Source organism: Chlorocebus sabaeus, chromosome X, assembly GCF_047675955.1.
Source record: "Chlorocebus sabaeus isolate Y175 chromosome X, mChlSab1.0.hap1, whole genome shotgun sequence".
NCBI classification, from domain to species: domain Eukaryota; kingdom Metazoa; phylum Chordata; class Mammalia; order Primates; family Cercopithecidae; genus Chlorocebus; species Chlorocebus sabaeus.
This window is the reverse complement of record NC_132933.1, coordinates 62,773,283-62,845,371: the sequence shown is the minus strand read 5'-3', so window position 1 is coordinate 62,845,371 and position 72,089 is coordinate 62,773,283. Positions and strand designations below refer to the sequence as shown.

The following is a 72,089-nucleotide window of genomic DNA, read 5'->3' as shown; positions in this document are numbered from 1 at the left end:
CTTGCAGTGAGCCGAGATCGCGCCACTGCACTCCAGCCTGGGCGACAGAGTGAGACTCCGTCTCAAAAAAAAAAAAAAAAAAAAAAAAAAAAATTAGCTGGGCATGGTGGCAGATGCCTGTAGTCCTAGCTACACGGGAGGCTGAGGCAGAAGAATGGTGTGAACCTGGGAGGCAGAGCTTGCAGTGAGTCGCGATGGCACCGCTGCACTCCAGCCTGGACGACAGAGCAAGACTCCTTCTCAAATTAAAAAAAAAAAAAAAAAAAGAATGAAAGAATGTCACATTGGATTTGGGGGACTTGTGGAAAAGGGTGTAGGGAGGCAAGGGATACAAGACTACACCTTGGGTACAGTTACACTGCTCAGGAGATGGGAGCACCAAAATTTCAGAAGTCACCACTAAATAATTTATTTATGTAACCAAACACCACCTGTCCCCCAAAAACCTATTGAAATGGTAAAATTAAAAATTAAAAATAAAACAAAGTTTCCATCTTTTTCTGTTGAGAAACTTCCCTGTTTAGCATTACCTTAAGGGTTCCAATGGGTGCACAGTGTCAAGAGTATGGAGGGACCCTTCTCAGTAGTGAGATTATGAACCTAAGTTTCAGGTTCTGAAGTTTTGCTGCAGTGTGAATGACAAGGATAGTCATTCTCTGATGTTCTTAGAAGATCCAGTCTTCGAGTTCTAGATTGTGAAGAGTTGATTGTTTTAAGTCAGCGAATCATAAAAAGCTTTATTTACCCGGTGAAAATACATGGTGGCATAATAATCTACTGTTGTATGTATCAGCCCTCTTGCAAAGGAAAGCTTTTATACAACCAGAAAACATGCATTGAAAAGGACAATTGAATGAAATCCCTCTATAAATGTTTAAATGACTCACCAGGTAGCCGAACGTACCTGAAGTTTTGATTGTCTTCCCAGGAATATGGGTTTGACAAACCAAACATTGGTCATAAACTGTTTCAGCTATTTAGAAGTGACCACACCAATATATATTTCATTTGGATTATTTCATCTTTTCCATAATGAGTCATGGAATGCAGAATCTTTAATAACAAAACCTTTAAGGACTCAGGAAAGACAAGGTGGCTGTCTTGGTTCTGCATGAGTCCATGCTTAACATCGGACTTATACCTGCTTGAATATCAGTTGTTTCTCCAATTTAGGGGCGTAGCACTGATAACTAATGAGTTTTCATTGGTAAATTGACTGAGACCATGGAGTTCATTCAGACTGTATATTTAAACAATTTCCGTGTTGGCTGATTTGGCATGAAAATCTGGCAAAATATTTTCTTGACACTCAATTAAATTTTGTTCTACTTGGATTAACAATTTTATAAACAAGTCGGTCTTTTAATTAAAGTTCTAGGAATTCTTAAACAGTCCAAATGATATGACTCTAAAGTTTCCAGAAACCTGTATTCAAGAGTACTTTTCAGGGTCCTTTGCATCCGCTCATGAACCTCCTAAAAGACATCATATTCTAGGATTTTGTGTGCTTGTGAATTTTTCAGAAACTACATCAGCATTAAGCAATTTATTGTGGAAATGACTATACATAGTCATAGTTAAAAACACAATTGACAAGGAAATTTGGTTATTTCTGTGGTCTACAATAACTTAATCTGATAACCATAATTCTTAATAGATTGATCGTATGTAGTCAGACATATTAGAATTTTAGAAATGTCATACAATTTTGGAATATATATTAATAACATTCACTAAAATATAACCTGAAAAAAGTTAAACATCATTTCTTATTTTGACAACAATTTCCATGTAACTTAACTTGTCAAATCATCCTGTTTACCTCTCTTTTGGATGTTTCAGGGGTCTGCTGTAGCATCCCAAAGTTAGTGATCAGAAAAGACAATTTTGAAGCTGAAATTTTATTTTGGGCAGACTATCAAATATGTTAAAGGTTTAAAACACTTGAGAATTTCAGGTCACCAAAAGTCATTTAATTAGCCAAAATGATGACACAAAAATTTTAAAAAGGCAAAAACCTTTACTCACTGATAGATGGAAGACTTCAATTTTCAGACAATGTCTCTTGCTTTTCCATTTTTTTCCTGTAGTTTACTCAAAAGGCAAACAAAATCTTTTATTATTTTTAAGTATTACATGAAAATCTTATTCAAGACAGAAAGCCAAATTTCATCCTTGTATTAGTATACTATTGTCAACCCCAATTTTTAATAAAACCTTATATACAAATCTATTCAATCTTAATCACTTTGATTATAAGGTGAGATTCTCATAAGCCTTTTTATAACCCTTTACAAATTTTTGTTAAAGAGTAGATTAGTGCACTGAGAAAATCCTGTTGTTCCTTTTTGTTGTTGTTGTTGTTTTTAGACAGTCTCTCTCTGCCACCCAGACTGGAGTGCAGTTGCACAATCTTGGCTAAATACAACCTCTGCCTCCTGGGTTCAAGCGATTCTCCTGCCTCAGCCTCCCAAGTAACTGGGATTACAGTCATATGTCACCATGCGCAGTTAATTTTTGTGTTTTTAGTAGAGTTGGGGTTTCACCATCTTGGCCAGGCCAGTCTCAACCTTCTGACCTCAAGTGATCCACCCGCCTGGGCCTCCTAAAGTGCTTGGATTTCCAGCATGAGTCACCATGACTTGCGCCTCTGTTGTGCTTTTATTTCAATGTTCAATTTATGGAAAAATCCTCCTTTAAATAGCCAATATTGTCATTCACATAATTTCTTTTTACAAGATTAATTTTTTACAAACCTTCAACAACTTGCTCAAACATTTTGCTTTATTCTATCTTACTAGGCAAAAATTTACATTCCAGGGCCTTCTTATAATCTTTTACTATAAGCACATTTCACTTTCTTCACATACCTTGCATGTAAAACTGTTTTTTCAGTAGGTCTTGATTGCATGTTACAATGTTAACTCTTAGCAATTTTTATTTGTGGTAAAAAAAAAAAAAAAAAAAAAAAAAAAAAAAAAAAAAAAAAAACCCTGGTAAGATATTTTATTGGAGTCCTGAGCTGTTAGAAGTTATTTTATTTCCTCTCATGTATGCATCAAGAGTGGCAAGAAGACAAAATGGAGAAAAGCTATCCAGTTGACGGAAAAAAAACAAAAAAACAAAACAAAAAAAAAACCAAGATCTATGAAGAGAATAAAATCATAAAGGCCTTTCAAATGTGTGTGTAGCTTGGCTATCCACTTTTAATTAAGCTGACTTTTAGCCATAGCCCTCTTTTTAAAAAGTCCTTTTAAATTTCTTATTACCCTACTTTAGTCAGGCCAAATTACCAATATTTCTGGCTTTTAAACTTTACAAAAGGAACCTCACAGGTGAAATCAACAAGCTTTATCTAAGGTTATGACTTAACCATGAGTGTATGAGGTATTTTCAAAGAGGTGGTTAGCATATTTTATAAGATCTAGAATCTCCAAAGATAGCTCAGAAAAAGGAAGATTCAAGAAGAAAAGATAGAGATTGTTCATGGAGGGCCTGAGAATCAACAAAGGGCCAAAGTTAGACGGATATCTAACCAGAAAGGACTCATTCGCTAAGCCAGGAATTGAGCCCTGAACCTGGGCTGTCATTGTGACAAGACAAACCCTTAGCCACTATGCTACATCATTGGCAGTTTCTATTGCTCTTCCCAGTAGCAGTCTAGAGTAGCCAATTTTGAGCTTGCAAAGCTTTTAGCTTCTTGAAATAATGTTTAGAGCTAACTATGACATGAACCCTAAAATTCTTATTCCCTGGATGGCAGGGACCAAGAGAAAGTACCACCACATGGTTACAAAGTCAAGCTCCCAAGGACATAAAACAAGACAAGATGGAGGCCTCATTCAGTTTGTTTGTTAGTTTCAGGGAACTGAAGCAAAATTTGCGGCAATCTGAAATAGCAAGCTTATGTGGTCCTAAGCCCATGTTCTATCCCAAGGTACCCCTCTTCATGACAGAACAACACAGTTAGACAAATTCGTAGCACAAAGTACATGAGATTTGCTACAGCTTAAGACTAGCCTACTGAATCCTTTTTCTTATTAATTAAAAATTTGCAAGAGGTAGGGATTTTTACCATTCCCACAACTGGTTTGAAAAGAGAGAGAGAGAGAGAGAGAGAAGCATTGCCTGCAGCAGGGTGTGGAAGGTGAAGTGCTCCGGAAGGTCAGAGAAAGACCCACCCATTGCAGCAATACTTAACCAAAAATTCAGGTAGCTGCTTTTTGGTCACAAAGGGATCATTTTCAGCAGTCCCATTAGCTCTCATGTTTCCCCCTTCGGGGAGCAAAAGTTCCCCATGTTCCATGGTCCTGTACATGGCTAATCCTGTCAACCATAGCCATCAGAAAAGAGTGCAAGCAGATTTAATTGTAAAAATAAATTAGTTGCTTAAACTTTTTATTTTCCTTTCAGAAAGTTTTAAAATAAAAATGCTAAAATCTTTTTAGAAGCTTCTGCATATCAATAGGCATCCTTAGATGAGACTAATTTGGGAGTGCGTATTTTCAAATGCACTTCAGTGCTGTGTTGTTAATTTGGAACGTTCCACTGTAAATGATCTTTAGTAAGATTTTATCATTTCTGTAAGACTTTGCTCCTTCCAGGGCCTAACACTTGTCCATGTATAAGCCGAAAGAAGCTCAGTTCTTCAGAAATTAAGGATCCCATTTTTACCTAAAATACTGGCTTTGCTCTCAGGTTCCATTGATCAACTTAGCCAGCAATTTTTTCCAACCTAAGCATGCATGAAAAATGAAACAAAAGTGTAGAACACAAAAATCCCTGCGAATTTCCAAAAGCCAAATTTTGCACCCCCTGCAACATTACTATTTACTACCTGTTTCTTTCTGACCCATTCAGATGTAAAAGGCCTCTAACTGGATCCAAGCCAGTTAGTTACCGTATCTAATTTAATCAAGGACCCAGTTCAGTTTCTGTCGTGACTGCCAGACCCAGTTTGGATCAGAAAATTGTTCAAAAAAACTTGGAGAGCTTAAAACAAAAATTCATGGAGCTTTGGAATCCAAGAGAGAACTTACCACAATTCCCAGCTGCTCTGAGAGCTGAGCGATGGGCACAACAGGCGGTTGAGTACATTGCTTGGTCACTCAGCGCTCCTGGGGGTCGTTAGAAGCTCTACTTTGGATCTCACTTCTGATGCCATCTGTTAAAAGAAAAACTTCAGCCAAATTAAATTTAAAGAAGTTTAATTGCGCAATGGACAATTCACGAATTAGGCAGCCTCCTGAGCTAGAGCAGGCACTGGGACTCCAGCACAGCGACATAGTAGAAGATGATTTATGGACAGAAAAAGGAAAGTGACATACAATAAATGGAAGTAAGGTACAGAAACAGCTGAATTGGTTACAGCTTGGCATTTGACTTATTTGAACATGATTTGAACAGTTGGCTACATTTGATTGGCCAAAACTAGGTGATTGGCACAAGTATAGGCTATCGTGTGTGTTATACCTCCACTTGTTATCGTTCACGATGTACAGAAAAACCTTTAGACTGAACTTAAAATATGTAAGGTGGCAGCTTTACACTCAACTTTATTTAACACATCTCAATAAAGCAATCAAAATAATAGAAATCTGAGTTCATGATTTATATTTATGTGCACCCACAAAATAAATGATTTTGTTTATCATAAGGCTTGTTCACCCAGGAGGTAAAAGGAAAGATAATAATCAAATGGTTGAAGATTTTATGACCTGAATACTTGAATTCTAAAGCCAGGGAAAATTTGCCTCTAGTTCAGTACAATATACCTCAACACACACACAATTTTATTTTTTAAAAGAAGCTCATTTAGTTGCAAAGAAAAGACCCACTCAAGCTGGTTCAGATAAAGAAAAGCTTGTTGTGATGGGCAGGCAGAACAAAATAATTTACAGACTCTCATTTATTCTAAGAATTGCTGAAAGATTATCTGGTATTAAGGCTTTTTAGGAGATCTCTAAAGCAGGAATATGGTCACAAATAAAAATTCAGGATCAAAATTGCTTAGAGCTAATTGTAGCCTCCATAATTCATTAAAAGTGTGATTTCAGGCAAATTATCTAAATCCTCGGTTTTTTTTTTTTTATTTTCAAAAGAGAAATAATACTAACAACCTTGTAGAGATTTTGTGAAAATTCAATGAGATCATATTACTAAATAGTTTTCATGGTAGATTTAGTATCTGGTAAATGCTAACTATCATTATTAAAATTATGTATGTCTGTCTCTTGCAGCACCACTACAGAATGCCAAAATATTTTTATCGTTCTAGTTTTAATTAACAATTTTCATTTATATTTATCATAGCTATTATGAGCAGCTCTTTACATCAGAATATGTGATTGTCTGCTGCAGCCTGTAAATGACTCACCCTTGGATACAGTTAGTTAGCTGCAGTTAAGAGACCGGAATCACATGGTACAAAAATCGACTGTCTAAGTGTCAGAGGCTTGTGAACCAGAGTAACTCCATCTTAATTAGGTACTGGGTAAAGACCTACTGGGCTGCATTCCCAGACAGTTAAGGCATTGTAAGTCACAGGATGAGATAGGAGGTCAGCACAAGATACAGGTCATAAAGACCATGCTGATAAAGCATTGCAGTAAAGAAGCCTGCTAAAACTAAAAAAAAAAAAAAAAACAAGATGGCTAGGAGAGTTACCTCTGGTCATCCTCTGCTACACTCCCACCGTGGCCATGACAGTTTACAAATTCCATGGCAACGTCAAGAAGTTACCCTATATGGTCTAAAAGGGGAGATATGAATAATCCAACACTTGTTTAAAATATAATAAAAAAATAACCATAAAAATGGGCAACCATTAGCCCTCAGAGCTGCTCTGTCTGTAGAGTAGCCATTCATTATTCTTTCACTTTCCTAATAAACTTGCTTATACTTCACTCTATGGACTCTCCCTGAATTATTTCTTGCAGGAAATCCAAAAACCCTCTCCTGGGGCCTGGATCGGGACCCCTTTTCTTTAACATAAGCAACAGGGGCTTAAGACTGTGGGATTTCCATGAAAAGAAGTGATGGGAGCTAAACAGTGTGTGCACATGAATAGAGCGTGGAATGATAGAAACTTGATCCTTAGAATGGTGGGAGGGTGAGAGGTGGTTTAGGGATGAAAAATCACTTAATAGATGCAATGTACATTATTCCATGATGGAGACACCAAAAGCTCAGGCGTCACTGCTGTGCAATATACCCATGTAACAAAATTGCACTTGTATTGCATAAATCTATACAAATATAAAAAACGAGAGAACTGGACATGGCAAGAAATAATTGATGGCATTATCCAAGGCAATTACTTTCTCCCGTGATGGAAATATATAATTTTCAAACATTAAAAACAACAATAAAGAAGAAAATAGCTTGAGAACAATGGTTAACAAAATACATAATCTTTTAGAGAAGCAGTGAATAGATTAAGGAGTTGTATGAATCAGAGAGATTTTGCTATTGCTTTTATAAAGGGTTAGTGAAGCCTGAAGTGTCTTTAGTGCCAAACCAAAATATTCGAATAAAGGCATTCCAGTAATCAGTTAATTGAATTCTAATTGCTCATGAATAATTTCCTCTCAGTTTTTGTAGTTGTTATTCACCGGCAAGTGAAAAGCTGATATTGAGTTGAGTGGTAGTCAACATTATTGTGATTTTTTTCTTTTTATAAAGTAACCAGTTACCTTTCTCAATTCTTGCTTCACTTTCATGGGCAGATAAAATACCTTCTCTTTGTATTGCATACAGCATTTCTGTATCTCACTGTTCATGAATATGAGGACTAAGCTCTGTTTTTTTTTTTTTTTTTTTTTTCTTAATGTTGCCCAAATTCGTATTTAAGGGGTCTAGGGAGTCATGTCCTACAAACCATAAACTCTCATTAGACGGGTTTTATTTGACCCTGTATATTGTGACTTACTTTCCAATCTGACTCTGGCATAATATTATGAGACAAGGAAAAAAATCAAAACATTTCACTCCAAAATATATTTCCTTGCCATAGCTTGAAATTGCCCTGCAAATTATCTTGTGGGAAAAATCCACAATCTATAGAGAATCCCCTTTCCCCTTTGTTTTCCTTCCTTCTTTTCCAGATCCAGGAGATAATCAACTAAGACATAGGCACCCTTTTAGGTCCAATAAGAAACATTTTATAACCTGCTTTCTCTAAACTCTGCTATCTGAGAGCTTCCTCTGAACAATAAAACTTGGTCTCCACAATCCTTTATCTTAACCTGAACATTTCCTTTCTATTGATCTTGGTTCTTCAGATAAACTCAACCAATTGTCAACAAGAAAATATTTAAATTTACCTATAGCCTGGAAGCCCCTGCTTTGAGTTGTCATGCCTTTCTAAACCAAACCAAAGTATTTCTTAAATGTATTTGATTAATGTCTTATACCTCCCTAAAATATACAAAACCAAGCTGTACCGCGACCACCTAGGGCACATGTTCTCAGGACCTCCTGAGGGCTGTGTCACGGGCCATGGTCACTCATATTTGGCTCAGAGTAAATCTCTTCAAATATTTTACAGAGTTTGACTCTTTTCATCAACAAATACATAAATGACTGTCCATAGGAAGTCTAATCAATGTTGAAAATTAAGTAAAATTGGTTAAATTGATATTTAAAGAAATAGGCAAAGAAACTAAAATCAACCAAAGTGGAAAAACAATAATGCAAGTGTTATGTTTGTAGTTTTAACCTGGTAAATATAAGCAATAGGTCAGGTTGTTCCAAAGATATGGGGTTATTGTCGGAAGAAAAATGTTCAAATAAGGAGGAAGAAAGACAGTAAACATATTTTTCAAAATATGTATCAGTCAGAATAGAAGTAAAGAAAACTCCCTTTCCAATCTACTCAGAATGCAAAAATTACAGGATGCAAAATACATCACGGATAGTTGTACTTTCAGTATGTCCCAGACAGTAAATACTGTGTATTTCTAATAATTTTATTTTCTTTTTCTGAGGCAGAGTGAAAGTTAAAAGGTGATAGATGGAGAAATGATATTTCACAAATACATTGAATATGGATCCATAATAAACAAATACCTCGTTTGCTTACAAAATCCACGGGCACTTTTTAGAATAAGGAAAATAGATCAGAGCATCCAGTAACCAAAAATTGTTATCTGTGACAAACACAATACACAGACATTAGCATCTTCAGATTATTGAAACAAAGGTTTTGTAACCTATTTTTTATTTCAGAATTCTGGTGTTGTTTTCTGTTTTGTTAATTCAATAATAATGTACTCATTTTTTTTTTATATACTTCTATAATAGATTTTGAATTAGTTTGCATTTGCAAAGCAATCCCATGGTAGCTCAACAGCAAAAGTCTTTCACTTAATATAAACTGTACATTTGAATTCCAGAAAGTTGAAATAATGAGTCATTTTCCTCTTTGTGATAAGTAATTGATTACAACCGCAGTGATTATTACAGCATTCCATTAATTAGAATTTTATTAGCACCAAGTGTTGCCTAATTGCTCTTAATTTTTTCCTCATGAAAGCACGTTTACTTTTATTATTGTAATTAAGAAGGTGAGGCAAAATTAAAAGCATTTCTGTTATTTCACAAAATTGGATTAACAAGGTGAACATTTCACAATATGACAAAGGTGTATGGTACGCTACTTGTCAAAGTCATTCTTAATAATTTACTCTCCCGTCTCGATTTTATACATTTTATTTCCCTTTGAACTAGTCTTGTGGTTTCTCTTTTAATTTTACTTTTATGTTTAATTGATAGGGCTTCCTTCAGCCATTATTAGAAGTCTCTTCAATGCTGTTCACTCCTTACAATTGTTTTATTATTTAAACATGCTGCGATTCAAAATGCCATTCTTTAGTGTCTCTTAATTAGTTCATTTTACTTACATTAACCCTTTGGTCTGCTTTCATTGGATTTTTGCTCTGACTTTGTACTCTGCCCATTCATGTCAAAAACAGCCTGCCTCAATTCACCTATTTTTTTTTTTTTTTTTTACTTTGTCATTACCATGATTTAGAAAGTGCCATTTCTTTATGATAATAAACACAAAAGCATGAATCACTGAATCATAGAAATTACAAGAGTATATATTTCTAGGAAAGGATTACTTTGCATAAGAAATGGAAAAAGAGGAGGGAGTATTTCCCTACTATATATACTTTTAAGCAACCTATATCTCCACAAATGAAATATAGGTACAGATCAGCATAATGTAAAGAATACTAAAAGAGTAAAACAATAAGGTTTCATGAAAATTTTGTATCAAATGAGCTACGGAATTCATAAAAATGAAGTTAAAATTAGTGCTCAGTTTGACCAAAAAAAAAAAAAATGCTTTCATTTGATTTAAAATGGCGAGAGAAATTTCTGTTTTAGCCAACAAAGTGTTGGCTGCTTGATACAACCAGATCCATTACTTTAGAGTGAAACTGCAGAAAAGTATTCTGAATATGTGTGTATGCTTGGTCAAAGGCAGAGGGCCTTTTGTATAGATTTTCAGAGGATATTACAAGTTTCAAAGGCATTACTACAAGATAAGAATTTCTAATAATCCTCACATTATTCAAGATATTTACATGTATACACAGCACTTTGAACACAGATCCCTAGTGTCAGAATTTCACTAAGCCTGGATTTTACCCTAAAGAGAAAGGGATTTGAGTCAGAATAAAAAAATTTGATGTTTAAGAATATTTACCTCTTAATTTTCTCTGAAACCTCAAGTTTCTGGCAGATGAAAACATTTCTAGCTTGTCTCTCTGTCACATTTGCCTTAACAGGCTGCTATATTTAAATGTAAATTTTCATGTTCAAGATTAACCTAGTAGTTTATTAGTAAGCATATTATTTGAAATAATAGAACTCAAAACTAAGTGTACATATATGTATATATCTGCATATTTATATTTTTAACCCTGAAGATATTTTAGAAATTGAGCAGTATTTTTTTATTAGCACAGTTTTAAAGATTTTTAATAAAAGCATTGATATTTTATTTTTACTAATTTATACAGTTCCTAAACAAGCAAAGTTAGTGTTGATTTCTCACAATACTGTAATCGACATTACGCTATCATGTTTAAGAACTGTTATTTTTTGTTATTGTAGGTTTGTGTGATGTTAGTATTAACAATGCCAAAGACAAATTCATATGGCTATCAATCAGAGATCGTTGATTTATGAATGATGATTTGAATTGCCAACCTCTTAAGAAATCCTGTATTTCTGGCAGTGACAATCTAAAACTCAAAACATATTTATATACACAAAGGACATTTTAAAAGAATCCTCCAAGTTACTGTAAAGAATTGAGTGTTACTCATTTATAATTACCTTTACTCCTTTCTCTCTGTCACATATATCTTTTCCTGCTAAAAAATTTTATGAACACAGTCCATATTTCAAATACACTCTAACTATACTACTCCTCTTCATAGCAAAAATCCTAGAATAATTTTGTATTTTTTTCTTTAAATCACTGCTTATTCTCAACTAGGTTTTCACCCACACCACTCCTAAGAGACTTATCTTTGCAAGATTATCAATAATGTACATTTGCCAAAGTCAGTGGTGAAACCATTTTCTTCTCATTTATCCTCTTTAGATACAACTGAACATTCTCTCATTATAGAAGCGTGTTTGTTCTCTAGGCTCTTGTAATGTTTTATTCTTCTCCTATATCTCCTGCTACTCAAATGTTGAATTCAAATGAACTTTCTTCAGTTTTCTTTTGTTTTCAATGTATATTTTTGTCTAAGTAATTGTATCTAGTGCTATAGTTTTAACATCGATATTCAACCACTGACTATTTCAAATAGGATCCCAAATACTGATTTCCAGCTTATATATGTGTTTGTGTGTTGTGTGTGTGTGCATATATATATATACTATTCCGACCCAATCTGCTTCTTCCTAGGTTTCCCCATTTCAATAAATAGTACCTACTTGTTCAGGCCCAGAACCAAGAAATATCTTTGATTCCTCTCTTTCCTGATATTCAAGCCCATTCTATTTACACATTCTGTAGACTGCACCTCTAAGAAACTAAAAAATCTAAACATTTATTTAAAATTATACTATTACTACTGGAGTGGGAGGTTGAGGGGGAAGCAGGGATGGTTAATGGATACAAAAACTAGTTAGGAAAATGAATAAGACCTACTATTTGATAGTACCACAGCGTGACTATAGTCAATAATAACTTAATTGTACATTTTTAAATAACTAAAAGAGTGTAATTGGATTGTTTGCAACTCAAAGGATAAATGCTTGAGGAGATGGACACCCCATTCTCCATGATGTGTTTATTTCACATTGCATGGGTGTATCAAAACTTCTCATGTACCCCATAAATACATCTATAGCTACTACGTACCCACAAAAGTAATTAAAGAAATTCTATTACTACTTTGTTAAAAACACCATCTTATCTTGTCTGGATTATGATGGGAAACAAACAGACAAAATTCCTAACTTGTCTCTCTGCCTTAATTCTAGTCAGAATTTGTTCAAAACAATAAGCAAAATGAGGGTTTTTAAGAGTATATAAAATTGCATCACACTCTTGCTTAAACTTTAGTGGCTTCTCATAGTAGAAATAATATTAACCAAAACAACTTATCACGGCCTTTAAAACCCACTGACTTGAAAATTCTTTTCTTTAAGAATGTTGAATATTCTTGAGATACCATCTCACACCAGTTAGAATGGCAATCATTAAAAAGTCAGGAAACAACAGGTACTGGAGAGGATGTGGAGAAATAGGTTCTCAACAATATTTACACTGTTGGTGGGATTGTAAACTAGTGAAACCATTGTGGAAAACAGTATGGTGATTCCTCAAAGATCTAGAACTAGAAATACCATATGACCCAGCCATCCCATTACTGGGTATATACCCAAAGGATTATAAATCATGCTGCTATAAAGACACATGCACATGTATGTTTATTGCGGCACTATTCACAATAGCGAAGACTTGGAATCAACCCAAATGTCCATCAGTGACAGACTGGATTAAGAAAATGTGGCACATATACACCATGGAATACTATGCAGTCATAAAAAGGGATGAGTTTGTGTCCTTTGTAGGGACATGGATGCAGCTGGAAACCATCATTCTCAGCAAACTATCACAAGAACAGAAAACCAAACACCGCATGTTCTCACTCATAGGTGGGAATTGAACAATGAGATCACTTGGACTCGGGAAGGGGAACATCACACACCGGGGCCTATTATGGGGAAGGAGGAGGGGGAGGGATCGCATTGGGAGTTATACCTGATGCAAATGATGAGTTGATGGGTGCTGATGAGTTGATGGGTGCAGCACACCAACATGGCACAAGTATACATATGTAATAAACCTGCACATTGTGCACATGTACCCTAGAACTTAAAGTATAATAATATTTTTAAAAGGGGGGAAATAAAAGAAAAAATAAAAAGAAATTATAAGCAGTTCTGAGTAGGGAAAGGACTTTATCATATGACGCTTTATCATATGAAGAAGAAGGAAAACAAAATGGTGTTAAAATTGAAAAAAAAAAAAAAAAAAAACCCACTGACTATTGCCCCTGCTTCACCTCCTTCCATTCTTGCCACCTACCACTATATTCAGCCTCACTGGGCTTTTTCTGCCTCTTGTATACTCCAAGTCTAATCTCATATCAAGTAATTTATTACTATGCCTTCTTGGAACAGCCTTATCCTAGATCTTTGCTTGGCTGCTTCCTTTTCATGATTCAAGTCTCAATTAAATATCTCCTTCTCAGATACACTTTCCATTGGATACCATATTTAAATCAGTTAACTAGCCATCACTTTCCATGGCTACTATATTTAATCAGTAGATCATCAGCTACTATATTTAACGAGTAGCCATCACTTTTCATGGCTACTATATTTAAAACAGTGTCATGCTGTTCTATTAAATGATATTTTTCATTGAATTAATCATTGACTGAATTTTTTTTATTTATTTGTTCATGTGTATGTATGGCATGGTCTCTCTCACGCTCTGTATTTCATTGACAGCTAAGTCTTCAGCATGTAAACGAAGTCATGAAAATCATTAGCAGTTCAAAAGATATTTACTGACTAATTTATGTGAAGCTCTCTCTTATTTTGTATTTACCCATACAAGGGCCATATTAGGTATCCAGAAATGTACTTGGAAATACAATCCAATTAATTTTGCATGTGGTAATTGTCACAAATTAGTCACTTGAGTTTCACATGTTACTCTTGTGACTAGGAAACAATTTTGTCACTATTTTTTTTTAGGATTTAGAAATTGTTTTATCACTGAAATTTGTTGGTGTTATCCCTTGCATAAGGATTCTTTCCAAAGTATTACTGTAAGATTAGTTACCTGCTCCAGCAGTTAAAAGGAAAAGAAGAAAACACAATAGAAAAGGAAAATTAAAACTCATCTTTCATAGAGGAAAAAGCTAAGGTTTCTAAACAGTATTCTAATTCTAGTCTTAGGTCAAATAATAAATTAAAGTACTATACTAAATTATAATACTGATCATTTTATTGACTACAATGTTGAACAGATCTCAGTATGAACTTCCAGTGCCTCTTGCATAAGATCATTCATTTTCATTTATTTTCTGGGCTCTGTGACCTTCATAAGGTATTAAATGTTACTAAATGCGATCAGTGAAATGACTTGTGGTTCTTTCCATGAAGTTGTAAAAACAGGAACCAGAATTATCAGTGATTAGTTCCATGTCTAACTGTATCATTTTATTCATTATGTACTTTTTTCTTCTATCATTATTATCAACTATTTTTTCTACTACACGAAAATACTAAACTCAAGCTTATTACATTTAATCTAAACTGTAATTTTTTTTCTGAGATTTTTTCATTAGTAATTATCATTGATCACTAAAATACAAATTAATTTTTCTGAAAACAGTAGGAGTAGAAATTTGAAAATCACTAACAAAAAATGATAGTAGTTAAGTAGTAGTATTTCAATGACTGTGTAACTTTGGAAACAAAATACACCTTAATCATTTAGGAGCTACATATGCAATGGCACAACTCATGAGGTGTGATGAACTGTTAATTAGATTCAAGTTGCATAAATATGCACACAACTGAGTGCAAAACTCCATGAAGATACTTAGCACTGGTTTTATAATTATGAGACAACTGGAGACAGGAACTGTCTGAGATAAGGAAGCTAATATGCCTTGAGATTGCCTCTTGACCAATTTTCACTCATCTCTAACAGCAGTTTTTCTAGTTTACATCTAAAGAGAAATATGTGTAAACTACACGTTTAAGCTAAAGATTTGCCTTAAAGATCTTCCTGTCTATACTGACAGACAGTACACACAGATCTAACAGAACTGTCAATTTAATGTTAATGCTTTGTTTGACAGGTGGCTAGAATTCTTAAATTTTACTTCATGCTGAATAAGTGAACTTGAGTAATGCATGAAAATCAGGCATGTGTCTTCTATTATTAAGTTATAAAAATGAAACACTCTACTTAGCAAAAAGTAAAAATCTTTACAAAATATTACATTTTTAATGAATTTTTGCCATCACAATAAACTCTGTTATAACCATTTACCTCTCTCTGTTCTGCTGTTCTATTTAATTTCAAAGTTACATATGACACATTTTCTTCAATTTCACATTACTCCTGCCCATAATATCATCAATTTCATGTATTTGTTTACCTTTTTTAGTCTACGTTCAGCTTTGGATCGGCTAAACAAGACTCCAGTAAATGTCTTTCTGTGCTAACACTATACTACAGACTGTGGATACAAACAGGACTAAAAAAAAAGAGTTGCTGCCCTTCAGATACTCACATTCTTAAAAGGAAGCCGGGCAAGCAACAAATAAATAAATTGCACTGTGATTCATATGATAATTTACTTATTTTCAAGATACAGAAATGAGAACGGTAATTAATTGTGATGGGAAAGGGGAGGCACAGGAAGGTTTTACATAGGATTTGGAACCTTATTTGAATTTTGAAGACAGAATGGGTGTTTTCTTAGCCGAGGAAAGATAAAGGGAATTTAAATCCTAGAGATTTCCAAGTGAAAAGGCAACAGGGTAGGAATAACAGGAGTGCTTAAGGCAAAACAATGACCTTGCATTCACTTAAATGGAAAATGTGAATAGAAGAGCAGCAGGAGAAAATATTGAAGAATTCATCAGACTTTGAAAGCTTTTTCCTGATATCCTTAGGAACCTGAAATATTTAAAAGCAGTGTTATTATTTTCCCTATGAATTGCTGCTTCATCATTGTCTTGCTCTTGAGTTCAGGTATTTTATATATATGGAATCTATTTCCTTTTATTATCCTTCTGCAGGTTATTAATAAAAAACTACAGTTAAACAGTTTCTGCCTTTTGTCAAAGTATTGGTAACGTCATATTCATTCACCAAATTTCGAATTTTTTAAACACAAAATTTCTTTTTATTTAATAATAATACTAAAAAAGTAACTGCAGGAAATAAGAAAAAAGTGGCTCTATATAAAACTTTGTACTACATTCTTCTCCACTGTGACTGTCATCCTAAGGAACCAACAGAAGAAAGCCTTTTCCAATTCTAAGACTAGGCACTGAATCCTTTATGTGATAGTTTAACCAACACACTGTGTCCGGAATTGGTGGGTTTTTGGTCTCACTGACTTCAAGAATGAAGGCACAGACCCTCACGGTGAGTGTTACAGTTCTTAAAGATGAGGTGCTTGGAGTTTGTTCCTTCAGGGATTCAGATGTGTCTGGAGCTGCTTCTTTCTGGTGGGTTCGTGGTCTCGCTGTCAGGAGTGAAGCTGCAGACCTTTGTGGTTAGTGTTACAGCTATTAAAGGCAGCACGTCTGGAGTTGTTCCTTTTTCCCGGTGGGTTCGTGGTCTCGCTGGCATCAGGAGTGAAGCTGCAGACCTTCGTGGTGACTATTACAGCTCATAAACGCGGCCCGGACACAAAGGCTATGCAGAAGCAAGATATATTGCAAAGAGTTAAAGAACAAAGCTTCCACATTGTGAAAGGGGACCCAAACAGGTTGCCACTGCTGGTTCGGGCAGCCTGCTTTCATTCCCTTATCTGGCCCCACCCACATCCTGCTGATTGGTCCATTTTACAGAGAGTTGATTGGTTCATTTTACAGGGAGCTGATTGGTCCGATTTGACAGAGTGCTGATTGGTACGTTTACAATCCTTGAGCTAGACACAGAGTCACTGAGTGCTAGTTAGCTAGATACAGAGTTAGCTAGATACAGAGTACCAATTGGTGTATTCACAAACCCTGAGCTAGACACAGAGTGCTGATTGGTGCATTTACAATCCTTGAGCTAGACACAGAGTCACAGAGTGCTAGTTCTCCAAGTCTCCACTAGGTTAGCTAGATACAGAGTACCAATTGGTAGATTTACAAACCCTGAGCTAGACACAGAGTGCTGATTGGTGCACATACAATCCTCCTGCTGGATATAAAAGTTCTCCAAGTCCCCATCCAGTTCAGGAGCCCAGCTGGCTTCACCCAGTGGATCCTGCCTTGGGCTGCAGGCAGAGCTGCCTGCCAGTCCCCAGCGGTGGCTGCACTCCTCAGCCCTTGGGCTGTCCACAGGACTGGGCGCCACGGAGCAGGGGGCGCTGCCCGTCAGGGAGGCTCTGGCCCCACAGGAGCCCACTGCAGGGGAGGAGCTCAGACATGGCAGGCTGCAGGTCCGGAGCCCTGCCCTGCGAGGAGGCAGCTAGGGCCCGGTGAGAATTTGAGTGTGGCCCGGGCTGGCCGGCACTGCTGGGGGACCTGGCACAACCTCTGCAGCTGCTGGCCCAGGTGCTAAGCCCCTCACTGCCCTGGGCTGACAGTGCCTGCTGGCCGGCCGCTCCATGTGCGGGGCCCGCCAAGCCGGAGCCCATGCCCACCAGAACTCACAGTGGCCCACCAGCACAATGCACAGCCCCGCCAGTGTAGTGCACAGCCCCAGTTCCTGCCCACGCCTCTCTCTCCACATCTCCCAGCAAGCAGAGGAAGGGGGCTCTGGTCCCAGCCTTCCCAGAGAGGGGCTCCCATGGTGCCGTGGCAGGCTGAAAGCGCCACCAGAGTGGATGCTGAGGCTGAGGAGGTGCTGAGAGTGAGGGCTGCTAGCACTTTGTCACCTATCAATACCACTATATTATATTTCCATCCCTCCCTTTTATATTACATGTAAAGTATCTCACTAACAAAGTAGAGCTCTGAAAGGACACAGAAAAATTCTGGATGTTTTCAATGTGTGTTGTTAATTACTAATTATGATGATTAGAAATATTGCCAAACTTTTTAGGTGTTGACCTCTAATTTTCCACTCACAATTCTCCACATTAAAAGAGCTTATTGTAGATAATTAGGTATTGACAATTAGGCACACAGTTATTGTACTTATGTGATTATCTAAAAGATAATTAGGCATGCAAGGGATATATTTTGGCACAAATATTGAGTTTGTATAAGCAAATATCTTTATAGAATGCATGGATTGTTGTTAATCACAAATCTTAAGATCAAATTGAGTTTGCATCTGCTGGTGAATTAATAGATTTAGTCATGGCCCAATGTGTGCTAATATCATAGAAAGAAAGGCAACTCATCAGGCTGGTCACAATGGCTCATGCCTATAATTTCAGCACTTTGGGAGGCCAAGGCAGGAAGATCTCTTGAGCCCAGGAGTTCAAGACTAGCTTGGGCAGCATAGTGAGATCTTGTCTATACAAAAAATTAAAAATTAGCCAGGAGTAGTGGCACGTGCATGTCATCCCAGCTACTGGGGAGGCTGAGGTGGGAGGATTGCTTGAGCCCAGGAGGTTGAGGCTGCAGTGAGCTGTGATCACACCTCTGCACTCTAGCTTGAGTGACAGAGCAAGAGCTTGTCTCAAAAAGAAGAAAGAAAAGGAAGGAAGGAAGGAAAGGCAACGGAATGGGAGGGGAGGGGAGGGGAGGGGAGGGGGGAAGGAGGGGAGGGGAGGGGAGGGAAGGGAAGGGAAGGGAGAGAAAGAAAGAAAGGAAAGAATAAGAAAGAAAGAGAGAGAGAAAAAAAAAAGAAAGAAGAAAGAGAAAGAAAGAAAGAAAGAAAGAAAGAAAGAAAGAAAGAAAGAAAGAAAGAAAGAAAGAAAGAAAGAAAAGAAAGAAAGAGAAAGAAAGAGAAAGAACGAACGAACAAACAACTAACAAGACACCAGTGCCTTTATATGACAATAAAATCTATGGGGTAATTTTTTCACTCCCCTCCTCTGCCCACCCCAAATGGAAATTTTTAAATCTGATCAAGCCTCTGGGTCTAACTACCCATTTACAGGAACTAGAGGACAGAGGAACATAATAAACATCACCACAGAGTTGTAATCAGACTGTGGGAATCTACCACAAATATAATATATATATATATATTATATGTATATATTTATTTATTTATATATATATATATATATTTTTTTTTTTTTGAGATGGGGTCTTGCTCTGTCAAACAGGCTGGAATGCAGTGGCAGAATCTTGGCTGCCTGCAAACTTGAACTCCCATACTCAAGCAATCTTCCCACTTCAGCTTCCCGAGTAGCTGGGACTATAGGTGTGCACCACCACACCCAGATAATTTTTTAACTTTTTGTAGAAGCAGTGTCTCACTATGTTGCCCAAGCTGGTGATCGATATTTTTTAACAAAGTGTCATGAAAAAATATTAATGGAGAACCTGTGGATTAAAAGAGGCTTCAGAGACATATGCATTGCAACTACATTATTTTGATATTTTGATCATTACTCAAAATACATTCACTGAAGTGTGTGTGTGTGCACGTCTGTGTGTGTGTGTGTGTGTGTGTGTGTGTGTGTGTGGTGAGAGAGAGAGAAATTGGCCGGGTGTGGTGGCTCATGCCTTTAATCCCAGCACTTTGGGAGGCTGAGGTGGGCAGATCACGAGGTCAGGAGATCAAGACCATCCTGGCTAACACGGTGAAACCCTGTCTCTACTAAAAATACAAAGAAAATAGTCGAGCATGGTGGTGGGCACCTGTAGTCCCAACTAGTTGGGAGGCTGAGGCAGGAGAATGGTGTGAACCCGGGAGGCGGAGCTTGCAGTGAGCTGAGATTGCGCCACTGCATTCCAGCCTGGGTGACAGAGCGAGACTCCATTTCAAAAAAAAAAAAAAAAAAAAGAAATTTTGGGGACAGTGGAAATTTGAACGCTGACTAGATAATTGAGGATAAGGAAATATTGTTAGTTTTTAGGTGTGGTAATGGAATTGTGTTTTAATTTTTTAAAGATTCCTTCCTTTTTTTAAAACTTTTTGTGTTGAAATAATTATAGATGCACAGGAAGTTGCTAAAGCAGTAGAAAAAGTTCCTACGTACCCTTAAGTTTCACTCAATGTTAGCATTTTAAATAACTGTAGTAAATTATTAAAGCCAGGAAATTGAAATTGGTACAATCCCAGTCTTATTCAGATGTCATCGGTTTTATATGCATTTGTGTGTATGGGTGTGTATTTAGTTCATGTAATTTTAGCATATGTGTAGATTTGTGTGACCACAACCACAATCCAGATAAAGAAGTGTTTCAACACCTCAAGGATCCCTGCTACTGCTCTTTTATTGTATTTGTAGTTATTTAATTATTTATTTAGAGTCAGGATCTCACTCTGTCTCTCAGGCTGGAGTGCAGTGGTGCTATCACCGCTCACTGCAGCCCCAACCTCTGGGCCCAAGAAATCCTTTCATCTCAATCTCCAAAAGTGCTAGGATTATAGGTGTGAGACACCATACTCAGCCTACCCTTTTATAATAATAGCCACCTCCCTTCTTCCCCTGTTTTTAATATTAGGCAATGAAAAATCTACCTTTATGATTTTATAATTTAAAGTATCTATATATATTAATTAATGCCATATGTAAGTCTTTTGGATTAAGGTATTCCCTCAGCATAATTCCCTAAAGATTCATTCAAGTTGTGTATATAAAAGTTCATTTCTTTGTATTGCTGGGTATTATTTCATGGTATGGATGCACCACAATTTATTTAATTATTTACCCATTGAATGAAATATGGGTTCTTTTGCTACTTGTGATTTTTATGAATAAAGATGCTGTAAATATTCCCATGTAGGTTTTTGTGTAAATATAAATTTTAATTTATTTGTGAAAAATTGCCAAGAGTGTAGTTGTTGGGTCATATGGAAGTTGCACATTTAGCTTTAAAGGTAACTGTAAAAATGTTTTCAAACAGACTGTGAGTAACATTATACATTCCCACCAGCAATGTATAAATGATCCAGTTTGTCTGCACCCTCACACACATTTGAGATTGTCATTGTATTTTATTTTCAGCATTCTAATAGGCGCATAGTGATAGCTCAATGTAGTTTTAATTTCCATTTCCCCGATGACTAATGGTTTTGAACATCTTTACACATAATCAATGTGACATATGTATATTCTCTTGGGTGAAATGTCTTTAAGTTTTTTGCCCGTTTTCTAATTGTTTTGTTTTTAAGTTTTTTAAATTATTATACTTTAAGTTCTGGGATACATGTGCAAAACATGCAGGTTTGTTACATAGATATACACGTGCCATGGTGGTTTGCTGCACCCATTAACCCATCATCTACATTAGGTATTTCTCCTAATGCTGTCCTTCCCCTAGCCCCCCACCCCTAGACAGGCCCCAGTGTGTGATGTTCCCCTCCCTGTGCCCATGTGTTCTCAATGCTCAACTCCCAATTATGAGTGAGAATATCCAGTGTTTGGTTTTCTGTTCCTATGTTAGTTTGCTGAGACTGATGGTTTCCGGCTTCATCCATGTCCCCTCAAAGGACATGAACTCAACCCTTTTTATGGCTGTATAGTATTCCATGTTGTATATGTGCCACATTTTTTTAATCCAGTCTATCATTGATTGTCATTTGGGCTGGTTCCAAGTCTTTGCTATTGTGAACAGTGGTGCCATAAACATATGTGTGCATGTGTCTTTATAGTAGAATGATTTATGATCCTTTAGGTATATACCCAGTAATGGGATTGCTGGGTCAAATGGTATTTCTGGTTATAGATCCTTGAGGAATCACCACACTGTCTTCCACAATGGTTGGACTAATTTACACTCCCACCAACAGTATAAAAGGATTCCTATTTGTCCACATCCTCTCCAGCATCTGTTGTTTCCTGACCTTATAATGATTACCATTCTAACTGGTGTAAGATGGTATCTCATTGTGGTTTTGATTTGCATTTCTCTAATGACCAGTGATGATGAGCTTTTTTTCACATTTGTTGGCTCCATAAATGTCTTCTTTTGAGAATTGTCTGTTCATATCATTGGCCCACTTTTTGATGGGGTAGATTTTTTCTTGTAAACTTGTTTAAGTTCTTTGTTCTAGATATTAGCACTTTGTCAGATGAATAGATTGCAAATCTTTTCTCCCATTCTGTAGGTTGCCTGTTCATTCTAATGACAGTTTCTTTTGCTGTGCAGAAGCTCTTTAGTTTAATTAGATCCCATTTGTTAATTTTGGCTTTTGTTGCCATTGCTTTTGGTGTTTTAGTGGTAAAGTCTATGCCCATGCCTATGTCTTGAATGGTATAGCGTAGGTTTTCTTCTAGTGTTTTTATGGCTTTTGGTCTGACATTTAAGTCTTTACTCCATCTTGAGTTAATTTTTGTATAAGGTGTAAGGAGGGAGTCCAGTTCCAGTTTTCTGCATGTGGCTAGCCAGTTTTCCCAACATCATTTATTAAATAGGGAATCCTTTCTCCATTGCTTGTTTTTGTGTGGTTTGTCAAAGATTAGATGGTTGTATATGTGTGGTGTTATTTCTGAGGTCTCTGTTCTTTTCCATTGGTCTATATATCTGTTTTGTTACCGGTACAATGCTGTTTTGGTTGCTGTAGCTTTGTAGTATAGTTTGAAGTCAGGTAGCATGATGCCTCCAGCTTTGTTCTTTTTCTTAGGATTGTCTTGGCTATACAGGCTGTTTCTGGTTCCATATGAAATTTAAAGTAGTTTTTATCTAATTCAGTGAAGAAAGTCAGTGGTAGCTTGATGGATATAGCATTGAATCCATAAATTACTTTGGGTATTATGGGCATTTTCACAATATTATTCTTCCTATCCATGAGCATGGAATGTTTTTCTATTTGTTTGTGTCCTCTCTCATTTCATTCAGCAGTGGTTTGTAGTTCTCCTTCAAGAGGTCCTTCACATCCCTTGTAAGTTGTATTCCTAGGTATTTTATTCTCTTTGTTACAATTGTGAGTGGAAGTTCACTCATGATTTGGTTCTCTGTCTATGATTGGCATATAGGAATGTTTGTGATTTTTGCACAGTGATTTTGTATCCTGAGACTTTGCTGAAGTTGCTTATCAGCTTAAGGAGAATTTGGGCTGAGACAATGGGGTTTTCTAAATACACAATCATGTTATCTGCAAACAGAAACAATTTTACTTCCTCTCTTACCATTTGAATATCCTTTATTTCTTTCTCATTGCCTGATTGCTCTGGCCAGAACTTCCAATACTCTGTTGAATAGGAGTGGTAAGAGAGGACATCCTTTACTTGTGCTGATTTTCAAAGGGAATGCTTTTAGCTTTTGTCCATTCAGTATGATATTGGCCTTGATTTTGTCATAAATAGCTCTTATTATTTTGAGATATGTTCCATCAATACCTAGTTTATTGAGAGTTTTTAGCATGAAGGAGTGTTGAATTTTATCAAAGGCCTTTTCTGTATCTATTGAGATAATCATGTGGTTTTTGTCATTGCTTCTGTTTCTGTGATGGATTACGTTTGTTGATTGGCATATGTTGAAACAGCCTTGCATCCCAGGGATGAAGCCAACTTGATTGTGGTGGATAAGCTTTTTGATGTGCTGTTGGATTCAGTTTGCCAGGATTTTATTGAGGATTTTCACATCGATGTTCATTAGAAATATCGGCCTGAAATTTTTTTTATTGTGTCTCTGCCAGGTTTTGGTACCAGGATGATGCTGACCTCATAAAATGAGTTAGGGAGGATTCCTTCTTTTTCTATTGTTTTGAATACTTTCAGAAGGAATGGTGCCAGCTCCCCCTTGTAGCTCTGATAGAATTTGGCTGTGAATAAATCCAGTCCTGAGCTTTTCTTGGCTGGTAGGCTACTAATTACTGTCTCAAGTTCAGAACTTGTTATTGGTCTATTGAGAGATTCAACTTTTTCCTGGTTTAGTCTTGGGAGGGTGTATGTGTCCAGGAATTTATCCATTTCTTCTAGATTTTCTAGTTTATTTGCATAGATGTGTTTATAGTGTTCTCTGATGGTAGTTTGTATTCCTGTGGGATCAGTGGTGATATCCCCTTTATCATTTTTTAATTATCATTTCTGTCTTTTGATTCTTCTCCCTTTTCTTATTTGTTCGTCTGATTAGCAGTCTATTTTGTTAATTTTTTCAAAAAAACAACTCCTGGATTCATTGATTTTTTTGAAGGGTTTTTCATGCCTCTATCTCCTTCAGTATACCCCAGTGGCACCTGGAACACCAGCAATACAGAACCGTTCACTACCCTAGAAAAGGAGCTGAAGCCAGGGACCCCAGTGGTCTAGCTCAGTGGATCCCACTCCCATGGAGCACAGCAAGCTAAGATCCACCAGCTTGAAATTATTGCTGCCAGTGCAGCAGTCTGAAGTTGACCTGGGACACTCGAACTTGGTGGGTGGAGGGGCGTTCATCATTACTGAGGCTTGAGTAGTCAGTTTTCCCCTCACAGTGTAAGCAAAGCTGCCAGGAAGTTGGAACTGGCTGGATCCCATCACAGCTCGCAAAGCCTCTGTAACCAGACTGCCTCTCTAGATGCCTCCTCTCTGGGGAGGGCATCTCTGAAAGAAAGGCATCACCCCAGTCAGGGGCTTATAGGTAAAACTTCTATCTCCCTGGGAGAGAGCACTTGGGGGAGGCGTGGCTGTGGGTGCAGCTTCAGCAGACTTTAATCTTCCTGCCTGCCACCTTGTGAGAGAGCAGCAGATCTCTCAGCACATTGCTCGATCTCTGCAAAGGGATAGACTGAGAGCTCTGGCTAGCATCTGGCAGGTACCCCTCTGGGATGAAGCTTCCAGAAGAAGGAAGAGGCAGCAATATTTGCTGTTCTGCAGCCTCCCCTGGTGATACCCAGGCAAATAGGGTCTAGAGTGCACCTCCAGAAAATTCCAGCAGACCTGCAGCAGAGAGGACTGACTGTTAGAAGGAAAACTAACAAACAGAAAGGAATAGCATCAACATCAACAAAAAGGATGTCCACATAGAAACACCATCTGAAGGTCACCAACATCAAAGACCAAAGGTAGATATATCCATGAAGATGAGGAAAAATCAGAGCAAAGAGGTTGAAAATTCTCCGAACCAGAACACCTCTTCTCCTACAAAAGATCACAACTCCTCATCAGCAAGGGAACAAAATTGGATGGAGAATGAGTTTGATGAATTGACAGAAGTAAGTAGCCTTCAGAAGGTGGGTAATTACAAACTCCTCTGAGCTAAAGAGCATGTTATAATTCAATGCAAGGAAGCTAAGACCTTGAAAAATGGTTAGAGGAATTGCTAACTAGAATTACCAGTTTAGAGAAGAACATAAATGACCTGATGGACCTGAAAAACACAGCACGAGAACTTTGTGAAGCGTACACAAGTGTCAATAGCTGAATCAATCAAGAGGAAGAAAGGATATCACAGATTGAAAGTCAACTTAATAAAATAAAGCATGAAGACAAGATTAGAGAAAAAAAGAATGAAAGGGAATGAACAAAACCTCCAAGAAATATGAAACTATGTAAAAAGACCAAACCTGCATTTGATTGGTATACCTGAAAGTGACAGAGGGAATGGAACCAAGTTCAAAACACTCTTCAGGATGTTATACAGGAGAACTTCCCCAACCTAGTAAGACAAGCCAACATTCAAATTCAGGAAATACAGAGAACACCACAAAGATACTCCTCGAGAAGAGCAACCCTAAGACACATAATAGTCAGATTCACCAAGGTTGAAATGAAGGAAAAAAATGTTAGGCGCAGTCAGAGAGAAAGGCCAGGTTACCCACAAAGGGAAGCCCATCAGACTAACAGTGGATCTCTCTACAGAAACCCTACAAGCCAGAAGAGAGTGGGGGCCAATATTCCACATTCTTAAAGAGAATAATTTTCAACCCAGAATTTCATGTCTACCAAAGTTAGTTTCATAAGCGATGGAGAAATAAAATCCTTTATAGACAAGCACATGCTGAGAGATTTTTATCATCACCAGGCCTACTTTACAAGACCTCCTGAAGGAAGCACTAAATATGGAAAGGGAAAACTAGTACTAGCCACTGCAAACACATACCAAATTGTAAAGACCATCAACACTGTGAAGAAACTGCATCAACTAATGGACAAAATAACCAGGTAGCATCATAATGACAGGATGAAATTCATACTTAACAGTATTATCCTTAAATGTAAACAGGCTAAATGCCCCAATTAAAAGACACAGACTGGCAAACTGGAGAAAGAGTCAAGACCCATCAGTGTGCTGTATTCAGGAGACCCATCTCATGTACAAAGACACACATAGGCTCAAAATAAAGGGATGGAGGAATATGTACCAAGCAAATGGAAAGCAAAAACAAACAAACAAAAAAAAAGAAAGCAGGTTTTGCAATCCTAGTATCTGGTAAAACAGACTTTAAACTAACAAAGATCAAAAAAGACAAAGAAGGGCCTTACATAATGGTAAAGAGATCAATGCAGCAAGAAGAGCTAACTATCCAACTATCCTAAATATATATGCACCCAATGCAGGAACACCCAGATTCATAAAGCAAGTTCTTAGAGACCTACAAAGAGACTTAGGCTCCCACACAATAACAGTGGGAGACTTTAATACCCCACTGTCAATATTAGATCAACAAGACAGAAAATTAACAAGGATATTCAGGACTTGAACTCAGCTCTGGACCAAGTGGACCTAATAGTCATCTACATACCACTCCATCCCAAATAAACAGATATACATTCTTCTCAGCATCACATTGCATATATTCTAAAATTGACCACATAATTGGAAGTAAAACACTCCTCAGCAAATGCAAAATAATGGAAATCATAACAAACAGTCTCTCAGACCACAGTGCAATTAAACTAGAACTCAGGATTAAGAAACTCACTCAAGGCTGGACACAGTGGCTCACTCCTGTAATCCCAGCAATTTGGGAGGCCAAGGTGGGCAGATCACGAGGTCAGGAGATTGAGACCATCCTGCCTAACATGGTGAAACCTCATCTCTACTAAAAATACAAAAAAATAGCCAGGCATGGTGGTGGGCACCTGTAGTCCCAGCTACTCAGGAGGGTGAGGCAGGAAAATGGCATGAACCCGGGTGGCAGAGCTTGCAGTGAGCTGAGATCATGCCACTGCACACCGACCTGGGAGACAGCGAGACTCCATCACAAAACTGCACAACTACATGGAAACTGAACAACCTGTTCCTGAATGACTACTAGGTAAATAATGAAATGAAGGCAGAAATACATAAGTTCTTTGAAACCAATGAGAACAAAGAGATAATGTACCAGAATCTCTGGGGCACAGCTAAAGCAGTGTTTAGAGGGAAATTTATAGCACTAAATGCCCACTGGAGAAAGCAAGAAAGATCTAAAATTGACACCCTAACATTACTATTATTAAGCTTTGAGAGTTCTCCATATATTTTAGATACAAGTTCTTTGTCAGATATATGTTGTACAAATATTTTCTTCCAGTCTATCATTTTTTTTTATTCTGTTGTTCAATTGTCAGGATCTTTTGTAGAAATTCAATTTATTTCATTTTTCTTTGTGCTTTATTAATTTGTTTTAGTAGAACTCAGGACACACTCCCCCAAAATATGGCACCTTTGGCGTTTGAGAAAACAGTAGAAGCATGAAGACCACTCTTACGTTCTCTTCACTCTTCTCTGAATTAGGTCATACAACCTAGGAAAGTAACTGACCTTCTGCCACCCCTCTTCCCTGAAGCAGATCTAAGAACCTCATTAGAAAACTGTCCTCCCTATATATGGAGGAAATGAACATCTTTATCTCTAAAGACCCTGAGAAGAATCACAAAAAAGCCTTGTTAAATACCCCCACCCAAGTTTGTTACTAGTAGACCACATCTTTTTTCACTCCAATCATATTTTTCTAGAACTGTCCACTCTTCATCATACCTAAGTAGAAAAATGCAAAAATTTACCTGTTTCACTGAATCTTCATTATGTTTTTTCTGATTAACCTGTCTTTTGCTACAGAGACCTCAGCCATGAACCCATCAACAGGCAAAATAAAGATAGCTTTCCTTCCCTAATGATGTTATGGCTAAGAACTCTGTGTAACCATGAGTTTAAAGCTTTCTACTTGTGATTTTTTGAAAAAAAATTATAGCTTTACATTTAGGTTTATGACTCAGTTTGAGATAATCTTTGTACAGCACGTGAGTCTCAAGTCAATGATCATTTATTTTCTTTGCATATGAATATCTTTCAACACTATCATTGAAAAGACCATCTTTGTTCCACTAAAAAACTTGTGCCTTTCTCAGATATCAGTTGACGCAGTTGGTAAGTCTGTTATTAGATTCACTATTTTATTGCATTTATGTAAGTGTCTATGATTCCCACTGATATCACACAGTCAGGATTACTGTCACTGTATATGTATCTTAATAATAGGTAGAGTGTTTGCTTCTACTTTCTTCTACATTTAAAAATAATTATATGTATTTTGTTGATTGATTTTTCACTTAAATTTTAAAATCAAATTGTCTATAATTGTCTATTTATATTCAAAACATCTTGCCTGAATTTTGTTCAGAATTGTGTTAAATCTATTGATTTATTTGTGGAGAATTGATACCTTTGCTATGTTAAGTCATCCAATCTATGAACGTGGTATATCTTTCCATTTGTTTAGTGTTTCCTTTATTTATTATATTAGCATTTTTGAAGTTCATCATGCAGAAACTGTAGACATTTTATTAGATTTATACCTAAGGATTTAATTTTAGGGGAATAATTACAACTATCACGTTTTTAACTCCACTTTACATGTTTTCAATTGATAGTATTTAAAAATATGACTGATTTGTGTGGGTTAGTCTTGTGTCCTGCAGTATTTTTGGACACACTTGTTAATGTTAGTAGGACACATGTTTAAAGGACTCTTTAGAATATTCTCAATAAATAGTCATATCTTTAAATAGAGATACTTTTATTTCTTCCTATATCATCTTCATTATTTTTTCTTTTCTTCTCTTGCCTTATTATGCAGGCTAAACCTTCAGTACTATGTTTCATATGAGTGACAATAGCAGACATCCTTGCTTGTTTTTAGTGTAAGAAAAGATAGAGTTTTTCACCATTAAATATGCTGCCAACTATAGGTTTTGTTTAGTCTATTGATATCATTAATTATACTGATTGATTACTGAATATTAAACCAACCTTGCAACTCCCAATCTCCACTTTATTGTGAGGTATATTTCTTTTTCAATAATGCTGGATCCTACACGCTCATATTATGTTGAAGATTTTTTTTTTTTTTTTTTTTTTTTTTTTTTGCCAAAGCTTATGAGAGATATAGGTATGTAGTTTTTCTCTTTAAGAATGTGTCTGCGGGAGGCTGAGGCAGGAGAATGGCGTGAACCCGGGAGGCGGAGCTTGCAGTGAGCTGAGATCCGGCCACTGCACTCCAGCCTGGGTGACAGAGCAAGACTCCGTGTCAAAAAAAAAAAAAAAAAAAAAAAAGAATGTGTCTGATTTTTATATTAGGGCATACTGACCTCATAAAATGAGTTAGAAATGTTGTCTTATTTTTTATGTCCTGGAACAGATCATGCAGAATTCACGTTGGTTCTTATTTAAATTTCAGTAGAATTTTCCAGTAAATTCTTCTAGGATTCAGAATATATGCATGTTAGATCATTTGCTACTGTAACATAGATCCCTGAGGCTCTATTTTTCCCCCAGTCTAGTTCCTCTCTGTTGTTTAGATAAGGTAAATTATATTGATTATGCCAATTATATTGTCTGAAAATTCACTGACATTTTTGAGACAGAATTTTATTTTTTCTTAGCCTGTTGAGTAAGACTCTGTCATACTTTGTTGCCCAAGCTGGAGTGCAGTGGCACAATCACAACTTACTGTAGCCTCAACTTCCCAGGGAGGTTCAAGTAATTCCCCTACCTCAGTCTTCTAGGTAGCTGGGACTATAAGTGCATGCCACCATGCCTGGCTAATTTTTTGCATTGTTTGTGGAGATGGGGTTTTGCCATCTTGCCCAGGCTGGTCTCAAACTCCTGGGCTCAAATTATCCACCTGCCTTGGCCTCCCAAACTATTGAGATTACAGGCGTGAGCCAACATACCTGGTCCAAATTCACTGATTCTATCTTCTGTTAGCTCCACTCTACTATTGAGCCAATCCAGTCAGTTGTTGCTTTTGATATTACTGCATTTTTTCGTTCTATAATTTCCACTTGGTTGTTTTTATAATTATAACTCATTTCTTTTTCGAATTGTTAAAATATTTTCATTTGCTTTAAGTGAATTTGGTATTGCTTGTTGAAGTATGTTTTGATGGCTGCATTAAAATCCTTTTCAGGTAATTTCACCATCTGAGTCATAACAAGGTTGATATGTGTTTTAGTCAGGGTTTTCCAGAGAGACAGATCCCACTGAACATATATACAGTTGTCCATCACTATGTGCAGGGCATTGGTTCTAAAATCATATTAAATGGCAGAGAAGAGTAAGCCTTCTGTATCTGCAGCTGTAGAACCTAAGGATATGTAGGTCTTATTGTAAAGAGAGATACACATGAGAAGTAATTTATTAGAGGAATTGGCTCACTTGATTATGAAGGCTGATAATTCCCACAATAAACCATCTGCAAGCTGGAGAACCAAAGAATTTTTAGTGTGGTCCAGGTCAAGTCCAAAGACCTTAGAACCAAGGAAGCTGATGTTGCAGCTCTCTGAGGCTGATAGTTTGGGAGGTTGCTGGTACAAATCCCAGAGTCCAAAGGCTGGAGAACCTGAAGATCTGATGTCCAAGAACATGAGAAGAAAAACACCCAAGCTCAGGAAGAAAGAGTTCCAATTTATCTCTTTGTTACTTCTGGGACTCAGCTGATTGGATGATGCCCACTCACATTGTGGACAATTCTTCCTACTCAGTCCACCCAATCAAAGTCCAATATCCATCAGAAATACTCTCATGAACCCAACTGGGACAGTACAACTACTCTAACTAAATGCCAAACCACCTGGATTCTCTTTCAACAGAAATGAGATGGGCTCAGTGCCTACCAAAGCATTGAGAATAAGTGATGCTTTGTTAGCTATGTGAATATCCCTTAATCCAGCCAAGTTGGCACCCAAAATAAAACATCGCAAGTTCACCCCTTGTCAACTTCGCACCATATGCATCTCTTTAAACCATATTTAATCTTGAAATAAAGGCAATAGCAAGGTTGTAGTTTCACTTAGCATGATGAAACCATATTGAATACAACAAAAATGCAGTAATTTATTCCCCAGAAGAGGAAATAAAGTTCTTGAGTGATGATTATTCTTCTCCAGAAATTCCATAACTTAAATACCATGACATAAAATTAGAAATATTTAAATATTGATAGAACTCAACATATCTCTATGCACCAATGCGAGGAATAATAAAGGAAAAAAAATAAAGGATATTTTCTTAATTTATGTATATGTACGAACATACATATTCCTAACAAAATAGAAAGAAAATACTCATGGCCCTTGTTTCTATAAATGGTCACATGGTCATTGCTGGTATTTTTAACTACCTTCTAATATCCATTATGTATTCTGTCTCTTTTCAGAAAACACCTTAGTTAGTCATGATTCTTTACCTTCTGGCGAACTGACCCAAAGCTTTACTTACTTTCTTTCTTTTTTCCTCCCTCCCTTCCTCCCTCCCTCCCTCCCTCCCTCCCTCCCTCCCTCCCTTCCTTCCTTCCTTCCTTCCTTCCTTCCCTCTTTCCTTCCATTTCTTTCTCTTTTTTTCTTTCTTTTCTTTCTTTCTTCTTTCTTTCTTTCTCTTTCTTTCTTTCTTTCTTTTCTTTCTTTCTTTCTTTCTTTCTTTCTTTCTTTCTTTCTTTCTTTCTTTCTTTCTTTCTTTCTCTTTCTTTCTTTCTTTCTCTTTTCCTTCTTTCCTTCCTTCTCTCCTTCTTTCCTTCTTTCTTTCATTTATTCTTTCTTTCTCATTACCTTCTTGTGAACTGACCCAAACCTTTACTTACTTTCTTTTTTTTTTTTAAGAATCATTTAAGAATATTTTATTTTATTTTATTTTTTTCAAGTGGATATTTTTTATTTATTTATTTATTTATTTATTTATTTATTTAAATTTATTTATTATTATTATTATACTTTAAGTTCTAGGGTACATGTGCATAACGTGCAGGTTTGTTACATATGTATACTTGTGCCATGTTGCTGTGCTGCACCCATCAACTCGTCAGCACCCATCAACTCGTCATTTACATCAGGTATAACTCCCAATGCCATCCCTCCCCATTTTTCTCTTTCTCTATTTTTCTTTCTCTGGTTTTTTTTTTCCTTCCTTCCTTCCTTCCTTCCTTCACCCCTCCCTCCCTCCCTCCTTCCCTTCCTCCCTCCCTCCCTTCCTTCCTTCTTTCTTTCTCTTTACCTTCTGGCAAACCAACCCAAACCTTTACTTACTTTCTTTCTATTTATCTCTTTTTTTCTTTCTCTATTTTTCTTTCTCTTTTTTCTCTCCTTCCTTCCTTCCTTCCTTCCTTCCTTCCTTCCTTCCTTCCTTCCTTCCTTCCTTCCTCTTTACTTTCTGGAGAATTGACCCAAAACTTTACTTACTGTCTTTCTATTTATCTCTTTTTTTCTTTCTCTATTTTTTTCTCTTTCTTCCTTTACTTTCCTCTTTCTCTTTCTTTCTTTCTTTCTTTCTTTCTTTCTTTCTTTCTTTCTTTCTTTCTTTCTTTCTTTCTTTCTTTCTCTTTCCTTTCTTGCTTTCTCTTCTTTCTTTCTTTCTCTTTCCTTCCTTCCTTCTCTCCTTCTTTCCTTTCTTTCATTTCTTCTTTCTTTCTCATTACCTTCTTATGAACTGAACCAAACCTTTACTTACTTTCTTTCTAGTTTTCTCTTTCTCTACTTTTCTTTCTCTGTTTTTTCTCCCTTCCTTCCTTCCTTCCTCCCTCCCTCCCTCCCTTCCTTCTTTCTTTCTCTTTACCTTCTGATGAACTGACCCAAACCTTTACTTACTTTCTTTCTATTTTTCTCTTTTTTCTTTCTCTATTTTTTCTCTCCTTCCTTCCTTCCTTCCTTCCTTCCTTCCTTCCTTCCTTCCTTCCTTCCTTGTTTCCTTCCTTTCTCTTTACCTTTTGGCGAACTGACCCGAAGCTTTACTTACTTTCTTTCTATTTTTCTTTCTCTATTTTTTCTCTTTCTTCCTTTATTTTCCTCTTTCTTTCTCTCTCTTTCTTTCTTTCTTTCTTTCTTTCTTTCTTTCTTTCTTTCTTTCTTTCTTTCTTTCTTTCTTTCTTTCTTTCTTTCTTTCTTTCTTTCTTTCTTTCTTTCTTGTCTCACTCTGTCATCCAAGCTAGAGTGCAGTGGTGAGATCATAGTGCACTGCAGCATTACACTTTTGGGTTCAAGCAGTCCTCCTGCCTCAGTCTCTTTAGTAGCTGGGACTACAGACACACAGAACCATGCCTGGTTAATTATTTTTTTTTTCATTTTTATTTTTGTAGAAACAGGGTATTGCTAGGTTCCCCAGGCTAGTCTCAAATTCCTGACCTCAAACGATCTTGTGCCTTGGCTTTCCAATGTGCTGGGATTACAGACATTAGCCACCAAGATCAGCTCAAACCTTTATTTCTGAAGGGTCTAAGCCATTTGTAGTCCTGCTTGAATTGGGTTGTTGTAATTTCCCACTGATCTTAGTCACAGGACATGATAATACTAAGAGGTGTCTTAAGGGATCTACTGTTTTCCAAACATACTCTCCCTTACTTCTCCTCTGGAGTAGTAGTCCAATCTTATTCTTTGCAGTTTGAATTAATCACTCCAGCCAACACCATTACTCCCTTGTAAACCTGTTGGTTTACATGCATGAGGAGCCCAAAGTGGCCAGGTGGCAGTTTTGACTTCCAGTTCGATAGAATTACTGTTGTATCCCCTGGTGGAGGCATTCCTTCCTCTGGAACAAAGACCTCTATGCTAACAGAGCATAAAGTCGCAGAAATAGTAAGCAATTAGTTTTCTAGTGGGTCACTAGGAGAATGATGGTGGTGCCATTCTATTTCCACTCCTTGATTCCTAGACCTGTGAATTCTGGCAATTGGGGGAAATAGTACCATATAGTGAACTTTTATTCAGAACACGTAAAGCCTTCTAGAAGACCTTGCCAAGACCTGCAAAGTATTGCCACCTAGCTGGTGCTGTAAGGGAAGGCAAACTTTTATCCAAATTAAGTGTCTATTCCAGTAAGGACAAATCATTGTCTCTTCCATGATGAAAGTTGTCCAATGTAATCAACCTGCCACCAGGTAGCTGGCTTAATACTCTGGGCAATGGTGCCACACTGGGGTCTCAGTGTTGGTCTCTGCTGCAGATAGATTGGACACTAGGTGATGACCACAGGCAGGTCAGTCCTGATGATTGTAATTCTATATTGTTGGGCCCAGGCATAACCTCCATCTCAGCTAACATGCCGACTTTGTTCACAAGCCCGTTGGACAATGGCAGTTGGTTAAAGAAAAAGGATGATTGGATTTCAAAGAATAGGTCGTTCTATCAACTTGATTATTCAGTTCTTCCTCTGTTGAGGTCACCTTTTGGTGAGCATTTACGTGGGACATAATTACCTTTAAGTTCCTTGCCCACTCGGAAAGGTCTACCTTTTCCGGAAATTTCTTTGTCACCAGTTTTCCATTCGTATTTCTTCCAAGTCCCTGATCATTCAACCAGACTACATGAGTTCCCCTTTCAGCAGAAGATGGATGTGCTCACTGCCTCCTGAAGCATTTAGAATAGCTAATGCTTTGCTAGATATTTGGGGAAGATTTAATTCAGTCCATTTAACACCCAAAGTAAATTATCATTGTATTTGTTGATTCGTTTCTCATTCAAGTTATGAATGTTCTGGTTCTAAGTAAAATAAACGTTTTTAAATTGTAGTTATGGACATGTGAGATGTTATATTAGGGGACTCTGGATCTTATTTAAATGTCCTATTTTAGCAGGCAATTATCCTGTTCAAGTTTAGACCAAAGGTCTTCGCTCACTTTTGTGAGCTGTTATTCCAATGGCACTTTCTTTTTCAGAACCCTTGAGGTGATATTTAGATCTGCTTCATAAACGTACTACTCAAAGTCCATGGAAAATATGGATGAAATCTTACATTGTAGTTTGATTTTCAACCTTCTGGCATGTTAAATCTGGTCAGTTTCACTTTTTTGTTTTTTTTAATTGTTTGTCCAGAACTTCTGATGTTGGTTATTTGATATTAATGTCTGGAATTTGCTTCAAAATAAAAGGGTGTCCATTATATGAGAAATAAAATTGACCAGGAACTGATAATTATTTAAGATCAAGAATAAATATGTTGATGTCTAGAATAGTATCCCATTTTTGTGTATATTTGACATTTCTATGTGAATATGTTTAAAAGGAAATTATATTGAAGTTCTGTCTTAATAGTTAAATAGTCTATTTGTTTAAATTACAGAATAATATAGAGTTACATATTAAGATTAATTATTGATTCTCCTAAAATTAGTTTTCTAGAATTAAAATTTCCCTTGGATAACAAAAATAACAATTAACTTCTATCATCTTACAAAATACAATTGTTTAAAATCTTCACAGATATTTGATAACATTTACATAAAAACTTTAATTAGAAAATATATGAATTTGAATAAACAAATTATAATAAAGAATTTGAGCATATTATACTATCTTATATGCAGTTGATCATCATTTATTTCAAATATTTGCTAGGATTACTGTTCCAAATATCAGCCACATATAGATAAAATATACTTTTCAGCAGTAATAAATAAGGCATATCTATTTGTTCTGTCACATTAAGGAATTAATATGTTCTTATTAATAAAATAATAACAAAATTCATGATATTTGCATATGGTAGACTGATAGCAAAAATTTCTCATACATTCCTCTATCCATGTCTTTTGAAATTTGACTTTGCAGTTTTCCCTGTCAAGGGATATAGTCTATTTCCCCGAGCCTTGCATATCAACTGACTTTGTGATTTATTTGTGGAACAGAATGCAATAGAAGGAACTTGGGTAAATTCTAAACCTAGAACTTAACAGTCTTTCCCTGTTTCCTGTATCTTGAAACTCTGCCACCTTGAGGACAAGCCCAGGCTAGCCTGCTGGAGGGGGATTGATTATATAAAGGAAATTCAATATAGCAGAGCCGACATCCTGCAGACTTCTATGGGAGCAGATGCCTAGCTGAACCACAGCTGACAACAGAGTCATGAAAAAGCCAAAAGGATCACCTGTTAAGTCCATTTGAAAATCATGATCTACAGAAAGGTGAGTTAAATAAATTAATTTTGGCTATTGAGTGTAGAAGTAGTTGTTATGCAATGATGTTTAACTGATGAAATATCCAAAAATTATAAAGGCTTAAACATTTCTCTAAAATTTACTTCTTATATTTGATTACTCAAAGCCACAAATGTTAATAAAACCTTTAATACTAATACAAGTAGTTGTTTATATTTTTCAAATTTAACCATATCTTGGTGAGTCTCTACAAAGTAAAATACATATAAAATTACCACCAAGATAAAAGAAGAAAGAAGAAAAAGAAAGAGGTACAAAAAAAGAAAAAAAAAAATTTATTTTGACTGCTCAAGTAAATTGCCATAAACTTAGCAGCTTAAAACCACACAGTCTCACCAGCCTAACATCAAAATATTAGCAATGCTGTGTACCTTGCCAGCTGCCAGCCAGGGGTTGCTCTCAACTTATACAGGCCACCCACATTCCTTGAATAATGGACCCCTTCATCTTCAAAGTCTGCAATGGTGTATAGAATTCTTCTTATGCTTCATCTCTCCTGACTTCCTGTATTAACTCTCACTCTTCAACCAGAAGCATTCTCCTTTAAGGACCCTTGTGATTACATTAGTCCAGTGAAATATTCTAATATCCCATCTCAAACTTCTTAATCACTTTGCGAGATCATTTTTTGCTATGTAAGGTAACATATTCACACATTCCAGGACTACAAGAATGTGCAGTACACATTTGAGAACATCTTGAGGGCAGGCATTATTTTGCTTACCGCAGAACCTAAATTAATATTTATTAAACATCAACTTTGTACAGGGCATTGTGTCACATGTTTTCATCCATTATCTCTTATATCTTTTACAGCAAACTTGTGAAGTAAATATTATTATCTGTACTTTTAAAGAGGATGAAAATTAGACCTATTAAAGTAAGCAACTTGTCTAAGTTCACAAAGTTACTATCAAGTCATGGTTTGGATTAGTTAAGTTTCTGTGAATTTGAAGCTATACAGCACTCTTTCAAAAAAGCAAAAGGAACAAATATTGATTAATAGATAAAATGAACAAAAGGAAGAGAAAACGAAGAGTCAAAAATAAAGGAGAGAGTAAATAGAGAAGAAAACAAAGTGGGTAAATCTGTTTGGGTATTTATATAGTCTGAAAGCAGGATAGTTCTGACAAGTGAGAGCTGGAAAAGCCTGATTAGGGTAGATGAATCCCCTTGAGAGCAATATTCATGCACAATAATTTCTTCACTGCAGTTATTTTTGTTTTTTTTATTGCAAATATATTTTTTCTTACTATTTTTATTCTTCAATGCAAGCCTCTAATTTTGAAAGAAGTGCTATTCTTCAGCAACAAAGGGAGTAGAGGAGTAATTTCCTTACTTTTTCAACAAATTTTATAATGTTACACCGTCATGAAGCACAAGTTAAGAAAGCCTAAAGACACAATGTTGCATTTCTTTTAAAATAATTGAAAATTATTAAATTTTAAGGCATGTTTTGTTTGAATGTCTTGTCTTGGTTAGATAACTTACATCACTAAATTAGAACAGTACTTTAAGAAGCAATTTCTGTTTAGGAGTAGAAGTTGAAAGTGATATATTAATCTGATGAGCTTAAGCAACAAAAATAGACTACATACATAAGAATATGAGCTGATTTACTGTAAGGGACATGACTAACCCAGGATCCATCTGTAGGGCTTCCACTGGTGCTGAATACACTAGTCAGGCCTTCATTGCTGCTTTCCCCAGTGCTTGGACTCTTGAAGGCTTGCCAGGCATCTGCCGTTGTGATTGGACAATAATCTTCATTTGATTCAATTTTTCTTCCCTTTTGGTCAACTGTGCTAACACCACAGCAGCTTTCACGAGAGAGACAAATTAGCCAGTCGCATTGACATATGCCAGCATAATTGGGATGCAAAAGCAATTCTAACTGCAGTAATAACTGAGGATGCAATCATTGACAAAGTCATTCTTCCTGTGATAGCCAAATTTCTCTTGTGTTGGGGGTTTATTTTCCTTTATCCATGCAGTGAATCTTCTTGTCAACATAAACAGGAATTCTGATGACCATTTCAGGAATAGCAAAGGTGGCAATGAATGATATCCCCACTGGAGCTCCAATTAATGTGCACAGCTGCCAAGTAATTTTCTTACAGCGTCTTGCCCCAGAATCTGAAGCCAGAGGGTTTTTGAAAATATGACAGAAATCTGTATTAAAATGTTTCCTTCAGTAATATGTTACCACATACATAATATACACACATACATATGTACACTCTTTGACATACCTCAAAGATTGCTACCATTAGTTTAACCAATAAATTAAAACTAAAAAAAAAAAAAAAAAAAAAAAAAATAGGAGTGGGAGAAAGGAGAGGGAATCAGGGCAAAATTTTGATGTTTTATCTAGTAAGAAATTGCAAATATCTCAGAATTTCTCTGAGGGAAACCTATAACCAGAGAATCTTTGAAATAAAATACACAAATTTTCACTCATCTCACCAAAAAAAAAAAAAAAAATTCTAAAAGATGCAGTCACAACAATTGTGCTTCTCAGAACATTTATTCAATTTCAAATTCTGGCTTCTGCACTTTTCGTCTTTAAGACAGACTGCCCCTCGGCTGGGGCAGAGAAGTTCATATGGACACCTGGGCCCAGTGCACCCTTGGGCTCTAGAGGTCAAGGGGAAAGCTGAAATATGATAGTGAGGGAAGTCATAGTCATCTGAAGTGATGTCTGGCACATCATCTCACTGCATATCATCACTCTCCAGACCACTCTGGATGATCTTGGGCTAGGCAAAGCTGATATATGAAAGTTTGATGACCAGATAATCTTTCTGTTCACAGCTTTGGTGTTTGTAAAAAAGTCCTCTTCACTGCCTCCATCTCCACCACTATCACTATATTCTTTATTCTCTGTCATCTGAGCATGAATGTGGAACGAATCCTCTATACTTCTTTCACCCATCAGCTGACAGTAACTTGGTTTGGCATCACTCAGATTTCCAAATTATTGCATTCCCTGTCCTGATTATGAAAACAGTCATAGCAAAAGTGCTTGGGCTGTCATTGATTCCACCAAGATTGCTTGTGTCTTTGAAAACAATTTCATTTTGGATATTGACTTGGACTTCTATCCTGCTGCATTTTCCCTTGATACTGTAAAGAATGTCACCATTCAGTATGCTCCATGGGAGAGCTGTGAAGCTTGCTTTATAATAAAAAAAATGATATTATGTAGTGATAAAGGAATCAATTCATCAAAAGAATATAACAATTGTAAATATGTATGCACTCCAACTTTGGAACACCTAAATACATATAGTAAATATTAATAAACATGAAGAGAGAGACTATAATGCAATAATAACAGGAAATATTAATACCCCATTTTCAACAAGGGACAGATCACAGAAATCAATAAGGAAACAATGGACTTGAACTATACTTTAGGTCAAATGAACTTAAAAGACATATATGAAACATTTTATCCAATAGCAGCAGAATACACATTTTTCTAAAGCACACATGGAATATTCTTCAGGATAGGTCATATGTGAGGCCTCAAAACAAGTCTTCCTAGGTTTAAGAAGATTGAAATTATATTAAGTATATTTTCCTATGACAATGGTATAAAACTAGAAATAAATAATAGGAGAAACATGAGAAATTCTCAAATATGTGGAAATTAAGCTACATTCTTCTAAGTAACCAATGGATCTAAAAATAAATAAAAAGGAAATCTAAATAATATATTCAGACAAGTGGAAATAGAAATTACAACATACCAAAATATATAGGACTCAGCAAAAACAGTTCTAAGAAAGAAGTTTATAATAATAAGTACCTACTTCAAAGAACAAGAAAGATCCCAAATAAACCAGCTTGCATTAGACATCAAGAAACTAGAAAAAGAAGACCCAACCAAGTGCAAATTTAGTTAAAGGAAGAAAATAATATAGCTCAGAACAGAAATGAATGGCATAGAGACTAAAACCTTAATAGGAAAGATCAATAAAACTGAGTTGGGTTAGGAAAAGATAAACAAAATTGACAAACCTTTAAATGGATTAGCTAGGAAAAAAGGAAGAAAAGAATATAAATAAAATTAGAAATGAAATAGTTGACATTACAATGGATATACCACAGAAATACAAAGGAGCATAAGACATTATGAATAATTATACACCAACAAATATGATAATCTAGAAGAAATAGATAAGTAATTAGAAACATAAAACCAAGCGTAAATCATGAAGAAATAGAAAATCTTAACAGATCAGAAATGAGTAAGGAGATGAATTAGTAATAAAAATTTTCCTAACAAACAAAAGTACAGGATTTGATATATTTACTGGTAAATACTACCAAACATTTAAATAAGACTTATTGTCAATCATTCTCCAACTTTTCCAAAAAAAAATGAAAAATAGGAAACACTTACAAACTTATTTTATGAGGCCAGAATTACTCTATAACAAAAGTCAGACAAGAAGAGAACAATAAGAAATTAACAAGAAGAGATATTAAAAGAAAAGAAAAATACAAACCAGTAATTCAGATGCAATAATCCTCAACTAAACACTGAAGAACTAAATTCAACAGCACATTAAAACGATAATACATCACAATGAAGTGGGATTTATCCCTGAAATACAAGGATGGTTAAAAAAAAACAAATCAATAAATGTGATGTGCCACATTAACAGAATGAAGGACAAAAACATAATCATTTCAATAGATGCAGAAAAAAATCAGACAAATTTCAACACCTCTTCATAATAAAAACTCTTAATGATTTAGGTACAGAAGGAATATACATCAATAAGGGACATATACGAAAAGCACACAAGCTCACATCAGACTCAATGGTAAAAAATTGCAAACTTTCTAAGATGAGGAAAAAGACAAGGATTCTCCCTCTTGTGATAAGTATTCAACATTGTGCTGGTAGTCTTAGAATAATCAAGAGAGAGAAATAAACAAAATTCAAATTGGAAAAGAAGATGTTATGATCTTATGTCTAGAAAACCCTAGACACTCACCAAAAAGCTGTTAGATGTATTAAACAATTTCAGCAAAGTTGCAGGAAACAAAATCACTGTACAGAAATCAGTAACATCTTTATTCCCTGAAAACAAACTATATGAAAAAAAGTCAAGAGAGCAATTCCATTTATAATAGCAAAAAGTAATAAAATAAAGTACATAAAAATAAATTTAGCAAATAAAGTGAAAGCGTCATACACTGAAAACTATAAAACATTGATGAAAGAAATTAAAGAAGACACAAGTAAATGGAAATATATAGGATGTTCACAGATTAGAAGAATTGATATTTGGGGCTTTGCTCCAAATTAGGCTTTGGCTTAAGTGAATGTCATACCTAGCTTGATCTTCTGTCAGACCAATCAAACTTTTTCCACACAAGCAATAAGGCTGTTTTGCTTCCTTATCATTTGTGTGTTCACTGGAGTAGCACTTTCAATTTCCCTCAAGAACTTTTCCTTTGCATTCTCAACTTGGTTGACTGTTTGGCATAAGAGACCTAGCTTTTGACATCCCTTTCTCACTAACTTGCTTATTTTTAGCTTTTGATTTAAAGTGAGATATATGCAAATCTTCCTTTAAGTGGAACACTGAATCATCATTGTAGGGTTATTAATTGGTCTAATTTCAATATTGTGGTGTCTCAGGGAGTGGGGAGGCCTTAAGAGAGGAAGAAACACAGGGCAACAGCCAGTAGGTGGAGCAGTCAAAACACACATTTGTAGATTAAGTTTGCCATCCTATATGGGTGTGGTTTGTGGTGCCCCAAAACAGTTACAATAGTAACACCAAAGATCACTGATCGCATATCACCATAACAGGTAGAGTAATAATTTAGAAGTTTGAAATACTGTGATAATGTGCAAAATGTAACAGATAAAAAGTGAGATCATACTGTTGGAAAAATGGTGCCAATAAACTTACTCAACACAGGGTTGCAACAAACCTTTATTTTCTAAAAAGCACAATATCTGAAAAGTTCAATAAAGTAAAACACAGTAAAATGAGGTATGTCTGTATTCTAAGAAATAATGCTTAACAATTCCAAAATTTGGTGAAAGAGATAAACCTCCATATTCAGTAATCTGAGCAAACCCCAAACAAATATTCCAGACAAGACTCATCATACTTAAACACCTGAAAGCTAAAGGCAAAACAAAAGTCTTGAAAGTATCCAAAGAGAGAAATTTTTTTCAGGATTTGTGTTACGTAAAATATTAAGGACACAGATTACGACAGAAATAAGTAAGAGAAAAATGAGAAATAGGTGAACATAAAGAAGAGAACAACATTACTAAGATTTCAAAGTTCAAACAGTACTTCAGATACCAGAAATTTACAATGGTTCAGGAAAAAAAACAAACAAAGAAAAGGAACGAATACTTAGGGAAACCATTAACACATGGTCAAACCAAACCATAAAGACTAACATATTTGAATAAATAAGATTAATTACTTTGACCCTAATAGCTCCAGCAATCTTGAGCAAGAAGAACAAAGCTAGTGGCATTATACTTCTTAATTTTAAATTATATTACAAAACTATAGTGAGCCTAACAGCATAATTTTCACATAAAAAACAGATACATAGACCAACAGAACACAATAGAAGGACCAGAAATAAACCCACAGGTATACAGTCAACTAATCCTCAACGAAGGTGTCAAAAATACTTAATGGAAAAAGGATAGAAGTTTCAGTAAATGGTGTTGAGAAAATGACATCCACATGCAAAACAATGAAATTGAATTCTTATGTTACACCATGCACAAAAATCAACTCAAAATAGATTGTTGACTAAACGTTAAGACCTGAAACTAAATCTCCTAAAAGAAAACACAGGGGAAAAGTTTCATGACATTAATCCTGGCAGTCTTTGGGATATCACACCAAAAGCAAAGGCAACAAAAGCAAAAATAATCAAATGTGACTATATATGCACAGCAAAGGAAACACTTAACAAAATGAAAAGGCAACCTACAGAACAGAAGAAACATTTGCAAATTATGTATCTGATAAGAAGTTAAGATCCAAAACATGTAAGAAGCTGTTACGACTGAATAGCAAACAAGAAATAACCCGATTTTGAAAAATAACCGTAGAATCTAAATGGACATTTCTCCAAGAAAGACATACAAATTGTCAATAGTATCTGAAGAAGTGATCAAACGCCATTAATCATTAGAAAATGTAAACAAAAATTATAATGAGATATCACCACCTGCTTATTAGGATGACTATTATCAAAAAGTCAAAAGATAGCAAGCGTTGAAGAGAATGTGAAGAAAAGGGAAACTTTATGTATTGCTGGTGAGATTGTACATTGGTATAGACATTATGGAAAATGGCACAGAAGTTTCCCCAAAAATTAAAAAAAAAAAGAGCTCTCATATGATCCAGCAATCACGCTTCTGGGGGTTAGGTTTTGAAGGGAAGGTGAGGCTTAAAGAAAGACACACACACAGAAAGAGGGTGGCTTGGCAGCAAATGCAGGCTTTATGGTCAGCATAAAACCTACAGAAGTGGGGGACCAGCCTAATGACAGTGCCCACCGCTGGGGTAATTTCTAGGTATGGGCAGGAGGGGTCTGGGCAGTATGGCTTGCTGCTCGGCAGGATACTGATAAGATGTTCCCATGATGGGATGGTTCTGGCCCTTGTACCGGCAGAAAGTGGTGCTCCTTGTACTTTCTCCCAGCGGAATATGATAAGAGGCAGGCTGTTGCTTCAGTTGTGTCTTTGTCCACCTTGTGGGCAGGTGGTTAGGCAGGATGTTTCTCATGGCCCGAACCCCAGTGAAATGTTTCACTTTGACCAAGGCCTGCTACATAATGGGGAGCTTACAAAATGGTGCAGTTTGGACTAACATTCTTGCTTTTTATTTTAATATAAAAGAAAGTGGGGGCATTTTTGGTTATCTGGCTGTTTCCTGCTCAATAAGGGCACTGTAATCAGGGTTTGGGTTTTGAAGTAGTGGGTATCTGACTTCAGAGTTGTTTTCCTGGAGGTGCTGGAACCAGACTTGGAGGAGGAGAAAGATGGTATCAATTGTTTTTGGGTGGCTGCCTAGACAAGGGAGTTCAGCCTTGGGGAGACAAAACAGAATATGAAGGAGATTATACATGGACCAATTGTTATTATTATGAAGAAGAAAATCAGGGACCCTAAGAAAAGGGGATTCACTGCCACCAAGAGTCAGTGTCGTGATGTTGGATTTCTGCAGCCCTGTCATGGAGTCTTTGGGCTGTGCAGTTAACAATGCCAGATTCATTAACCTAAGAACATATTCTCCTTGGAGATATACATATGTGCCCCCCAACACCCCCACTTCTCAGCAGATAGCAGGTTTAGGGCCCTTTGGTTTTGGAAGATGACTCCTGCAAGGAAATTGATCTGCTTTAGAGTCTTGTAATGGAATTATACATGTCCTCTGGGGTATTATAGAGGACTATAGATATTTTGTATATAGGGCAGTTGAGGTTGATATATTTGCTATTCTGGTAGCAAGTACAGCGGAGATGTGTATCCCTGTTTCCAGAGGAATGAGATGTAGAACCCACATAGTGCATGTGGAGGAAGATGAGACAGAAGTTACTGAAGGAACCTGGATGGTCTGGTTGTTTGGCAAAATGTTAATGTTTTCAGATTGACAAACCAGGATGCACATTCCTGACCCACCTGCCACTAGGCAAGATAAGAGTTTGTGTCACACAGAAAAGACTGGAGGTTGACAGGCAAAAGTTGTAAGTGAAGGTAGCACGCCATGAGAAGGTAGGGGTTGAATTCTGGAAAAAAATTGTGTCCCAACCTTTTTGTTTTTTCTAGGTTGAATAGCTGTTAACAAGGGTAGCCCCTATGAGAGCCTGATAGGGAATGTTGGTGGGGAAGGAGGTGAAGGCTGTTTGGCTTTGTAGAGAGAGAGATAAAAGAGTTTTTGTCAACTAATAACCATTGCAGTCCTAATAGGGCAGAAGGATGTATGCTGTAGTTGAGGGAATTGTTTGTGCATTTCTTCCAGAGTGTTTATGAGTTGGACACATGGAGAGCAGCTGCAGCAGAGAGAGGAGAGATTGGTAAGTGGTGTTTTATGGAATCCGGCTGTAACATGTTTAACTTAGAGGCCATGAGGCAAGGGAGGGTGACAGCCCTGTGCGTGATGATGTGGGTTGATTTGGGGGAAAGATGTTTAGCAGAGCAAGATTATAAACAGGTTTTGGGAATGGATTGGCTGAGTAGGTGAGATTCAGATTTATTTTTGGACCGGATTTATGCAGTTAGGTTAACAAGAAGGGCTGTGAACTGCTGGATTTGTGTAGACAATAAATTTAACAGTTGGAAGAAAGAAGGGAGTGTGACTGATTTAAGAGGGGATGTATGAGGCTGTCACAGGGGGCCCAAATGCCAGAGGTTGGGAGTGGGGACTTACAGTATCCCACAGACAAAGAGGACAAAAAGAGAAAAAGGAGATTTGAGTAGGAGTGAAATTTTGGAAGGTGCCCTGCAGCCATAGGTCCCAGTTTATTGTGAGAAATTGGAGTGGACTCTCCAGGGACATGGACCAGGAAAGATCTGAAACAATGTAAGAGAGAATAGATTTGAAATTAGAGGCAGAGAGTGTTATGAGCCAAGGCCTTCTGGATTGGCAACTTCTGGAATTTTTGTTAAGCTCAGCAAGGTTGGTCCTGTGAGGGAGGGAGAACAATTTGGGCGCGGGGAAGGAAATTTCTGGATGCGGATCTGGTTTTCTTTTTAGTTTGGAATGGTGTATCCAGTGTGGAAGGAGTGTTAGCTTTGCTGTTGTGGGATTAGCTAAGTTAACCTGGTGAGGACCCGTCCACTTAGGTTGGAGAGGGGAGGAGGAAGAGTGTGCGATCCAGACCCAGTCCCCTGGTTGTAGGGACAAGGAGGGGTGTTTTGAGGATGGACTTTCAGGTTAAGGCAAGTAAACATTTGCATACTGTCTTATTAGATGTTCAGTGAAGTGTAGTGCTGGTCAAATATCCGGTATAGAAGGGGAAGAAGAGACAGGGAGGTTCTGGAGGATAAAGGAGTGTTTGTACATGTGTTTAAATGGGCTTAGGCTGAGGGGTTTTTGGGGAATGACTTGCAAAGGCATGAGGGCCAACAGGATAAGTGAAGTCCAGGCCATTTTAACCTCTAGAGAATCTGGTTAGTTGTTGTTTCAAAAGGGCATTGGTCCATTTAACTTTTCCTGAAGGTTGGGGGCAATAAGGAGTATGGAACACTATTTAATGTTGAGAGCCTTTGCCAGCTGTTGGTTAACCTGTGAAACAAATGTTGGCCTACTGTAAGAGGGGAGTTTAAACTGGGAGATAATATGGATGAGGAGAATAAGAGTGACAGTGTGTGCCATTTTGGTAGTGTTAGGAAAAGTTTCTATCCATCCAGAGAATGTATCTATTATTGTCAGAAGGTATCAGACTTGTTTTACAGGGGGCATGTGTGTGAAGTTGATTTCCCAGTCCTGCCCTGGCAGGTGTCCTTGAGCTTGGTGTGTGGGGAAAGGAGGTGATTTGACACCTTCCTGAGGAGAAATCTGAGTGCAAAGGGAACATGCCTTAGTAATATTTTGGTGATTGGCGGTCATGGTGAGAGAATATATATAAGTTTTTGAAAGCTGGAGTAGGGGGCAGTAAACCACATGGAGATGGTTGTGCACATATGAAAGTACAGAAGGTTTCTGGGAATTGAGCAAGACAACTTGTCATTGAGGTAGAATCATTTTTTCCTGAGCAACACCAGCCTGGGCAAATGAGGTTTGTTGCTCCTGGGTATATAGAGGGTGTATGATGGGAAAAATGGGCACTAATAATGGGGTTTTAAAGGTTGCCTGCTGGGCTGCCGAATTTGCTAAAAAGTTTCCCTTGGTTATGGCATCTGTAGACTTTTGGTGTTCCTTACAATGGAAAATGGCAGCCTGTAGTGGTAGTTTAGCCTCCTCCAGCAACTTATGTATGAGTTGGTTATTTCCTATGGGGGTAACTTTTGTGGCTACAAAACCCCTTTCCTGCCAGATTAAGATATGAGAGTGTAGCATGTGATATGCATATTCGGAATTGGTGTAAATGCTAAGCCTTTTTCCCTTGCTGGGGTTAGGGCCTTGGTTAGGGCAACTAGCTCCACCTGTGAGAGGTAGTATGGGGTGGGAGAGCATTGGATTTTATGAGTGAGAGAGCTCAGAGTTGGAGGTGTTTACAGGGAGGGGGGCAGCTGAGTCGAGAGCTTTACATCTCTGGAAGGTGATTAGAGGGTTTCCTATGAATAAGGTGTGGACCTGCTGTAAGCGGGATGGTGGGAGGCATAGAAAGCATTGATGGCTCATGAGTTCCTGTAAGTTATGGGAAGATGCAATAGTAATGTGTTGGTAGAGAGTGAGTTTCTGTGCCTCTGAGGCAAGCAATGTGGTCACACCCAAGATTTTAAGTGGGGAGGCCAGCCTTGGATGACATAGTTCAGTCGTTTTGAGAGGTACGCAGTGGCTTGTGGGATACTGCTGTATGTTTGGCAAAGTAGTCCAAGAACAAGGTCTTAGAATATACATACAGAGTAAGGGCTTGGTGGGGTTGGGCAGTTCCAGTGCTGGGGCCATAAAAAGGGCATTTTTTTTTTGTTGTTGTTGTTGAAGTGGGAGTTGATGGGGCAAGCTGAATCAAGGGGTTTTATAATGGGTCTATGTGAGGCTGTGTAGAGTAGCTTGGCCAGCATGTTGAAATTCGGAATCCACAGCCAGAAGTATCCCACAAGGCCCAAGAAGGAGAGAAAGTGCTTCTTTGTGTGGGGAAGGGGGATGCCCCAAAACAGCTCCTTTTGTTGGGTTGGGATGGCCCAGGAATTAGGGGTCAGGGCAAGTACAACATAAGTGACCTGGGTTTGGGTTACCTGAACTTTTGTGGGTGAGACCCGATATCCTCGACTATGGAGGAAGTTTAAAAGCTGAGTGGTGTATTAGGTGGACAAGTTAAGGGAGGGGCTACAGAGAAGAATGTTATTGATGTATTGGAGGAAGGTGCTAGGGGCAAGGGGAAGTTTAGCTAGGTCCTTCGTGAGGGCCTGTCTGAATAGGTGGGGACCATCCTGGAAACCTTGTGGGAGTACAGTCCATATTAGTTGGGTGGACATGTGAGTATAAGGATTTGACCAAGTGAAAGCAAAAAGGCTTTGGGTGCCAGATTTAAGGGAATAGTGAAAAAGGTGTTCTTCAGTTCCAATACAGAGAAGTGTGTGATAGATGGAGAAATATGGGAGAGTAAATATATGGGTTGGGGACAGCCAGATGAATTGGCACCACCACCTGGTTAACAACTCAGAGATCCTGGACCAAGCAGTAGGACTCATCTGTCTTTTTGACAGTCAAGACAGGGATGCTGTGAGGAGAGTTGACAGGCTTGAGAATTTGGGCTTGTAAAACTTTACAGATGATAGGTTTAAGGCCCCAGAGGCTGGCTGAGTTAAGGGAATATTGAGATTGATGAAAAAAAAAATGGAAGGCTTTTGGAGGGTTATTTTGACTGGAATGTGATATGTGGCTATGGTGGGTTTAGAAACATTTTACACTTCAGGGTTAACAGAAGCTAACAGGGCAGATAATGAGGATGAGGGGAAGGAGAGGGAAGCATCTGCCTGGCAGAGTAAAATAAAAAAGGTAGAATTGCAGGAGGCAAATTATACGTAGGCCTATAATTTACTTAGTATGTCTCACCCCCAAGATAGAGGAAGGGCACTGAGGGATAACCAGGAAGGAGTGGGTGAAGGGGGTGTTGAATAAATTGCATTATAGAGCACCAGTCTGTTTGTGCCTAGAGGGGATTCCATTGACTCCCACAATAGAGATAGAAGAACTGAGGAGGGGTCCAGAATAGTCTGGTAAAACTGAGTAACTAACCCCCATATCCAATAGGAAAGACATGGCCTTACCAGTGATTGACAGTGTTACCCTGGGTTCCGAGGTGGTGATGGCAGTGGGGGCAGTGCAGTCCAGGCCCCAGCATTCTTCAGTTAGAGATGGTGAAGCAGGATGACGAGTTTTGCAGAGCACAGTCCGACTTCCAGTGTTCCTTGATGCCATAGATGGGCTAAGGTTTTGAGAGTGGCCTGAGATTAGAGCAGGATTTTGCCCAGTGACCCTGTTGGCTGCACTTCAAACAGGTTTCTGGCGGAGTTTGTTACAAGGTTCAGATTTCTGTATGCATTGGGAACCCTGTTGTTTGGCGGCTGCCAGTGTTTGGTATTTAAACTGGTCTGTTTTAAGCTTTTGGGTTTTCAGTTTTTCCTCTCTATTGCTAAAGACCTTAAAGGCCACTTTGATTAAGTCTCTTTGGGAGATTTGCGGATCATCTTCCCGTTATTTATTTATTTATTTACTTACTTATAATTTGATGTTTGGGGCTGACTGGGAAATGAAGTGAAAATGGAGATCGATTCTGCCCTTATTGGTATTAGGGTGTGAAGTGGTATATTTAGTTATGGCCTCTGAAAGTTGGGAAAAGAAAAGAGCAGGAATGACTTTATTTATGCCAGCTAGGAGGCATGATATCATATGGCTTTGTTTCTGTGTGTCTGCAAAAGTTGCTTGATAATCCCAACTGGGATCAGTTCTAGGGGCAACTAGTGTCCTTATTGGGTTAAGGGCAGCATCTTGTTGGTGGAAGGTGTTTGCATGGACCTGGGAGGCCATCCAGATGTGTTCCCTGTTTTCCGGGGTGAGGGTGGATGACAGGATGACATATATGTCATGCCAGGTAAGGTTATAAGATTGAGTGAAAAGCAGAAATTCTTTTCGGGGAAGAAGTGGGATCCGTGGAAAAGAAGTCTAGTCTCTTTTCAAGCTGGGAGAGGTTGGCTAGGGAGAAGGGAACATAAATTCAGATTATACTTTCCTCCCTGCCACCTCCCAATAAAGGAAAACTTTGGAGGGCCTTTGAGCTTGTGCCTGTTTTTTGTCAGAAGGGGGTTGGGCATGAGACATGGTTTGTTGGCAGGGTTGAAATTAGAGGAGGAAGGCATATCCAGAGGAGGAGGCATTTCTGTGGGTTTTTTGTCGAAGAGAGGGATCTGAAAAGGTGAACAGAATTAGTAGAGATAGAGAACCAGGAACAGAGGTAAGCATAGCACCTCGGATCATTTACCATTGCGCTGGAGGAAGTTTTTTTAGATTTTGTTGAATTTAGAATTTTTTTTTTTTTTTTTGGCTAGTGATTATTATTGTCTAATTTACACTGGGGCTAGGCAACATTACAGAGGAAAAGTACAGAGGAAAGCAAGGCATTTGGTTTTAACGCAGTCCACCAAGTCCTGGGCTTGGAGAATTCAGATGAGACACTAAGAGGAGTAAATAAGGCGTTCAGTTTTAATGGAATCCTCTAAGCCCTGGGCTTGGAGGTTCCAGATGAGACATTCGAGAGTAGTGTCTCCAGGAAGTTTTGAAGAGCCTTGCCCCATACTGGTGACTGGAAGGGTGAGAAATTTAGAGGAGGGGAGTGAGTACCCCGATTCCTCCCCGGATAAGGGACATAGGAGAGCCAGGGCATTCCTACAGCTCTTTGCTGTCCCCTGGCGGCCAGAGTGGCCAGAGCAGCTGGAGCGGCAAGCATTCTGAGGGTGTCCCCTGAGAAGCTGAGCTGCAGTCGCCTGGTGACCGGGGAGACTTCTCACCCAGTGCTGGGATTTTCTGGAACCGGAAGAAACAGAGAGGAATTCGGAAAGGAGGAAAGGGAAACTTATCCACTAATTGGAGACCAGTGTTGGATGTGATGTCCAACAATGGGATCCATCCTTGGTGGAGCCGCTTGGAAAGCGGGAGAAAGAAAAAGAGGAGGCAGAGTTTGACCAGGGTCTGGAGGTTAGCCCAGGGCCTGAGAAGAAGAGAGAATAAGGCGAATGGAGTTGGGAACAGGGAGTCCACTCTGGATCAGGAAGCAGGCCTGGGTCTAGTTTTTGCTGCTTGCTACTTTCCAGGTTACAAGAGAAGACTTACACGTTAAAACCCAATCCTCATACCTGGTTTCAGCACCAAAATATTAGGTTTTGAAGGGAAGTGAGGGTTAAAGAAAGACACACACACAGAAAGAACTTGACAGCAAATGCAGACTTTATGTCCAGGATAAAACCTACAGAAGTGGGGGACCAGCCTATGCCAGTGCCCACTGCTGCTTACAGGCTGGGGTAATTTCTAGGTATGGGCAGGAGGGGACTGGACAGTATGACTTGCTGCCTGGAAGGATATTGGTAAGATGTCCCCATGATGAGGTGGTTCTGGCCCTTGTTCCGGCAGAATGTGGTGCTCCTTGTACTTTCTCCCAGCAGAATATGATAAGAGGCAGGCTGTTGCTTCAGTTGGGACTTTGTCCGCCTTGTGGTCAGGTGGTTTATCACGGCCCGAACTCCCATGAATTGTTTTACTTTGACCAAGGTCTGCAAAATAGCAAGGAGCTTACAAGATGGTGCGGTTTGGACTAACACTGGGCATATATCCAAAGGACACAAAATCAGTATGTCAAAGAGATATCTGTACACCTATGTTCCTTGGAACATTATTCTCAATAACCAAGATGTGGAAACAATCTAAGTGTTCATCGACTGATGAATAAATAAAGAAAATGTGGCACGCATACACGCACACACTTACATTATCATATATATTTAAATATAACAACATATTAGCTACAGTAACCATGCTGCAAAATAAATCCTCAAAACCTATTCATCTTACAACTGAAAGTTTGTGCACTTTGATCAATATCCCCTCATTTTCTCCACACCATATATATAGAATATTATTCAGCCATAAAAAATAATAAAATCCTGTCCTTTGTGACAATATGGATGAACCTGGAGGGCATAATGCTAGTGAAATAAGCCGGTCACAGAAAGCAAATACTGTATAATCTCAGTTATAAGTAGAATCTTACCAACTCAAACTCATAAAAATAGACAGTACAAGGGTAGTTACTGGGGGTTGGGAGGTGGGGGAAATGGGGAGATGTTGATCAAATTGCACAAATTTTCAGTCATAAGATGATTAAGTTCTAAGGATTTATTGTACAACATGTTGATTACAGTTGTTAATAGTGTACTATATACTTGAAATTTGCCAAGAGATAAGTATTTTCACCACACACACAAAAGGCATCCATGTGAATTAATGGGTATATTAATTAGCTTGTGTATAGCAATCAATTCACAACGTATTGTGAATAACAAAATATCAAGTTGCAAATCTTAAATATATGCAACTTTTATTTGTCAATTACACCTCAATTAAGGTGGAAAAAAATAAAAATAAAAGGCTAAATCTTTTGGGAAAAGTGCCTGAATCCTCTGGTTGCCTACAATTATTTCAAAGTTTTGGTCTTTTGGTTTTAAAAGAACCCCTGATTTTCTAAGCTTGATAAACATGATTCCAGATGTCAAATTCGTTTTTATTTGCTCAGGAATTAGTACTCCTTTTTAGAGAAATAAATGTGAAAGAGACTTCTAAAATTGGTTATCACTTAATGTTATTTTACTCTATCTTGAGCAAATCTTTCTTTATTGTAAAAGGAAAATTTGTTATAGTACAACAAAGTGGCTCCCAAATACTCTTAGTGATGAAAGCTTTACCAGGGCAAAATGAGAAAAATAACATCGATACCTAAAAGGACACACATTTTTAGGTTAGCTAGCTTTAGCTTGAATCCTGGGTCCATCACTTTTCAGTGGTATAGTATCACCTAATGCCTAGTAATAGCATAATCAATGTTGATAGTCATATGTACATAATTACATATTATATATATGTAGTCACCATTGTGATTTTTGTTGTTTATTGTTATTCTAGGAAAATTTTTGTGCACAGATGTTAAGAGTGCAGGCTGTGTACTCTGTCTGGCTTTGAGTACCAATTCTGCCACATGTAAGCTTTGTGATCTTGAGGAAGACACTTAATGTCCTTGAGCCTCTGTTTGTTTTCCCATAAAATGTTGATCATAATCATAAGACTTCATACAGTAATAGTAAGATTTAAACGAAATAATGAACATGAAAATTTTAACTTAGTTCCCAATACATTATAAATATTCAATATTAATTATTATTTCCTGGGGAAAACATTATATTTATCTTAGTTTTGGGTTCTTCTTACAGTTGTAGTGGTCATTCTTTTTGTCAAATCTGGAAATGTTATATGATGAAATGGAAATCTAAATCCGAACCCAGGAAAAAACATATATATATATATATATATGTAAAATAACCCGAATTAAAGTATAGCATGAAATAGGAAAGTTGAGGTATAGAAAGGCCAACAGATCAGGAGGCAATTATCATTGAAGAGAGTTTATTACTCACAGTTCTCAAAGGGAGGGAACAAGCTATGGAATTGAGGGGCACAGGACAGCATTGGAGCTCGTCAGGAGGCAGAGGGAGAAAGATTGTGAGAAGAGCCTTTTTGTGATTTGTATGGGAAATGACAGATGGCACATGGTAAGCAGGCTGAGGACTGGCCCATTTGAATAATTTCAGCAGACTCTGGGGCATAGGGACTGCCTCTATTGGTCTGGTGCCTGGCCATGGGGCGCTTAGGGCAGGTGAATAGTGGTCAGGAGTATGAGAGCCTGATGAAAGAGATGGTTGGGATTGTGGGCTCTGGATTGTTTGGTTTGTATTTTAAAAGCACAAACCTGAGACGCAAACTGTTTACTAAGGAGGAGAGTCAACACGGAAGGCAGGGAGCCAGGGCAAGATGACATGAGCATATTATTTGGTTGCTCAGAACAAGGTATGCCTAGCATACGCATATAGGGCAGATGTTTAGCTTCAAATTTGTGAAATATAGAAATGTGGTTAATACACTCCTCCTACCCCAAACTCGTAATGCTATTTCTTATTTGGTCGTTTGCTTGGTTTGATCACTGAAACCCAAGTATGAAATCAACACAAATGGTATCCTGCCATTTACTGGGTTGTTCTTAAAAATCATACACATTTTAAGGTACATATTTATTTATTTGTTAAATGATTGTTGAATGCCTACTTATTTCACTTGTATTTTTATTTGTTTTCTCACTAAGTTTGAATGACAAGAAAAATTCAATTCTGAGAGAGTATTTATCTTTACTTCTCTTTTGTCCTTCTTGTTGCCAAACACCTTTAACAACACTTATAATGAAAGGCTTAACAAAATAGAATAAATCTTATGAGAAAAAGTGTAACACAAAATAAGAAAAATAATTACCTCTCCTGTAACTGAAATGTTTAATGGAAAATTTTCTATTTAAGAACAAAATGCAGGGAATGTTCAGACATATAATATTTGAATATAAGATTTAAATAATAACTTCTAAACCTTACAATTAATCACAAAACTATTAATAAAAATCAGTCTCATCATAATATGTGATTAAAGGGAACTGGAGGTAGTACCACACATTTGTAGTGAGAACCAAAACACATAGCTTACCGTCTACATTAATATGTCTGTATTTTTAGGCTGGTTTCCCTAACATTACTTTACTATTTTAACTTTTTCCCAGGAAGAGAATAGCTGTAAATAACTTTGTTACTTTCAAGAACTTTCCCCAAACTCACTGGAAACGGCTCAGTTTTTGAATGGATAACATCAAATAATAGTACCCTCTTTCAATCTCTGAGATGAAAATCCTCATCTTACAGTGTCTCCTAATTCATAATTATTACATAATCATTACCTAATCCTAATCAAGCCTTCACATTGAAGAAATCATGCTAAACCAAACCCTAAAACCTCATAAATATTATGACACTGTCCCTCCCACATCAGACACTCCTAACAAACACTGTAGCCCCAATATCTTTATTCCTAGGTCTCATTATCTGAGACCCTTTTCAGGCATTTTTTCTAGTGCCTCCCAATGTGGATAATGAGAGATAAGAACTACAGGACTATTGTCACATAACAACTCCATCCAAATCCCTGCACTAAGAGACTTGACCAGATTCTGCTATGGCGTCTAATAGTCTAAGGCTGTATCCCTAAGTTTATATGCCTGCCTATTTATATGCCTGCCTGAGAAAACTTAAGTCTACAAAGGAAATTTATTATTTGTTCTTTAGAATTTGTTACAACAATAGAGAAAGCCAGTGTCCACTCACTATATATTAAATAATGAATACTTTTCTACTGACATGTAATAACATCTCTTTCATATAATTTATTTGCTTTTCCTCTGTGTTCCTCATAAGCTAAACTCAAAACTATCTCCAGTAATTATGAGAGTGCCTGGCACGTAATAGACAATACATGTTCAAGGAATATATCAGTAAGGACTTTTGAGAAGGCTAATGCCCTATCTGGAAGGAATTTGGGGTAGCAACTATTAGGAAATTAACAAAGATATTTTTTATTTCATTGTGTCACATGGTTCCTCTGACTATTTTTCTCATTGATTGATCGTTGACTAGTTATTAAGTCAACACCTAGAATAAGACTGATTCTTAACTACTGCCAAATATTAACCTTCTGTTTCAATGGACCTATTCCACTTAATTTGTATCCAATGTAATATATTTATTTCAACCTGCTGTTTTTTTCTTTATCTCACTTAGCAGACGTTTCTTCTTTTTTTCTAGTGATCCAAATATAGTTATGTCAGAACCTATTTTATTTTTTATATTTCTAGAAGCCCATCTTTTCTATTCCAGGTGCTGATAATTTTTTACTTCTCCCACCCATCATACCCACTAAAGTGCTTAATATTGAGGAGGTTTTTGTGATATCTTGGCCTTTCTTGGTCTCTATGTCTTATGCTTGCCATGCAGATTATCTATCAGGTATATTCAGATTTCCAACTAAGGTAGTTTAAAAAGTTAGAGAATGTTATACTTGAAAAAAAAACTTAGATTTTATGATGTCCAGTTTATAGATAAGAAAACTAAGCTTGAAAGAAGTGAAGGGATTTTCCCAAGGCCATAGAGCTAGCGAGTGGCTAGCAAGTGGTAGGGTTCATATTTAAGCAATAATGTATTGAATTTCATATCATGTCTCTTCCTTGTTTGACTATTCTTCAGTTCATTTGTCATGTTGATATTGAGCTGGAGATTGTAACAAACTGGTATCAAGTTGAGATGTAAACTAAATTTTGTATTCTCAACCTGGTAGGGGATGGAGAAGTCATTATTTTGAGCTAGATATTTGCTGCAACTCTGGTTTGGGAATGAGAAAGGAAGACTTGCAAGGTTACCATCATCCAAAAAGCTTCACATCTCAAAGACATATGAAGAAAGAATGCTAGAGAGTAGAAAAATACAGATATTCATAGGTTGGTGGATTTGATGGTGAGAGGATAAAGGTGTTTCTTATTGCTATAATCTTGTACATAGAATTCTGAGAAGGCCAAGAATCTGAGGACTCAAGTAAGCCCAAGTGTCCAACCAACTGCCTGAGTCTGGCCCAGATCATAGGTAAATCCTATTTTTGGAAGCGTCTTTAGATGGTTTTGGTAAGCATTCTCTTCATGCTATGACTGGCTGGGCATAGCAAGAGTATAAAGAAAATGGAGAGCTGGCATTGCTTCCTCATCTGACTGTTTCTATCTTTAGGTGTATTACAGTTTCCCTGTGGTCTTTCTTTGCAAAGAATAGCTGTTTAGATTTTCTGGCCCAAACCCATGCTTTACATTGATCAACTGTCCTGTCATTACCTAGTCACATTATCCTTCCAATTTCATGAATGATTTATTAAAGATTGTGAGGATGTTTTTGTATACTATAATATAATGTGTGCTTGAAAACATGAATATATTTAGTGGAAAAATAGACTTATTACATAGTCTAACTCTGATTAATATATATTCTGTAACTTACAATAAATGAAAATATATTCTGTTTGTCCAAAATATACTATTAAAGCTATCATCAAATCTCTCTTGATACTACATTAATTTTAAAGTGAACATACAAGGTTAATTATGTCTTATATTCCATGGGAGTATGAAGCACATTGGGAGGTAATTTGTATATTACAGAATTTATTGACAACAATAGATTTCAGTAGCTACTAGGTAAATGTAAGACATTTACTTGAGTGGAAATAAGTTACTTAAATTCAGGAGATTTATAAATCAGAGAACTTTGCTTGGGTGTCTGCTCCCTGACCTTAAAATAGCTTCATTAAGGTTGTTATAATGAACTCATTATTTATATTTTCTTCTAGTCCACATTCAGAAAAGTTTTTAATAGATGTAAGAATCTGTTTAACACACTCAGATTTTGTAGTGATTATACACAAACCCAAAGAGAAACATACTACTTCTGAGTGAGAAGGTAAATTGCACAGTAAGCTACAACACTGCAAAAGGGATCCCCAACCCTCTTTAAAAGGCCATTTCACATCATTAGTGCATAATTAAGTGAATCAGGGAGGTTTAGTAATAAATGTATTTACTTTCAATTATCTTCAGGAAAACCTGTCCAAATGATCATTTCTAAGCCCGGAGACGTCAGACAGAGCCTGTGAATTGTGCCTGCTGTTATGAATCGCAGGAATGCCTCAGTGAACTCATCTAGCCCTCTGTATTATATGTTAAACATTTAAGAGGAATATAGAAAAAGATACTATACATAGCCTAATGTCCTGACAGTGTGTATCCCTGGGGCACTTCCTTTTATTCAGAAAACACTCCAGGAATAAGTGATGAATGAAAAAAGGAGGGCACTAAGAAACAGGTCAAAGGTGACAACTGAATAAAAGTTGCTACAGGCTTTAACCTTAAAGTACTGAAGAAAAAAATTCTGCTGAGATTTGGTAGCAATACATATAACAGAAGGCTGAATGAAGTCCAAAAATCCCTAAGGTACTTGGAGATATAGAAAGGCAAGATTAGAGGTCTTATCTTTTCCTTCCTTCAGAGTCAATTCTTTGTTAACTCTACAGTGTCTAGTACTAACATCTGTGGTAAAAATCTTTGATTGACTGATTGAAACATGTTATAGGAGATTGCAGCAAAGCACAAACCTAAATGCATATTGTCTTTGCCAAAAAGCTATTCTAAAAATCTAACCGTGGCTCTAGTCTGAATACATTCAAAGCCTACATCTGATTTCCTGCTCTGGAATTAACCCAGGTGTTTTAGTCTCAGTCTCATCTAAAGCTGTAATTTTAGAATCATTTATTGATTTTTTAAAGCAGATAATAGAAAGGAAGAGAGACAAAAGAGAAATCTGTTTAAACAGAGAAGGATACTCAGAATAAAATATGTATTTGGTCTGTGTCTGTTTCTCTGTTTCTGTTGGTTTTTACTGTCTTTCTCAGCATTCTTCCTATAGATCCCTCAACCTAGAAATCCAATATTATTATGCTAACCTCTAAGTTTGCAGAGGCTGCATTTCACTCTTTTCAGACCTAACTTCCCACGTTTAAGTTTCATTTGTACTTTTTTCTTAGCTATCCAAACTTGCCTTTGTGAAAATATGGCAGGACTAAAAATTTTTCATGGAGTCCCAAGTGTCTTCCCCATCCCTCTTGCCAAATTCAATTGACCAACTCATAGCTTCTAAAACTAAAAGCCTAGTCTCATTGTTCCTCCTGCCTGTGCTATTATTACCATAGCCTCAGTTTTCCCATACTTTCCATGAATTTGGTCAAGGAACAATTCTCAAATTAAAACTCAACTCTGACCTTTTTTGATCAAGTTTATAAATTTTTAGTGATCTTACTCCACCCAGAATGGTCATCTTGAGCTGTCCTCAATTCAAAAGGTTTCAATAGGGCTTGAGCTAATGTATTTTCTTTGGTTTTTCTTTTTTACCACTTGTCCTGATACTCTTTTCCTCAGGACATGGTTCTTTGTTGAATATTGTGATATGATACCTCAGTCTGGGTTGTAGGTTAATGATTGCCAATGAATAAATGTGCTCTTTCATTGAAGTAGCACAAATATGTGTCAATAGGTACCTGTAAGTAACTTAGAAATTTAATCCAAAACAGAATATGATAATCTTAATTTATCAGACTAAATAAGAGAGATAATTGAAGGCAAATAATGGTCCATATTCAAAAATCATTAATGCCACCACTGTACCAGGTTTCTGCATACCAATGCATTTATTCAAGAACCTATCATCTATTTCAGTCTTCAATGAGAGATTCCCTCTAAGAAAGTATAGCATTAAAAATCTAGAGCAGAGCAAAGGAAGTCATGTCTTCACTGGCACACGCTTGCCTCTCATTCTCAACTCTGAAGTATCTGCAATATTTTTTTTTCCTTAAGGGAGTATCATCACATACGTAAGATTTAAAATACCTCGCCACAAGTTTCTAATTTCTTTTAAGACAAACATGGCTAATTTCTTTTAAGGCAAACAGACAGGACTCATAATCAAGTCTGTTTATGAAGCATGTGCATTTAGTGTTCAATTTATCATGTCTTAAAATGGACTGCTATAAAATATTCTTTCTATATGGTCATATTTTAAAACATTGACTCATTAACAATTGGAAAGTTGTCTTTGTGTAATTTTATTATCTCTATCATTAAGGTCCTTTTTTTTTTTTGGTTTAATGTGTTTGTCTGTTTTTTTTAGAGACAGAGTCTTGCTCCATCACCCAGGCTGGAATTCAGTGGCATAATCACAGCTCACTGCAGCCTTCACCTTCCAGGTTAAAGTAGTCTTCCCACCTCAGCCTCCCAAGTAGCTGAGATCACAGGTATGCACCACTATGCCCTGCTATTTTTTTTTTTTTTTTAATTTTTGTAGAGATGAGGTCTTATTATGTTTCCCAGGTGCATCTCAAACTCCTGGGTTCAAGCAATTCTCCTGCCTTGGCCTCCCAAAGTACTGGGATTACAGGTGTAAGCCACTGCACTCAGCCTTCTATTCCTTTTTATTTCAACTTTTAAAGTTATGTTTGACAGAGTAGGAGCATTGCCATCTTGTACAAGCACCACCATTTTAAAGTTCCCCTTGATCAAAAACTGCCTAAATCCAAAGGACATCAGCCTAATAGCTGAGGTCAGCATGACCATAAATCACAAATTACATCTCCAACCAGAAACATTCCAACCCTAAGATAATCTCCCTGCAACCAGAGGGGACATCCTCCCTGTTTGGGTGCGGCTCGTAATGAGGCCTCCTCACCATCACAGGAGGAAATCTCTTCACTGCTGGCACTGACAATGGAAGACTGAGGGTGCCTGGGATCCTTCACCCCCACGTCCAGTGAATCCACGGAACCCAGGGTAATTGGAATGGTATCTGGTGAGATTATTTCCTTCCTTTTGGATACTGGGGCGAGTCTATCAGTATTAACTGAATATCAAGGCCCATTAGAACATTCATCTGTTTCTGTTGTTGGCATGAAGGGCATACAAGTAACCCCATACAAAACACCACCACTATACTGCTCATTTGGGGGAGTCACTCTCACTCACTCTTTCTTGGTCATTCCCCATTGTCCCACTCCTTTACTAGGAAAGAACATCCTACACAAACTAGGGGGAATCATTTATTTATTAGCCCTACATCAAAGCCACCTTTACTTAATATTATGTCAAGAACAAAACCCCTCCTCAGACACTCCACATCAAATAGACTTAAATCCTAAATTCCTCAGCCAGGTAAATCTCATAGTATGGAACACTGACTCCCCCATAGTAGTTACCCACCATTCTTCAATTCAAATTTCACTGAAGGATCCTAAATGCTACATAGCAGTCCCACAATATCCTCTCAACCATAATGGATTACAGGAACTCAAGTCCATCATCTCTCGACTTTTGGCTGCCAATATTTTAATCCCCACCCATTCTCTCCACAATACTCCTATTCTCCCAGTTAAAAACCTGGATGGTTCCTATAGACTGGTTCAGGATTTGTGACAAATCAACTCCTCCATTGTTTCTGTTTTTCCTGTTGTCCCAAACCCCTACACTCTCATATTGTGAATTCCTCCCAACACTAGCCATTTCTCTGTATTAGGCCTCAAAGATGCCTTTTTTTTTTTTTTTTTTTCCTACTCCTTTACATCCCTCCTCTCAAAACCTTTTTTCTTTCACTTGGATTGACCCTGACACAGGCTACTCTGAACAACTCACCTGGACTGTCCTCTCCCGGGGGTTTAGAGACAGCCCTCAGTATTTCGGTCAGGCACTTCAATTGGATCTTTCCCAACTACTTCTAAAACCTAACATTTTGCTTCAATACATGGATGATTTAGTTCTTTGAAGCACTTCTTTAGGACATTGTATTCAACACACCACCAGGCTTTTAAATGTTTTTGGCTGAATATGGGTACCGGGTATCCAAAAGAAGGCCCAATTAACCTCTCCAAAAGTCTCATACCTGGGATTAATCATAACTCCAAATACTTGAGAAATTCTGCCAGTATGAAAGCAAGGCACTCAACAAATCCCATTTGCTCAAATAAAAAGACTTACTTTCTTTCCTCGGATTAGTGGGGTATTTCTAATTATGGATAGCAAATTTTACCATTATTGCTAAACCCCTTTATGAACGCACAAAAGGAAATCTTGACCAACTCATTTCAACTCCAGATGTTTATCATGCTTTCTCTCACTTAAAAGGTGCCTTATTATAAGCCCCTGCATTAGGCCTTCCAACCCCCCTGAGACTCTTTCATTTATATTTACATAGGTCTCATAATCAGGCCCTTGGACTATTAGCCCATCCCTTTGGAGATTCCCTCCAACCAGTGGCATATTTTTCAAAACAACTAGATCCCATTTACAAAAGCTGGCCCCTTTGCTTAAAAATTTTGGCCACAACCTCTCTGATTATCCCAGAGGCACAAAAACTCAGGTTCTATGAACCCCTTCAGGTATTTTCTTCTCGCAGTCTACAAGATTTGCTCAGTCATAAGGCGCTCACTTCCATCTCATCCTTGTACATGCAAGCCTTCTATTCAACTCTCCTTCAACACTCTATCTCTCTTCATAGTTGTTTTCCTCCAATCCTACCACTCTTTTGTCTTCAACACCAATTTTGGACCATGAGCAACACTCATGTGAGTAACACTCATGTTCGGATTTAATTGAAAGTTATCTCACCATGTTTCACCACCTTACTTCCACTCACATAAAGGGAACCCCAGATTGGTTTATAGGTGGCAGTACATCAAAAAACCCTCCCTTCCAAGCAGGATATGCCATCATTGAAGGATATCATGATAATACCCATTCTAGAAGAGTCATAGAGGCTGCCCCCTTGCCTTTGGGCACATCCTCTTAACAAGCAGAATTAGTTGCCCTGATAAGAGCACTGACCCTAGCCAAAAATACACAAGTTAATATATACATTGATTCTAAATATGCCAATAACATCATCCATTCTAATGCCCAAATTTGGAGCGAGCAGGTCTATCTCATGGCTAGGAGAAGTCCTATCATTCATTAAAAATTAATCCATTATTTACTAAAGGCAGCTTTACTTCTAGAAAAGGTTGCAGTTATCCATTTTAAAGGACATCAATCAGATAAAAGCCACATTCTGTAGGGAACTGTGAGGCTGACTATTGTACAAAACATGCCTCAACCAATCATCCAATCCCCCAATACCTATTTCTCCTCATGCAACATATCCCCTCCTTTTATGCAGAACACCAAATACAACAACTAGTGATGGCAGGGACACAATCCAAACCCCCATACTGGTTCATACGAAACAAATTAGTCCTACTTGACCCTGAAAAGACACCTCTTTTATGGGACATCCACAACCTCTTCCACATTAGCTATTCCTCTGGACAACATTTCTTAAGTTCCCATATACACATAACCCCAGATATAAAGGAACAGCTAAAAGCCATTTCTCATAAATGTTCTATTTGCCAAAAAGCTTCTCCCCACTCCAACTCTAGACTCCCTTCTTTCCCAACCCATCAAGCTAGGGGATGCCTTCCAGGACAGTATTGGCAAATAGACTTTACCCATAGAAGGTAAAAAAGGTTTGATTTCTTCTAGTTCTGGTTGATACCTTTCTGGGATAGGTTGAGGCTTTTCCCACCACCAACAAATGGGCTTCTACTGTCACCGCCAAATTAAAAACAGAAATCATACCCAGGTTTGGGGTGCCTCTTTCTTTTAAATCTGACAATGGTCCTGAATTCATCTCTCAGATTACTCAAACACTTACACAAGCTCTACACATCACCTGGAAGCTACACATCCTATATCAACCTCAATCTTAAGGAACGGTTGAAAAAATGAATGGCAGTCTAAAAAGCACCCTCACCAGGTAGTCACTCCAAACACACAAAGACTGTATTACACTTTTACTTTTGGCCCTTCTAAAAGTTCAGGTGCTCCCATGTAAACCCTTAATGCTCAGCCCCTTTGAACTCATGCATGGGAGACCACTTGCCCCCTTTGTTTCACCTCAGGGTCAAGCCCCACCTCTACCAACTCCTCTCATTTCCCCTCTTCTACATACCATCCGCCATTTCATTTTGGGAATATGCTGACAAATACTTGCCACAACCTGTCACCAACTTCTCTAATCCCTTCCTACAGCCAAAAGACTGGGTTCTGGTAAAAGATCCCAGTCATGCGCCCAATCCCCCCGTCACACCTAAATGGAAGGGACCTTACCAAATCATCCTTACCACAACCATGGCAGCAAAACTCCAGGGACTCCTCAACTGGATTCACTATACTTTTGTCAAGAAAAGTACCAAACATACTAAAGCAGCCAAATGTAAAACCCCTTCTGCCTTCTCTTGTGTCTCCACAGGACCCACTTCTCTTCACCTCACCTGAATCCCGGAGGAAAAGGAAGAGAAATCCACATAAGTTACTTGTGTTCTTTCTCTCCCAAACTTTCATCACTTCCTAATCAACTTTGTTACAGACCTTCAGTGGTACCCTTACAAAACTCCCATTATATAGCCTGAATAACTCCTTACTGTTCTGTGGGACCTATGGCTTCAAGAAACTTTCCAGGACTTTACTCCTCCTACCCAAATAACCTTTTTCTCTTTTTGCTTGTTTCTTTCCATTTAAATTTGTTAAGTACATCAACCACACCAATACAACCACTCCTCACTGCTCTCAAGCTAGAACACTCTATAAACCTTACACAACCCCTCTTGCTGCAAGCTAACTCTTCCTTTGCTCTGGAATGCTGGATGTACTTATCACTGTCTTCCTCAGCTTACACAGCCCTTCCTGCACCTCTTCATGAGCTTTTAACAGGAAGCATAGCCCTAATTTATAAACTCCGAAAAGGAGCTTCCTTTTTTGAAAGAGCTGACGCTCTGCTCAGTGATTATCCCACTTCCAGGGACAATCAGGCTAACAAATTATTTCAAATCTATTACAGCGCCCTACAATGCTTCAAGCCCCAAAGCCCTCCCGTTGAAGGGCCTATAACTAAACACAACCCCCTTTTACAACAAGCCTCACTTTACTTTTCAGCCTCTGAGGGAAATTTCCCTGTAGGATCCTTAACACCTAACCAATGCAACTGCACTATCATTATTAAATACTCTTCTGACCATCAAACTAATCGAGTTGACTACCAAGTATCAGCTGAAGCAAATGGAATGTTTCTGCATTCAGCTCATTTTATGGCCTCTCCCTCAATGAATGCCTCTGACCTAACTTGTGCTGTCCCTGGCTCCCACCTTTTTCCATGGCTCAATATCAATTGTGCAACATCTGATCACATTAAATGTGTAAAAAATAACTCTTCCTGTATCTCTGCTATAGTAGGTATCTACCTGGCCTCCTCCTTGTCTATCTGGAGCAATGAACCACTGGAAAGAAAAAACACCCTAGCTTTAATTCACTCATTCTCTTTCCATATCTCTGCCTGTATTTATGACAAAGTCTTGTTCTTTTTGTTTGGCACCAACATGTATCTTTTTCTCCCCACCAACTGGACCAGAACCTGTATCCTAGTTTATCTATCTCTCTCCTTTGGATTAGTTCCTCCTAATAAACCTTTGCCTCTCCCATCTGTCCAATATGTTAGGAAAAGAAGGGCCATCCATGTCATTCCCTTAATGGCCACCTTGGGTATAACCTCCAGAACTGGATTGGGAACAGACAGAGTAGCCACCTCCTTAACATATTTTGAGCCTCTTTCAACAGAACTACAGGGCTCTTTAGAAGATATAGCCCAAAGTCTTGTAAGAGTCCAAGACCAACTAGACTCCTTGGCTAGCGTCCTTCAAAACAGAGGGGGAGTAGATTTTATAATGGCTGAAAAAGGGGACCTCTGCCTCTCATTGGGTGAGGAATGTTGTTTCTATCACAACCAATCAGGCTTAGTAAGAGACGCTGCTGAACAACTTAAAAAAGGGGCTAAAAAGCAAAAGGAATATCAGAACAACCAAATAAATTCTTGGTTTGGGAACAAAGTCATAGCATGGGTCTTTCCGTTCCTCATCCCTCTCCTAATAATATGACTAGGACTAATGTTCTTACCATGCCTAATTAACCTTTTTCAAAGGTATTAACTGACAGGATCATGGCCATTTCACAGATAACTACCCCAAAACATCCACAGACAACGTTACTCCTACAGTCAATTCAAGACCAGAAAACTTTCTGTCCCCTCATCAGCAGGAAGTAGCCAGAAAGTACACTCCGCCCCTGGTCCTTTTTATAACTATAGGGTCTGGATTGACAGAGCAGGAGCATCACCATCTTGGACAAGTACTGCCATTTTAAAGTTCCCAAGAATTAAAAACTTCCTAAATCAAAAATGTATCAGCCTAATAGCTAAGGTCACATGACCATAAACTATAAATGACACCTCTGACCAGAAGCATTCCAACCCTAATATAAACCCCTCCCCAACCAGAGACATGCCAGCCCCAAGATAACCTCTCGTTTGACTGGAGAGATGTGAGCCCCAAGATAACCTCCCCTCCAACCAGAGACATTCCAACCCCGCAATAAACTTCTCCTTCACACAGAAACATTCCAAGCCTGTGATAAGCTCTCTCATCCTAAAACCCTTAAACACTCTTAGTTTGTAAGAGAGAGTGCTACTGACCAAAATTATCCAGAAGCCCCTCTCAGGTTTATTCTCCAAAATAAACCTGTCTTTGCCTGTTGAGCAACTTTTTGTGTTTCTTTTCTCTTTATTTAACTCTTACAATGTTTACTATTACTACAGGGAAATTTCAACCCTTTATTTCATGTCACTTTCCTGCTTCAGCCAGTATTTAATAGCATGTTCTATTAAGTTACTTATAGTATACAGTAGTTTTAAAAATAATAATGGACATTGTCAAATAAAAGTTTAAAAGTAAATAGCTTGTGAATAATTATAAAGAAATTATAAAAAATGCTCTGAGCTGGAAAGCAGTTTAAAAATTGTTTCAGGTTTATATTCTCACAAGTAATGTTCTAATTCTGCTAGTCTTTTCTGGTGACACATAACAATTAGAATTTACTCTTTTATCAGTTCAGAGATGAACCAGTCTCTTGATAGCTACCTAATTCTCAATTAGAAATGCAAATAGCTATCATTGCTATTGCCAGCGGAATGTGTAAACATCTATACCCACTACATGAACTTGTTTGAAAATATTCCTTGATGTTATTCTTTAAAACATCTTTAGTAACTAGCTCTTTGATTAAATAAGAACTCTTATTTTCAAATTAATGTTTTATTGAATTACACTTTTTCTCACTAAACAAATTTTAGTATGTGATGAGTTTTTAATGGCCAGAAAACACATTCATTGTTCACTTTTATCCTGTGATCAAGCTGTATGCCAGTGATAAAATACTGATTTATAATTTAAACTTCTCACGAAGGAGGCAAATGTCAGTCTCTACCTATTATAACACTATCTCTGTTGCCTTATATACAATTCAGAAATTAAAATATGCTTGTATTTTGGATTGAGAAGGGCAAGATAAATCAAATACTACGTAACACTTGACCTTGTATAGATTCTAATTCAAAAGATACTTTACCAGCTTGAGCAACATAGTGAGACACAGTCTTTACAAATTTTTTTAATTATTAGCTGGGCATAGTGTGACACAAGCTTGTAGTGCCAACTACTCAGGATACTGAATCTCCAGAGATTGATTTGATTGCCATTATTACACCACTGCACTCCAGCACAAGTGAAAGAGAAGAGAGAGACCCTATCTCAAAAAATACATAAAATAACAATAAAAGATACTTTAATACCTGGGATGAATTTTTTTATGGTAGAAAATCTAATGACATTGTTCATTACATTAACTATAAGATAAATGACATGAGTAATAATTTTTACCATGATATATTTTAAGAGACATTTTTCATATAATATCAAAATGAGAAAAAATTGCTGTCATTTTCTAAAATCACTCTGATAATAGTAAAATTAACTAGATCCTTGTTGAAATGAGAGCACTATAGATAAATAATATTTGTAAAAGACTTCAAGAATTTTAATCTTTTTAGTATATTTGTTTCTCAAGTTTATTGAAAAAAGTTTGAAAATTCAAAGTTCAAACAGCAATACATTTTATTGTGGTAACATTTTGTTTAAAATACATCTTTGTAATATATACATATTGTACTTTTCAATGACTTCTGAGTTATAATTTTTTGATAAAGGTCATCTAAATGTTAGGAAATGTTTGATTTTTAGTGAAAAATTATCTTGAAAAATAATTATTTGATGTTTTATTTCAAAGAAACAAGAATGAAGAGGAAAAATATTTCATTAAAAAAGTGTGGGGTTTTTAACTCAAAAATATTATTCATTTTATGAAATATTTCACAAGTTGGAATGCATTGTGAATTGGGAACGAATTTTATATAATATGTTTGTTAATTGTTCATCTTGATTTCTATTTGCCAAATTTTTCAAATTGATGATGTTTTGCAACTAGGCACACCAAGATGCATTTGGGAGAGTAACTTTATGAAACACTTTCTAAATTAGTGCTAATTTAAAAATTAGGTTATTACTAGGTATATAAATTCACAGGGAATTATGATTTTTATTCTACATATATTTTAAAACACTCTTATTACTGTAAGCCTGGTTACATTAGGGTAATTACACAAAGCTTCCTGAAGGGGGAAATTTCCTTAAAATCTTAAACCATTGTATAATATATGTATAATTATAATAACAATGATCCCAATTCTTAATGCATTATACATTCATAGTTAATGAACTATGCAAAGAAATGTTACTGACCACAAAGCTCACAAATTCTTCCACCTCTCTGCATGTCTACTATCAACACAAACTAAGCCTTTTTCTAACTAGGGTTATAGCCATAGACTTGTGCCTGGTTTTCCTATGTTCAATCTAGTTGAAACTCATTAATTTGTTGCTTTAATTATTTGATTAATACCAGTCACTGCCATTAAACTACAAGTTCCCTGAGAGCAGGAATCAAACTGTTTTCGCTCAACATTGTATCTTAGTGTCTGGCACATGGTAAACACTCCATAAATATTTGCTTGATAAATGAAACAAAGCATAAAATAAATAAACTAGAAGAATATAACATAAAACATGAATAATGTGTTTTTTTTGGAGAATGACAAAGAGGACAAAAGTTAATATCATCACAAAATAGTCTAGATACAATAATTTTCAGAGCCCTGTGCTTGATATGAATTAATAACTCAGTCATGTTGTAACTAATTATACTTGAGCTTATTTTTCTCACTTGCCTTTTTTGGTGTCAAAATCAAATCATATTGATATTTTATTTCAATATGCTTTTCTAAATTTTGAAAATAAATTAACAATGATATTTCATTTTTTATAAGAATAAGATAAAGGTTTTTATCTTATAAACTAATTAAGTTTTCTTAACAATTTACTATACATTTACCATTTGTGAATTTTCTGTTGAAATTTATTGGTACTTTCATCCTGTTTCATTCTTTGGGGAAAATCAGTTAGTATATTCATGGCAAATTATTTGCCAGCAATTTCATCCTTCTCATTTGTCTTAAAATTAGTTACTTCAGAATAGGAATATCTGCCACCCAGGATCAAGTAATTTTCCCACCTCAGCATAGAGATGGGATTTCACTATGTTGCCCAGGCGGTTCTCAAACTCCTGGGCTCATGCAATCTGCCAGCCTTGGCCTCTCAAAATACTAGGATTACGGGCATGAGCCACCGCACCCAGCCAATATTTCATCCTTTTTATCACTCTCCTGGAAGGCTTTTCAGCTCTAATACGATTATTTTATTGAGGAAACAAGAGTAAAAATGAAAAGGAATTATACACTGTATTTTAGAAAGAGAGACACCGCAGATTTTACAAAGGGAAGCTTGTTTCTCTATGTTTTGCTGTTGATGCTCCACCTTCCTTGCAGAAAGCTAAACAGGATAAAAGTTAATATCATCACAAAATAGTCCAGATACAATAATTTCCAGAGCCATAGGCTTAATATGAATTAATAACTCAGAGTCACTCATAACTAATATACTTGAGCTTATTTTCCTCAACTGCCTTTTTTTGGTGTGAAAATCAAGTCATGTAGATTAATTTCATGATGTATTTGAACATAGATACTTATTTCATGACTAAATGATCTGACTTTGATGTATTTGTCTTATTTTTTCAAAATATCTGGTTAGATCATGTTTTCTACTTTATATGCTGCCTTTCTAGGCCAGACTGACAAATATCCTACATTAGACATGGATGCAGTCTGAATTTCAGTGAAAAAGTAATTAATGTTTTGCAACAAACCTGTACATTATTGGGTATGAGGAAAGGTTAAGATTACTGAGACGTACACTTACATCCATACCCTGGTTTATTATATGCTACTAAATTAAATTCTTTCAAAATTTTGCTAATGGTTCTAACAATATAATCCTTATGTTAATATTGAAAACAATTGCATTTTTTATTTTTTGGTTGATCAATTTTGTGGCATAATTTTGAATCCCACACACCTTGCAGAGCAATATTTTGCTTTTCACTGTCCGAAAAGATACAAGTATAGAGTATACTTGCATCTTAATCAGAGGCAATCATAGATTTTTTTTAAAAAAAAACATACAGTGTCGGATCAGGAAAAGAAACCATCACTGATAGAATTTTTTTTAAACATCATAATTTTTAAAAAGTTATTTTCTATGACACATCATACTGTAACATTGAGATTCATAATACTCTGCCCTGATATGTTATTAAACATGAGGATAAAAATAATTACTAAATCCTTCTTCATTACACATGTAGAATTTTTACTTCAGCCTAATTTCCACGGTAATTAGTTCATGTCTTTATTAAAGAGATTCTCTGGAAAAGTTCAAATTTAGCTGTATCGTAAGTAGCCAACTGGAGGATTTATCTTTCCCAAGAGAAGCAAGCCAATAAAATTATTCAAGATTATCAGCAGGCACAATTTCTAGATGTAGATTCCATCTCCAACCAAATCCTTCTGAGCACAATCTCAATGGCAACAGGAAAGCAGGTCTCACTCCAGAGAATGTTACCCTTGTTGCATTTGAACATTTAGACAGGGTCTTTTGTTTGTTTCTTTGATTTTTATGGAAAGAGCCTTTCAACTTTTTAAACTTGTTTCTTTCAAATAGAAAAATACTAGGTTTTCAAAGGAAATTTTACCTACCTAATTACTTTTAACAAATTCAAATGCTGTTTGAGCACATGAAGATATATAATGTGCTTTGAAAATTTTCTGTTCTGTTTTAGAAAATGCTAATATCAGAAATATATTTTAGTGTGCTATTTCTGAGACAGTTTTTCAGGAAATCAGTAAAAACATTGGATTATAACAGAAATGACAAAATTTCCCCCATTCAGTCACATATACATGTAAAAATTTAAATCACCATGAAGCATTTATATCATCATTTAAAATAGCTTTCTGTATATTAGCAATACTTACATGCATCAGTTCATACGTAAAATGGCACAAATATTTCAAATGAATAAAATTTATTATAAAAGGCATTCATTCCCACAAGCTGCTGAGCAAGTTTATATATTAGTTTTATGTATAATAAATTGTTTCTCTTACAGTTATCACATAAATTGATCATCTTAATCACAATGCAAGTTTACATATGTTTTCATTACTGTTATTATTTTATTGTATTTTTTTTCCAAGATAGCAAATTGGAGTCAGTGTTAGCAAGACTCTCCCACTTGGAAAGACAAAATAGTGTATAGTTATTCACACTGTGAACTCTATTTCCAAGAAGAAATGCAGAAACAACAGGAAAACTGAAATCCACCAATTCTCTGAAAGAAGCTGCATGCTGCAGCCTACACCATGAGGCAGGCAAAAAACTGTAAGTTCCCAGAATGTGAGAGGGAAAGAGAGTGCTTTCAGGATATACATTTCCACCAGGGAACCTGGAAATCCAGGCCACAGAAAAAGCCTGAACAGAGCTGGTACTGATTTAGGGAGCAGTGAGGAATGGGAAGAGCCTTGCGT

At 37.0% G+C, this 72,089-nt stretch overlaps 1 long non-coding RNA gene across 1 annotated transcript; it reads left to right on the top strand.

Annotated features, from left to right (window-relative positions):
• Positions 1 to 36,550: 36,550 nt before the first annotated feature.
• On the top strand, positions 36,551 to 61,050 carry LOC140710760 (uncharacterized). The gene is made up of 3 exons (XR_012091841.1): positions 36,551 to 36,649; positions 60,252 to 60,375; positions 60,815 to 61,050. It is a non-coding gene; the product is annotated as an uncharacterized lncRNA (long non-coding RNA).
• Positions 61,051 to 72,089: the final 11,039 nt, after the last annotated feature.